At 30.2% G+C, this 72,089-nt stretch overlaps 4 protein-coding genes, 4 long non-coding RNA genes and 5 other non-coding genes across 13 annotated transcripts; 7 read left to right on the forward strand and 6 right to left on the reverse strand.

The window, feature by feature from the left end:
• Nucleotides 1–7,014: 7,014 nt before the first annotated feature.
• LOC133035398 (uncharacterized) lies at nucleotides 7,015–8,245 on the reverse strand. Its single transcript, XR_009686627.1, has 3 exons — nucleotides 8,152–8,245; nucleotides 7,485–7,549; nucleotides 7,015–7,137 (listed from the first exon to the last, which is right to left on the reverse strand). It is a non-coding gene; the product is annotated as an uncharacterized LOC133035398 (long non-coding RNA).
• Nucleotides 8,246–11,283: 3,038 nt separating this feature from the next.
• LOC133035550 (uncharacterized) lies at nucleotides 11,284–13,078 on the reverse strand. The gene is made up of 4 exons (XM_061111395.1): nucleotides 12,405–13,078; nucleotides 12,151–12,272; nucleotides 11,490–11,784; nucleotides 11,284–11,314 (listed from the first exon to the last, which is right to left on the reverse strand). Exons 1-4 carry the CDS (start codon nucleotides 13,076–13,078, stop codon nucleotides 11,284–11,286), a joined length of 1,122 nt encoding a protein of 373 aa, XP_060967378.1.
• Nucleotides 13,079–13,780: 702 nt separating this feature from the next.
• Nucleotides 13,781–15,009, reverse strand: LOC133035399 (uncharacterized). Its single transcript, XR_009686628.1, has 3 exons — nucleotides 14,916–15,009; nucleotides 14,257–14,321; nucleotides 13,781–13,909 (listed from the first exon to the last, which is right to left on the reverse strand). It is a non-coding gene; the product is annotated as an uncharacterized LOC133035399 (long non-coding RNA).
• A 10,664-nt stretch (nucleotides 15,010–25,673) lies between these two features.
• Nucleotides 25,674–28,019, forward strand: LOC115711457 (BTB/POZ domain and ankyrin repeat-containing protein COCH). Its single transcript, XM_030639800.2, has 2 exons — nucleotides 25,674–26,517; nucleotides 26,776–28,019. Exons 1-2 carry the CDS (start codon nucleotides 25,981–25,983, stop codon nucleotides 27,823–27,825), a joined length of 1,587 nt encoding a protein of 528 aa, XP_030495660.2. The 5' UTR covers nucleotides 25,674–25,980; the 3' UTR covers nucleotides 27,826–28,019.
• A 13,519-nt stretch (nucleotides 28,020–41,538) lies between these two features.
• On the reverse strand, nucleotides 41,539–45,943 carry LOC115709593 (probable methyltransferase PMT7). Its single transcript, XM_030637724.2, has 7 exons — nucleotides 45,508–45,943; nucleotides 44,062–44,497; nucleotides 43,517–43,806; nucleotides 42,862–43,245; nucleotides 42,330–42,576; nucleotides 42,105–42,243; nucleotides 41,539–41,924 (listed from the first exon to the last, which is right to left on the reverse strand). The coding sequence occupies exons 1-7, from the start codon at nucleotides 45,680–45,682 to the stop codon at nucleotides 41,766–41,768; spliced, it is 1,830 nt and encodes a 609-aa protein (XP_030493584.2). The 5' UTR covers nucleotides 45,683–45,943; the 3' UTR covers nucleotides 41,539–41,765.
• A 3,947-nt stretch (nucleotides 45,944–49,890) lies between these two features.
• On the forward strand, nucleotides 49,891–55,024 carry LOC133035575 (uncharacterized). Its single transcript, XR_009686714.1, has 2 exons — nucleotides 49,891–54,603; nucleotides 54,870–55,024. It is a non-coding gene; the product is annotated as an uncharacterized LOC133035575 (long non-coding RNA).
• On the forward strand, nucleotides 50,020–50,230 carry LOC115711840 (small nucleolar RNA U3). The gene has a single exon (XR_004010709.2). It is a non-coding gene; the product is annotated as a small nucleolar RNA U3 (small nucleolar RNA).
• Nucleotides 50,809–51,019, forward strand: LOC115711849 (small nucleolar RNA U3). The gene has a single exon (XR_004010717.2). It is a non-coding gene; the product is annotated as a small nucleolar RNA U3 (small nucleolar RNA).
• LOC115711839 (small nucleolar RNA U3) lies at nucleotides 52,008–52,218 on the forward strand. Its single transcript, XR_004010708.2, has one exon. It is a non-coding gene; the product is annotated as a small nucleolar RNA U3 (small nucleolar RNA).
• LOC115711848 (small nucleolar RNA U3) lies at nucleotides 53,286–53,497 on the forward strand. The gene has a single exon (XR_004010716.1). It is a non-coding gene; the product is annotated as a small nucleolar RNA U3 (small nucleolar RNA).
• Nucleotides 54,396–54,606, forward strand: LOC115711841 (small nucleolar RNA U3). The gene has a single exon (XR_004010710.2). It is a non-coding gene; the product is annotated as a small nucleolar RNA U3 (small nucleolar RNA).
• A 7,759-nt stretch (nucleotides 55,025–62,783) lies between the features above and the next one.
• On the reverse strand, nucleotides 62,784–64,541 carry LOC115709033 (uncharacterized). Its single transcript, XR_009686629.1, has 2 exons — nucleotides 64,334–64,541; nucleotides 62,784–63,033 (listed from the first exon to the last, which is right to left on the reverse strand). It is a non-coding gene; the product is annotated as an uncharacterized LOC115709033 (long non-coding RNA).
• Nucleotides 63,223–64,251, reverse strand: LOC115711143 (uncharacterized). Its single transcript, XM_061111339.1, has 4 exons — nucleotides 63,988–64,251; nucleotides 63,734–63,889; nucleotides 63,474–63,630; nucleotides 63,223–63,369 (listed from the first exon to the last, which is right to left on the reverse strand). The coding sequence occupies exons 1-4, from the start codon at nucleotides 64,152–64,154 to the stop codon at nucleotides 63,223–63,225; spliced, it is 627 nt and encodes a 208-aa protein (XP_060967322.1). The 5' UTR covers nucleotides 64,155–64,251.
• Nucleotides 64,542–72,089: the final 7,548 nt, after the last annotated feature.

Genomic DNA, 72,089 nt, shown 5'->3' on the forward strand with positions numbered 1-72,089 from the left:
AAAAAAAATATATATAAACAACAAAAAGAAGACAAAAGTGTACCCCAAAAAGATAGAACAACTTTTTTTTTTTTAATTAATTATGTTTTTTTTTTTAATTTTAAAATATACCTAAGGAATTGTTTCTATTATTCTCTAATTTAATGTAGTAATTATTTTGAAGAATTTTAGCATGTTACATATATAGATATGGATGAAGTGTCCACAGTACATTAATTTATTTATTATATATTTTCATTTTTTTTAAATAGTGTAATAATATAATAATAATGAATCCATTTAATTAATATGTATATATAGGTTATTTGTTACAATAAATAATTATAATATATATGAGCATATTTCTCTCTGACTTGCTAGTAATTTTTTTTTTCCAAAATAAATAAATATATAGCATGAAATTAGTATTCAATATGAAGTTATAGTACTTAAATTATAATCCACAAAGAAGACAAATAGAGCACCATGTTGTCTAAATAATTTTAATTCTTTAATTAATAGTCTACTTTCCATGACTAAAATATAATAATTTTAATTTAATTTCAATGATCCACTAGCATGATTTTTTTTTTAATTTTAGGAATAGAAAAAATTGAGAAATTATTTGTTTATTCTCTCAATTAGGTCATTTAATTAAATTCTATTTAATCAAACAAAATTTTATTCAATCTACATGTGAATAGGTAATTATTAATACATTTTTACTGCAAATTAAAGATCTAATTCAAAAAAAAGGTTTCGATCGAATATTTCACATTGATTAATTAAACAGAACAAAGTGTAAAATTGAATAAAAGATCAATTCTACATATACGTATAAAATCAAACTTGCTTTTTATAATTAAGTTATTCAATTTTAAATGAGAAAAAAAGAAAGAAAAATTCAAAAATTATTTGGTAATGTTTTGATTTGGTGAATAAAATTTAATGGTAATGGTAAAAGAATAAAAATGATAATATGAATTGATTATGATGTTTAATTTATTATTAGAATTAATATTAAAATAAATAATAAATTGACAAAATTTTCTTTTGCTATAATTTTTATATTTATATAAGAAAGGGGTATGTTAAAAGTCTTTTTAGTTTTAGTATATTTAACTATTTATAATGTAATTCTCGTAAAACAATTTTTTTGGTATATAATGAGGATTCATAAAAATAGTTTTTGAATTTGAAATAAACACTATACATCTATTATATTTTATAAATTGTAATAGATAAATAATAAAGTAGAAACATATCCAATTATATTGATGCTATAAATAATTAAGTTTGTAAGTAATAACAAATTCAATTAGAAGATATTGAAAATCAAAATTGATATGTAGAACACTATATTAAAAATCATTTATTTTTATATTAATAAGAAAGACTAATAATTAATGTTATAGCCAATAACGTTAATACAATTATACGAATAAATATTTAAAAAGTTATATGATAACTATATATTGGAGTCGAATATAGGGTGGGTAGTATCAATCTCAATCCCGCCCTGAATCTGTTTCGGGTATATAAAATTGTCCCCCTCCCCTGTCCCATAACCCACCAAAGCGAGCATTCACTGCCCCATTTGGGGTGGGTACCCACGGGTACCAATTCTCGTGGGTCAAATTTCCATCTTTATCACGAATACTAATAGGAGAGATTGCCTATCAGTAGAGCATACATGTTTAGCCAATTCACGAATCGCAATGTTAAAGTTACGACTAACATGCATGAGAGAAGAGAGATGTCTTAAGAAAGCTGGACAAGACTTTAATGTCTGGAAAAAAGAACACTTAGAGTTCGTTTAGTATACCGTATTGTATTATATTGAATTGTATTTTATGTAATATTTTTATATAAAATTATATGTAATATTGACTTTTATGGACGTCTAAATATTCATTATTTTACTATAAATTAAAATTTAATAATATAATATATAATCTAATTTAATATAATACAATACAATAAAAGCTAATACGACGTACTAAGCATGTTCCTAATTCATTATAGTAACATTATTTTTCAGAGCTAACACAAAAAATAAAGAAAATGGGGATGTTTATTGAAACACGATACACTACAAGAAAGGGGACCTTTTATCCCACTTTTTTAGTTAACAAAAATAAAAAATGGGATAAAAGATATATTGAGACTTTTTATCCCACTTTTAGATTAAAAATTTTTTTAGACAAGGGCCCTGTTTGGTAGAAAGTTTAAAAAAAAATATCAAAGGTAAAAAAATAAGTTCAAGATTCGATTTTTATGGGTTAGCCAAACGGAGATTAAAATTTTTAGAGAAACCTTTTATCCCGGTTTTTAACTAAATAACCGGGATAAAAAGTGTTTCCCTAATAAAAACACTTTTATCTCGCGAACACATATATCTCTGATGTTATAACCTCGACTGAAACCCTCCCAAACCCAGAAACCCTCACCTAAACCCAGAAACCCTCGCCCAACAAACCCAAAAATAGTCTCGATCTCGCCCATACCAGAATCGCCCAAACCCAGTAGCTGATCAAACGGTTAAAGGTATACTTTTTTTCTTTGTTATTTTTCCCTATTTTGTATTTTTATCCACCATTTTTTTCTGGGTTCAAGAAAATATAAATCTGATTTTTTATTTATTTTTTTGTTAATAATGTCTTCTAGTTTAGGGATTATTTATTATGTATCATTTTTACCTTTCTAGTTCTTAAAGATTTGATTTTTATAATATTTGAATGAGTTATTGATAGAATTTTTTATGAAATGGTAAAAAAATTTGCTATGACAAAAATAAACATTTCTAGTAGGGGCAAATAGGTCTTTTATATATCTTATAAATGTGTATCTAAACAGAATTTGTTGTGTCAAAATAATTACTTACATGACAGTGGCATTGTATATGCTTTAAAAAAGTAATTACATGGCACTAAAGAGACTTAAGAGCAATTATCGTAACAATTAGTTAATAATATACTAATATTGTTTATTAGGTTTGTAAAGATTGATGAGGTGTTAAAATTAATAAAGAAGATGATTGAAAATATTTATTGATATGCATTTTGAGAGAGAGAAAAAATAAATTTAATTTTGTCTATTTGTTAACTAATTTATTCTAATATTATTTTTAATGTTGAGGTTTTTAATTTACCATGCACACAAATTTGGTAAATTTTAAGTAATATAAGAGCCTATATCTCCTAAGACAAATTAGTATGTAATTTCATGTACTTTTTTTTTTTATTTTATTTTTCCTTTCTAAGACAATGTGTATCCTTTTAATTAACTTTATCATTCAATTCATTTTTTTTTATTATTATTATGATTGCTAATTAATAAATTTTATATTCCAACAATCTAATAACACTTCAAACAAAATAATAAATTATATATTTATTAGTTAATTGTTACTATTCTCACTTAATTTTAATTTGAACTTTTTTTAATTGTATTTAATATTGTAGGTTGTGGATTGTTATTAGAAAATGAATCAAATATCGGTGATCATTGATTGCTAGTTAAAGGTACATTATTGACCAATAAATTTTTACTAATTATAAAGCTATTAGAGGAGTTTGAATATATTAGATATTCATCCGTAGTGAAGTAGATTCTGCGATATAAATGTACTGCGGTCGGATGGGTGGCAATTATTATATTGTAAAATATTTTTTTAATTATTTTTTCTTGTTATCGCATTTACTTGTGTGCATTGTTAGAGAGTTATTAAATTAGGAAATATTGTAAAAATAGGGGAAACTCTGGCCAATTTTTTTTTTTTTGATTCTTAAATAACATGTTTTTTAATATTTAATTACTAAGCATGCTTAGAATTTTTCTTGCAACTTTTAAGTTTTTTTTTTTTTTCAATCTTGTTTATTATGAATTTTAATTTTTTATTTTTAAAATGGATAAGTCATAGATGGAAGAGAAGAGAAAAATCCCACAATTCCTAGAAGGATTTAAAAACTTTTTACAGTTTGCCCTAAAGAATTGTAGCGATGCTGAAAAAATTCGGTGTCCTTGTATCTCTTGCAGATGACAAATTAACTTTGACTAATATATCATATATATTATGTTAGTGGAGATTGAATATCTTAAATTTTCATCAGTAGTGAAGTAGATACTGGGTTTTATTGACTGTGTGGAGATATAAAGAAAAACTCTACCCATTTGTTGTATTGCTATGTACTTAAAAAAATTTCGGGAATGTTATGGAAATAGAGGAAACTCTGCCCATTTTTTTAGGACTCTATTTCATTTTTTAAAACAAATGCATTTGGAAAAATTTAAATCAAAGACAAAAAGAGTTATACAAGTTTTATGATGTCGAGCTTCTTAGTTATAATAATGAGCAAGCAGGCCCGGCCCTAGGCATAGGCAGGCTAGGCCCGTGCCTAGGGCCCACTCTTTCTAGGAGCCCATTTATAATTTTAAGACCTCATTATTTCACTACTATATTTAACTAAAATTAACACTCATTGTCATCAAATTAGGCCCAGCATAGTGGTAGTTGGATGATAGGATTTATGTTGTTTGGAACCTAAGTTTGATCCCACCAAATTTCACTTCTTATTATTAGTTTTTTAAAAAATAAAATTATTTAAGAAACAACTACAAATACATACACTTGATAACTAAAGCTAAAAAAAATTTAAATATATAAATATTATTTAAACTTTCTTTCTAAATTTAACATTTTATAAGCTTATCTATTTTTTTTTTTATTTCTTTATTGTCTTTTTTCCTACTTTTCTTATTATGTTATTATTTTCCTATTTATTTTGCTTCAATCAAAATTACATTTTTAATATTATGAAAAAAAAATTATTAATCAAGATATAATATTTAATTTCAATAATAATAATAATAAATAATAATTTTTTTCTTAAATATTATTTGAAGTGATTTTAATTTATATCTTTTTAAATATCTTATTATAATTATTGATTATAATCTAATGTAGTTGTTAGAAATTATTTTAGCTATAGGTAAATATAGACTTCATAGTTTTTTCTTTTATTTTTCTTTTTATGAATTTGATTTATTGTATGGTTGAAATTTTGATAAGATAAAAATATTATTATGGATGATAAAACAAATTTAAAATACAAATCTGTTATTTCACATTTTTTAATATTTTTTTTTTTTACTTTTATATCATGGAATGTAGCATTTAATTTTTTTAGGTTAATTTATTATTTATTAAGGGGCCCAAAATTTTATATCGTCTTAGGCCCATATTTTTTCAGGGCCGGCCCTGTGAGCAAGACAAGGTGATAGCCATCAATCAATTATCAATGTGGTTAAACACTATGACTCAAGTAGGATAATATTTTTTTATACCATGGAACATAGGGTAAGAATCACACCTCTATTTCACTTTCGCTATAATATTTATTTTATATTGATATAATATTGTAACTTTTTTCAGCAAGCATTGGATGTTGATTATAGCAATGACATCGGGAAGAGTTGTATGATCTTACCGCTTCGTCAACAGTGGTTAAGTCAATTGCTTCCCTTAACATATAAAAATTAATTAGTAGCATTTTATTGTATTTATTTAGACACTATGTGTAGTATTTTAGAGATTTATGCATAATATGTAAAGTTTTATTTAGAATTGAACTTACCAATTATTATTGTTGTTATTAAAAATGATATTAATTATTTATTTTCAATTAAGTTTTCTTATACATACTCAATATAATTATAAAAATAAAAATTATATTTATTAGTGATTAAAAAAAATGAATGCAATGAAATATAATAAAATTAAAATAAAAAAAAACCTATACATTTATAAAAATGGGATCAAAATTAAGGTGACTTTTTATTTAAAAAAATAGGATAAAAGGTACCATTTTATCCCAATTTTTTTCATAAAAAGTAATCAAAAGTGGGATAAAAAGTACCATTTTATCCCACTTTTCTCTAAAAACCGGGATAAAAGGGTACTTTTTATCCCAGTTTTTATGAAAAAACCGGGATAAAAAGTACCCCTTTTATCCCGGTTTTTTAAATACTTTTTATCCCACTGGCATACATCCCGGTTTTCATTTTAGCGAAAACTGGGATAAAAAGCCTTAAAAACCGGGATAAAAGGCCTTTTCTTGTAGTAGTGATAACTAGCATAGGCGTGTTAACCTGATTTTAAACATAATGTGCAGCTCGTTGCTAATCAACGAGGTTAATGAAAATCGTGATTAATTAAAATTTTGCTATTTAATTAATAACTTATAGTATTACATACAAAATACTTCGGGATCCCGTTTACAAAATACTTTACAAAAGTTTGCTACTCATTTACAAAATATTTATCGCCCAGGGACTAACAACAAAAACCCTGATGTCCCAAGGATCATACGCTCCAGGCCTAACCGCCCCGACATGTACAATCTTCATCTGCTTGCCCTCACGATTCCTCAGCTTTGGCCTTGCCCTTACCTACACATAAACATAGCACTGTGAGTCGACAGACTCAATAAGAAAAGCATAAATCATATAACATACATATATCCCGGATTATGATCAGACGCCCATACCCTTGACCATAACCCTAATCCCCGTGTCCCACACGGTGCTGAGTCTCGAACGTTCGTACGACGGTACTCTTGACATAGTAACAGCCTATACTCGGTACGATAGTCATACTCTAGCCGTACCGATGTGATACTGTATCAGCCTATACTCGGTACACTAGTCATACTCTAGCCGTACCGATGTGATACTGTCAAATAGTACGGTGCTATTGACCATAATATCAGCCTATACTCGGTACGCTAGTCATACTCTAGCCATACCGATGTGATACTGTCAAATAGCACAAAAGCCAACATACATATCTAATGTAATCTAACAGGCTTACTAATATTGTAACGCCCGCATTTTGCAATAATAAACTCGGAAACTAATTTTAATAATGTATATATTAATAACCATTTAGATTGGGATCCCAGGTATCAAAATTCAGATTAAAAGTACTTTACTATTACATATATATATATATTTTTTTTTTTAAACTTTGCGGACTTGCATTTTCAAATTCGAATTCAAAATAGTAAAAGACCGAAACCCTCCGGGTTGCACTGCCGCGATATGTACAATCATGTCGAGTTCCGCCTCACTGTTCCTCCAGCTTTGCCTTTCCTTTACCTACACAAGGTAGCAAACTGATGAGTCAACAGACTCAGTAAGATATGCAAGAAAACACGAAAGTAACACGTTGTCAGCTTTATGATCAAGCTGCCCTGAGCTTAACAACAAAGCTCCCCAAATGGTTAAGAACGTTCTTAAGGGTAGTACGACTACTGTACCATATGCACTAAAGTACCAACTTTGTACTTGTGTTGGTAGAGTCCCAACTGTACTCCCGAGAATTTACTAAGTGTTGTACCACGATCACGACGTACCCTAAGTACTCGTGATGGTAACACCGTAATTTTATTAACATCTAAAGCAAGCATAAACACTTATATATATATATTCTTACGCTATCTTACCTCGTTCCGTGCTCAAGTGTGCCGGTCAGCCTGAGTGGAAGTGCAGCTCGACGTATAACAGGGCCCTAAATCATTATGTTCAAAAACCGATGAGAGACTCGCTAAACACTTATCGGGAATATAAAATGCAAACTAAGCTTAACCCTATCGATGAAAAGGATGCTAATACCCTAAATTACGTAAAAACGGGAAAAACTAGGGCTCGGGAAAAAGTCCCAACCGGCAGGCCGGTTCCCAACCGGAAGTCCGGTTCCTGGGACCAACCGGTCGACCGGTTGACGCAGGCTCCTAGGAACCGGAATTCCGGTTCTGGTCTGGGAACCAAAACATCAACCCCAAAACCTCAATTCATCCCCAAATTTCACAAAAACTTCCAGAACACCTGTGTGCACCATAATAAACCAATCCCAAGCAGTAAAGTTCAACAATTCACATAAATTTCCAATCTACCATTAAAGCTCTAATTGAACTCCCAACTTAAAATTCAATACAAACAACAAGATATTTACTTAGCTTAGCTTATAACAAGGATAACAAACTAAATTTAATACCAACAACTAACCTAGACAAAACCCAAATCAAACAGCCACCAATCTTCTTCAATTTCACTTCAAAACCTAACCTAAACTACAACAACCTTCAAGAAAGGGTTAAAGGGAAAGATTACCTTGAACAAGCTTTAAATACCACTTGAATTCCTCAATTCAACACAAATCACAATCCCCCCAGCTGCTGCCCAAGAGAATCGAAAGAGAGAGAGAGAGAAAACTAACTCCTATTGTTCTTCAATTTTTTTCCTTCAAGCTTAAGTAATCCCTCTTCATTTATCTTTTTCCTTCTTTTATTTATTATTATCTAATTAATATTAAATCATTCTCAGCCAACATTTGACTACATAAGTCAAGAGAAAAGTCTTACAAAAAGACTTCCTTGCCCCTCCATTAAATATAAATAATAAAAACATCCCAAGGGTAAGTTGGTCATTTACTAAACCCCGAAAATACCAATACCGCTAAAACTTAACAATGATATCCCGAAAATATTCTAAACCATATAAAATGCGACTCTCTAAAGGCCCAACGTCGCTTCCACAGCTTCCGAACACAATTACAGAAATTAGGTAATTAAATATAAAACAGCATAAAAAAAAATATATATGATATATAAAATATATTTCTAAAATATGCATTCCTTAATTATTGATACATAAACTTTAAATAATTAATAATATAAAGTATTATTCATAGGCGGTCTTTACAATTATCCCCCCGTTAAAAAGGATTTCGCCCCCGAAATCTACCTGAATAACTCAGGATGCTGGGCCCTCATATCAGATTCCAATTCCCAAGTGGCCTCTTCCACTTTACTGTTTCTCCAAAGTACCTTGACCAATGATATGGTTTTGGTTCGGAGAACCTTTTCCTTTATATCCAGAATTTGCACTGGTTGTTCGTCATATGATAAATCAGGTTGCAATTCCAATGCTTCGTAACTCAAAATATGCATTGGATCAGACACGTACTTCCTTAGCATAGAAATATGAAATACATTATGTACTGCTGATAATGCTGGAGGTAAGGCTAACCTATAAGCCACTTGCCCAACTTTTTCCAGAATTTCAAAAGGTCCAATAAACCTAGGGCTCAGTTTACCTTTCTTCCCAAAACGTCTGACTCCCTTCATCGGAGATACACGCAAAAAGACATGATCACCAGGTTGGAATGTAACATCCCGTCGCTTGGGATCTGCATAACTTTTCTGCCTGCTTTGAGATGCAAGCATTCGAGCTTTGATCTTGTCTATTGCTTCATTCGTTTTCTGGACTAATTCAGGGCCCAAGTATTTCTGTTCTCCTGTTTCGTCCCAATGAATTGGGGAACGACATTTCCTTCCGTAGAGCAGCTCATAAGGAGCCATTCCTATGGTACTTTGATAGCTATTATTGTAGGAGAATTCAATCAGAGGCAAATACTTACTCCATGACCCTCCAAAGTCCATAACACAAGCTCGTAACAAGTCTTCAAGTATTTGGATGGTTCGTTCAGATTGACCGTCTGTTTGAGGATGAAAGGCTGTGCTGAACTTTAAATTAGTTCCCATAGCCTTTTGCAAACTCATCCAAAACTTTGAGGTAAATTTAGGGTCCCTATCTGAAATGATTGACTTCGGTACCCCATGAAGACGAACAATTTCCTTTACATACAAATCAGCATACTGATCCACTGAATAGGTTACCTTAACAGGTAAGAAATGTGCTGACTTTGTAAAACGATCCACCACGACCCAAACTGAGTCGTACATCCCTGTGGTTCTAGGCAAGCCAACCACAAAGTCCATTGCAATGTCTTCCCACTTCCACTCCGGAAGCGTTAACGGTTGAAGTAACCCTGCCGGTCGCTGATGCTCGGCTTTGATTTGCTGACAGGTTAGACATTTAGTGACATAGTCTACTACATCCCTCTTCATCCCGTACCACCAGAAATAGGGCTTCAAATCTTGATACATTTTAGTGGTTCCTGGATGTAATGAGTAAGGGGTAGTATGAGCTTCTTCTAAAATTTCCTTCTTCAGCTCAATGAAATCAGGGACACACACCCGTGCCTTAAACAGCAGCATCCCATTGTCAGCAATGGAGAAGTCCTTAGCTTTGCCTGCTAAGACATCTCCTCGAATCTTAGTCAACTCAGAATCTTCTAACTGAGCCATTCTGATTCTTTCCAACAAATCTGACTGAAGTGTCAGATTAAATAATTCCTCAGTCACCAACTCAATGTTTGCTCTAGTCATTTCCGAGGCTAGCTGTGAGGAAATCATAACCATGTTGGCTATCTGATCGTGTCCTTTCTGCTTAAGGCATCAGCCACAACATTTGCCTTTCCAGGATGATACAGGATTTCACAGTCATAGTCTTTCACCAATTCTAACCACCTTCTCTGTCTCATATTCAAATCCTTCTGAGTGAAGAAATATTTGAGACTCTTGTGATCAGTGTAAATCTCACACCTTTCACCATACAAGTAATGTCGCCAAATTTTTAGGGCGAACACCACTGCTGCAAGTTCTAGGTCGTGAGTTGGGTAACGCTGTTCATAATCTTTCAGTTGCCGAGAAGCATAAGCTATGACTTTATCTGCTTGCATTAACACACAGCCTAAACCCTGCCTTGAAGCGTCACAATACACCACAAACTTTTCTTGATCAGAGGGCAAGGCTAGAACAGGAGCTGTAATCAATCGTTGCTTCAGCTCTTGAAAACTCTTTTCACACTTATCTGACCATATAAATCGCTGATTCTTCCTAGTTAACTCAGATAACGGCATGGCAATTTTGGAAAATCCTTCCACAAAACGCCGATAATAACCTGCTAAGCCGAGAAAACTTCGGATTTCAGTGACTGTTTTAGGTCTAGGCCAATTCTTCACTGCTTCAATCTTTCCTGGATCAACCATAATTCCATCTTTTCCAACAATATGCCCCAGAAAAGACACTTGTGACAGCCAAAACTCACACTTTTTGAACTTTGCATAGAGTTTATGATCCCTAAGTCGCTGCAGAACCATTCGAAGATGTTGCTCATGCTCTGCCTCTGACCGAGAGTACACAAGAATATCATCGATAAATACAATTACAAAATTATCGAGGAAATCCTTGAATACCCTATTCATGAGATCCATAAAAGCTGCCGGAGCATTTGTTAACCCAAAAGACATAACCAGGAATTCATAGTGACCATACCTGGTTCGAAAAGCTGTCTTCGGGATATCCTCTTCTCGAATTCTCAATTGATGGTACCCAGACCTCAAGTCAATTTTTGAGAATACAGTCTTGCCCTGAAGTTGGTCAAACAGATCATCAATTCTGGGTAGAGGATACTTGTTCTTAATGGTTAACTTATTCAGCTCCCGATAATCAATGCACATACGAAGAGTTCCATCTTTCTTCTTCACGAATAGCACAGGGGCTCCCCAAGGTGACACACTAGGCCGAGTAAACCCTAGATCCAACATCCCTTGGAGTTGTATCTTTAGTTCTTTTAATTCGGCAGGTGCCATTCGGTAGGGTGCCTTTGAAACAGGTTCTGCTTCAGGAATTAAATCAATGATAAAATCTATCTCACGCTGAGGTGGTAATCCCGGCAATTCCTCTGGAAATACATCCAGGAATTCCTTAACTACGTTAACTTCTTCTGGCCCAAGTAACACAGGTTTACTAGAATCCACTACCACTGCGAGAAATCCAATACATCCATCCCGTAATAAATCCCTAGCTTTCAGTGCTGTGATTCTAGGGACACGAGAGCCTTGAACCGAACCAACAAAAACAAAAGGTTCCTCATTTTCCGGTTCAAAAGTCACCATTTTCCGTTTACAATCAATACTAGCAGAGTATTTGGACAGAAAATCCATACCAAGTATAATATCGAATTCGGCCAATGGTAACTCCACGAGATCAGCATTCAATTCTCTATCTTCAATTCTAACTATTACTGATCTAATCCACTTTCTTGAAATAATCAATTCCCCATTAGGCAACAGGGTTCCAAACCCCGTCTCAAGAATCTCACTAGGTCTAACAAACTGATCTAAAAGTCTTGATGATACATAAGACCGAGAAGCACCCGAATCAAATAAAACAGTATAAACAAAACCATTGATTAGAAGCTGACCTGCAACTACCGAAGGACTGGCAGCAGCATCTGCCTGAGTAATAGCAAAAACACGAGCAGGGGCAGGTACAGGTCTGACCTCAGGCTTTGGTTCCTCTTTCTTCAACTGAGGACAGTCCTTCCTGAGATGTCCCACCGAACCACACTGAAAACAGGCTCTCCGGTTGCAAACCCCGGGATGATGCTTCTTGCAACGCGGGCACTCAGGATAAGAATAAGTCTGACGTTCTCCTCTATTCTGGTTTCCTCGAAACCTTTTACCTTGCCCTGAACTTCCCGAAGATGGAAAAGTTCTTTTCTTCTGTTCAAAGGTAGAACCCCCACTCTCTTTCTCAGGACCCGATATAGGGAGAGTAGTAGCCCTACCAACACCAGAAGACTCTCGGGTTTCTTGTAAAAATTTAACTGCCCCTTCAGCTCGAAGAGCCTTATCAACCATTTCAGCATAGGTTGTGGTATCACTTGTTGTAATAACCAAGTCATGTCTGATTTTGGCATTCAGCCCAGCCAAATATTTTTCTTTCTTGCTGAAATCTGTTGGTACAATTCCGGAGGCCAACTTGGCCAAGCGGTCAAACTTGGTAGTGTACTCGGTCACTGACATACTCTCACCTTGTACCAACTCAATAAATTCCTTCCGCTTTGCACTGCGGACCGCCTCATTATAATATTTGGCGTTGAACAATTCCCGGAACTCTTCCCAGGTCATCCTGGTCACATCCCTGGTGAGGGATACCATTTCCCACCAAATCAGGGCATCTTCTTGAAATTGAAACGTGGCACATGCCACCCTGTCATTTCCAGCTACCCCCATAAAGTTCAGTATTCTCTCAACAACAGTCAACCACTGCTCAGCTTTAAGAACATCAGGGCCTCCCAGAAATACTGGAGGCGCTTGCTTTCTGAACCTTTCATACAAAGGCTCCATGCGGTTACCAGCAACATATTGCTCAGCTGGCACCGCAGGGGCTGCAGGAACTGCAACAGCCGGTTGCAGGGGAGGCTCAACAGGGGCATCCCGTTGCCTAAGGCGCCGGATCTCTTCTTCTTGTTGCTCAATTCTAGTTTGCATCTCGGCAAACCTTTGCTCCCAATCAACAGGGGCCTGAGGTGGATTCTCCTGTCCACCTCTCGGGACTCGACCGCGGCCTCTACCGCGTCCACGGGGGTTTTGGGGATTTCTACCACCCCGACCACCTCCGGTCTCAACCAACTCACCCTGCCTTCTAACGTTTCGCTGGTCGTCCATTATTTAGGACTTAGCCTGCGAACCCACAAGGCACGTAGGTTAGACAGTGGTCAAAATACTTCCAAGACCGCAATTAATATTTATTTAATCATATATACAACACCACATATCCTAATACAGTTCGCAAAAAGAAATAAAGCTTACGGAACCGTGAGTTGAACTCGACACTGGCCTTGATTGTACATATCTTGACGGTCATCAGTGAACAACCCGGTGGCTCTGATACCAAACTGTAACGCCCGCATTTTGCAATAATAAACTCGGAAACTAATTTTAATAATGTATATATTAATAACCATTTAGATTGGGATCCCAGGTATCAAAATTCAGATTAAAAGTACTTTACTATTACATATATATATATTTTTTTTTTTAAACTTTGCGGACTTGCATTTTCAAATTCGAATTCAAAATAGTAAAAGACCGAAACCCTCCGGGTTGCACTGCCGCGATATGTACAATCATGTCGAGTTCCGCCTCACTGTTCCTCCAGCTTTGCCTTTCCTTTACCTACACAAGGTAGCAAACTGATGAGTCAACAGACTCAGTAAGATATGCAAGAAAACACGAAAGTAACACGTTGTCAGCTTTATGATCAAGCTGCCCTGAGCTTAACAACAAAGCTCCCCAAATGGTTAAGAACGTTCTTAAGGGTAGTACGACTACTGTACCATATGCACTAAAGTACCAACTTTGTACTTGTGTTGGTAGAGTCCCAACTGTACTCCCGAGAATTTACTAAGTGTTGTACCACGATCACGACGTACCCTAAGTACTCGTGATGGTAACACCGTAATTTTATTAACATCTAAAGCAAGCATAAACACTTATATATATATATTCTTACGCTATCTTACCTCGTTCCGTGCTCAAGTGTGCCGGTCAGCCTGAGTGGAAGTGCAGCTCGACGTATAACAGGGCCCTAAATCATTATGTTCAAAAACCGATGAGAGACTCGCTAAACACTTATCGGGAATATAAAATGCAAACTAAGCTTAACCCTATCGATGAAAAGGATGCTAATACCCTAAATTACGTAAAAACGGGAAAAACTAGGGCTCGGGAAAAAGTCCCAACCGGCAGGCCGGTTCCCAACCGAAGTCCGGTTCGGGACCAACCGGCCGACCGATTGACGCAGCTCCTGTGAACCGACCCGGCTCGGTCTGGGAACCAAAACATCAACCCCAAAACCTCAATTCATCCCCAAATTTCACAAAAACTTCCAGAACACCTGTGTGCACCATAATAAACCAATCCCAAGCAGTAAAGTTCAACAATTCACATAAATTTCCAATCTACCATTAAAGCTCTAATTGAACTCCCAACTTAAAATTCAATACAAACAACAAGATATTTACTTAGCTTAGCTTATAACAAGGATAACAAACTAAATTTAATACCAACAACTAACCTAGACAAAACCCAAATCAAACAGCCACCAATCTTCTTCAATTTCACTTCAAAACCTAACCTAAACTACAACAACCTTCAAGAAAGGGTTAAAGGGAAAGATTACCTTGAACAAGCTTTAAATACCACTTGAATTCCTCAATTCAACACAAATCACAATCCCCCCAGCTGCTGCCCAAGAGAATCGAAAGAGAGAGAGAGAGAAAACTAACTCCTATTGTTCTTCAATTTTTTTCCTTCAAGCTTAAGTAATCCCTCTTCATTTATCTTTTTCCTTCTTTTATTTATTATTATCTAATTAATTTTAAATCATTCTCAGCCAACATTTGACTACATAAGTCAAGAGAAAAGTCTTACAAAAAGACTTCCTTGCCCCTCCATTAAATATAAATAATAAAAACATCCCAAGGGTAAGTTGGTCATTTACTAAACCCCGAAAATACCAATACCGCTAAAACTTAACAATGATATCCCGAAAATATTCTAAACCATATAAAATGCGACTCTCTAAAGGCCCAACGTCGCTTCCACAGCTTCCGAACACAATTACAGAAATTAGGTAATTAAATATAAAACAGCATAAAAAAAAATATATATGATATATAAAATATATTTCTAAAATATGCATTCCTTAATTATTGATACATAAACTTTAAATAATTAATAATATAAAGTATTATTCATAGGCGGTCTTTACAAATATGCGCGCTAAACATGTAAATACATATGCATACTGTTATACTAATCTTACCTCGATTCCGAATTCAGGTGTGCCGGTCAACCTGAGTGGAACAATCTGCTCGGCGAATTACAGGCTCCTAATTCACATCAATCACAACACTGATAAGCGACATGCTAAATTACTTCCCGGGGACTTAAACTTGAAACTAAAAGTTTCCCTATCGATAAATAACATGGCAAAACCCTAAATAACACAAAAATGGGAAAAACTAGGGTTCCCAAATTTGCCCCAACCGGTAGACCGGTTCCCCAACCGGAATTCCGGTTCTGGGAAAATATTCCTGGAAGCCAACCGGAATTCCGGTTCCTACAGGCCTCTCTGAACCGGAATTCCGGTTCAATGCAGGAATTGCTCAAAATTTTATAACTCGACCAAATCAACCCCAATCCACTCCAAACTTTCCAAACATGTTCTATACAACCTAAAGAACATTTTCAAAGCAACAAAACAACCCTACACACACAGAATCAAAATCCACCATGGAAGCTCCAAGTTTGAGCTTCAAAGCTCAAAGCTTGGCTAACACAACAACCAACCACCACAACCAACTTAATTCAACATAAAACAACATATCTAACATCCAGAAAATAAACTCAAACACAAATAATAACCACAGTAGCAAAAACACCATTTCACCATTAAAGCCAAAAGTTTTGAGTTCAAACTCCAAACTTGAATAAAACCAATTAACAACCACAAAACCTGCTTAAAACTCCATATCTAAACACAATTAAGCTTTGGAAATCAACAATAAACATAGCCAATAACCACAGCCACAAAATCATCAAACATGCAAAAATTCACCTTTCTTAAACTTCAAGAAATTAAAGAGGAGGTTGCTTAAATGTTACCTTAGCTTGAATTACACTTACGATTGCTAAAAACTTGCTGAATTGAAGAACAAAATCAAACCCTAGCAGCCCTTAGGATTTTCGAGAGAGAGAAAGAGAGCTTGAGAGAGGAAAAAATGTGATTTTCTTCCTAACTTTTCTAATTTTGTAAAATGAGTTAATTTAAGAGAACATAAATGATTTTGTTTAAAATTACTTTCAGCCAATAAATTCATTTACTAACTAAACCAAGTCCACTAAAGGACAAAAAGTATATGGGGCAAAATGACCATTTTGCCCCTCCACGCTAAAAGCTATAAAGTGGCACTAAAGGATATTTTGGGAAATTCTTATTCCCGACCAATCCCGACATTCCCAATGTCTAAATATACTGCCCCGCTATACTAAAATACTAGGATGTGATTCTACTGAGTCATACACCGCGTTCCAATGTTGCCGAGCACTGAACATGCAAAATTATGAAATTCTAAACATAACATATAATATGCATTTTGAATTCAAATAAATCATCATAATTTAATAATTAAACATAAATAAATAATTTTCATAATTAAATCCTAATTATCTGCTAATTTCTAAATTTAAGCTAAGCGGTCTTTACATTCATCCAATCGAATCCGCACTATTCTGCTCATAGTGTATCGATTTTATTTTTTGAATCCAATCCAATCCGCACAATAGCTCAAATCCAATCCAATCCAATCCGCAAAAGTGCGGATTGGATCGGTTACTTTTTAATATTAAATTATTTAATATTTATAAAAAAAAATATTTTTTTCACATAACTAGCAACAACAAAATTAAATAAATTATTGTCATTTTATGTCTCCAACAACATATTAAAATAAATAAAATAACAAATAATAAATTTATAGGAAGAAAAAAAAATTATGTATAAAAAATATTTAATTTTATTTTAAATTAAATGTTAAAAAAATATATAAAAATAGAATATACATGATTTATTAAGTTTTGCAATATAATTGTATTATATATATTAGTCTTTTAAATTATTATTTTCTTTATAATTAAATATTATTTGTATATATAATTTTTTTAAATTTTTTATAAATATGTGTGGATTGAATTGGATTGATTACTTTTACATGTCAATCAACATTCAATCTGCACAAGTGCGGATATCCGTATACTTTGCGGATTGGATTGGATTAGATAGTGCAGATTGAATTGAATCGATTATTTTATGAACACCCCTAAAAGAAAACGAATTTTTTTTTTTTAAAAAAAAAAAAACTGTGACTTAATATCCAATATCTCGAGCTAACTTCTTTATCAATTAATTATATATTACATACTAATTAACTTATTTTAGCTATAGTATTATATATAAGTATCATTATATATAAACTGATATTATGATTAATTTTTAATTATTAGCATGTTGGATTTGAATATATATAAACCAACAATAATAATAATGTGGATTTTTCATGAAATTAAAGGGAAATAATTTTCAAAATGGCGGTGAGATAATATTTTCAATTATAGTTTCTATGCTAAGTAGTATACTTGGTAAATTTTAAAAGAGCAATCAATTAATTAGGGTTTTTTTAAATGTTTTTTTTTTTTTTTTTGAAAGAAGGGTTTTTTCAAATGTACTCAATTATATTCGAAAGAAAATAAATAATCTGAAAATACATATGTACATGTAATAAGTTTTTGGGTAATTTTAAAATACAATACTTAAAAAAAATATGTACCGATATAAACTTTATCGGTATTAAAAAAATAATTTAATTTTTTTTAATAATATGAAGTATTTATGTATACAATCTATTATAACATTCAAGTTTAATTTAAATTTGATATTAACTTACATTTTAAAAACATATATACTCTCCAATAATTATCATCATTTATTTATTATCATATCATGTAAAAACAAGACATGTGATTATTATTATTTTAGGAAGCATGTGCTTAAATTTTATTTCTTTTTGAGTAATTAATTAATGTAGAGTATATATGCTAGCTAGAGATGAGATTTTTCTTTTAATATTAACCACTAAAACTCTCATCACTATAATAATTTTTTTCTACTTTTTTATATAATGTAAATATATATAGAACAAGTTAGTGTTTGAATTGATGCTAATAAAAGGGGGCATAACCCTAGAGAAATGGATCACTTGCAATTGTGGTGGGTCCAATATTAGCTTTCATTGAAAATGAAGTTCCAATGCTAGTAATAATAATAATATAAATGAAAACTAATTTATAATAAATATTAAAGTAAAAATATGTACTACACTTCTAAAGGCCGTTTTGGTAATTTTTTTAATTTAATTTTTGTTATGATTGTATATGTTGTAATTTTATAAGATCAAGTATTAGTAAATATTTTTTTTTTTAAATTTTGAATAATTTATAGTGTTAGAATACAATAATAGGGGTATGATTTTTTCCCGTGATGTACTTTCACGGAATGTATTCCGTGGTACATTAAATGGGTCTCAGGGTACATTAAATGAGTTTCAGGGTACGTTTCTACTCTTTAACCCTAATTACCTCTAGATCAATTTCAACCGTCAGATCAAATAACTCCATCATCTGACGGCTGCTGTACATCACGGATTACAATCCGTGAAAGTACATAACGGAACAAAATCATATCCCTACAATAATATGTGCAACGAAATATTTAAATATTATCAAAAATTTCAGACTAAAACTTTTTATTAGTATCATAACAGATAAAAAATATACCGAAACGACTCAATAATCACAACGAAAAATAATTACTTCTAGTAATAATTTTTTATCACAACATAATTTTTTTTTGATTAAATGTAATTTTTATTCACAACAAAAATTACTTGTGATTAAAATATAATATTTAAATATAAATTGTCACTAATTTAATTTTAGTCACAACAAGTATTATGACTAAGAACACATTTAGTCACAACAAATTGTAATTTTTATAACTAATAATACATTTAGCTACGAATCTTTTACTCATAACATAAAAATAATAATTTATAATTAGTCACAACTTTTTTACTTTTAGTCACAAATTTTATCGTGACTAAAAGTAAGATTTTTTTATAGTAAATATACTATATATATATATGGCTAATTAGGATTTTTGCCCCCTAAACTTTTAAGATCGTTAAAAATGCCCCCTGAACTATTGAGATTGTTGGATTTAAGGACTTTTGTCTAATTTCATTCAATTTTACTATTTCAATGATTGTTTATGTACTAAATCATGCTCCCCAGACTTTGATATCTACCAAATCATGCCTATCGAACTTTGACTTGTATTGAATTATGTCCCCTGAATTTTCATCCATGTTAAACTTTTTTACTAAAATTAGAAAAAAATCTTTAAATCTAACAATCTCTATAGTTCGTGCATGCATTTATTTGGCATACGTTAAAGCCTTCGGTAACGTAAATCCTAAGAAGATATATATATATATATATAGAATTACCTAATATTTGCTATTAGATACCTAATACCTCTTCTATAAGTAGTGCCTAGTTATTAGTATTCTCTAACAAAAAATATGTTTTAATATTTCTCTTAAAATATCCTTCAAAAAAAATATTTCTCTTAAAATATATATAATGGAAATTATGATACGAAACCGTTAGCATGCTATTAATACTGAATTTGACATAGTGTTGTTACACATCAGATTATAATTATTTGACAGAGATATAATAAATTTTAAAAAAAAAATGTACAAAAATAATTAATTAAAATTTGTGATTATTATTATTTTTTTTAAAAAAATAAAAAAAAAAGAGAGTGGTGGGGATAAGTGAAAAGACAAGTCAAATGTCAAATCGAGGGTCTTTGAAATCATAAGACAGTCAGTGGGTTGTGCTGTCAATCCAAAGGATTTGATTTATTTTCTTATTTATTTATTTTTAATATTATTTTTGGGGGCAAAACAACAGCTTCTTTTAATTTTCTATCTCTCTCTCTCAATTTTAACGAAACCATACAAAAAAAAAAAAAAAAAAGAAAAGAAAGGAAAGAAACAAACAGTTTTTTGATCTTTATTGTTGTTGATATTCTAGATGTTACAATAGTTATTTCATTAATTCATCATCCATCACACGTGCCAAGGTCTTGTCTCACGTGTGTACCTTACTTTCTAACTAAATTAAAAAAAAAAGAAAAACATAGTCTAAAATCATACATTATTATTGTTATTGGTATAATTAAATATTTAATTTATAATATAATAAAATTTCGTTAATTATTCACAAAACATTTAAACTCGGTGCTGAATCACTTAGGTATGGTAGGACTAAGCTTAGAGCTAACCTAGCTTAAGAACCCCTGAATTTTTTTTTTTAAAAAAATGCACATAACTTTTTTTACTGATTTTAAAAATATTAAATTTTTTTAATTAAAAGCCCACAATGTTTTGTTTCTTATAGTTCACTAAAATTTAGAGTCGTCTCTGAAAGCATAACTATGCTGAATTAAACATTTTAAGTAGCGCTCTATAATTATTAGTTTGTAGTTTATTATACCTATCATCAAATTTAAATAATATAACACATATAATTTTGACACAGGCTTATCTTTTTAAAAAAATTTAAACTAATCATTTTTATTTAAGATGAATCTCACCTATGACTTATTGTTATTTATTGTGTGTTAAACTTACCTGTAATTTATATATGCACATATCATTATTTTTAGGCGGCGTTTAGCTGGAGGTAATAAAATGAAATGGAAAAGAAAAGAAACAATTTTCATTCTATTCCATTGTTTTGTTACATTTTAAATTATTTAAATGACATTCTAATAGAATGTTCTTTCTATTATTTTGGTAGAATAACTATTCCATTTTAAAAAGGATTATCAATTTTTTTATACATTTTATTTTCATACTTATTTCTATATTTTTATTCATCCTAACCAAATCCCACCTTAAATTATAATATTAACAATATAACCTAATTATAATATTCGAGAAATGCTATAAATCACTCATGATGCAAACCTAACATCATTATCAGAAGCAATATCATTATTAATACAATTTAATACCGAATTTCAATAATTTTACTTGAATAACAATTACAAAAAATCATTAACTATTTATAAAACGTTATTTCGTACAGTAGTGCTAGACAATACTGGTGCTCTTATCTGAGAGTTTCTCACATAAATTTTTGAAGATGAGATAGGAGAGGTTGTGAGGAGGGTTGGTTTGGCTCTAGTCCCAATATATGTGAATCTTGAACCCCATAGACCCAGCCGACACACTTTCCTAGGCCCCCACCTCTTCTTTGCCCTTTGCCCTAGCTTTGGCCCCACACCCACTCTCTACTCTTCTCTTCTCTATTATATTTATTATTCCAATCTTCAATTCATCACTACCTTATTAATTCTAATTCCCACTTTCTTCCATTTGTCTAATTTCTTTCCCATAATGTATCATTCTTACTTGTAATATTTTCTATCTCTTTTAAGGGGGGCCAATATCAATACCTCAAACTTGGATACCTAATCACTATAAATTACACATATATATATTTATATTAAATGATATTTATTTAACGAAAATTATTAGTCTAATTATTTTTATTTTTCGTTAAAATTAATAATTAAAAATTGTAATACTATTAAATAATCAGTTATTATTTTTTTTTAAAAAAATAATTTTAAATATTTAAATTTATTTATTAAATATAACTTATAAATAATTATTTAAAAATATTAATAAAATTAAATAATTATTTTTTTTTTATAAATCTTAATTTAAATTTAAATTAGACGTTAATTCAATTAATTATAATAATAATACTTTATGACAAATTTATTAGTTATATTATTTAAAATATATAAATTTATTTATTTATTTTAAACTAGATTATATTTAAATATTAAAAAATATAATTAAATTTTATTAAATTTAATTATTATTATTTAAATTAATAATTAAGTAATATATAGTAACTCTAATATAATTTTAAGCAAACATGTAATATATATTTTTTTTAAATAAACAAACATGTAATATTTAATATATATAAATGAGTTTATTAGAACATTCTTGTTAAATTTACGACATTGTTAATTGTAGCCAAAAAGAATTATGTACAACAAATATTTTCCTAACATGACAAATTTTCTAACATACTTTAATAAATTAACTAGGCAATAAAGCAAACTTCTAATTTAGTTTATCTACTAATTAAACTATACATTAATTATACATGCATTATTACTTTCTTTATTTATTTCATTTAAATAAATTATATCTCAAAAATGAGGAATAGTGTTTCATAAATTATACCAAGATCAGTTTCATGAGATTTAGAGAAGATCAGTGTATATGTAGTGGTCTATATATATATATATATATAGGTGCATATGTAGTGATCTATATACATATATATATTATATATAGGTAATTATACATAAAAAGAAAACTAAAGCACTTTTATTGAGTGTCATTGTATTTTCTCTTCAAAGGTACATATCTTTGTTACTAAAACTAACAAGTATAATATATGCCTTTTTGATAGGAACAACTTTTATACAAATAATTATTTTTTATATATATTCATACTACTTGAAACTAGCTACTACTACTCATCTATAGTTCTCTAAAATTAGAATCTGAACATATATAAATATATATATATATATATATATATTATATAAGAAAAGAGAGAAGAACAGTCCTACTGTATATAATCTAGAAACTATTCATGAGTTTGCACCTGCTCACTTTAACAACACGTTTAATTAATATTAATTAGTTGTTCTTATTTATTGCTCAGAATTAACCTTAATTTAAATTATATATATAGTAAATATTTTATGAATAATATTTAACTACTTTTGGTTAATTTGACTCTCCTTTGTATGTATATGCCCTAATTAATTAATTAATATCAACAGAAAAAATTGTGTAAATGTGATTAATTATATATGTCAACACCATGATTATATATAACAATGAAATTAATTATGAGAAATATATATATTAGAGAGTTATATAGAATAATTAACATATTTCAAATACCTTAATCATTACAGAAATGAAATAAAATGTCACTGTAAAAAATCCTCATGATAACCTTTTAGGTTACAATATATATATTATTTGTTATTAAATTTCAATTTTATTTACAACGAAAAAATTAGTTACATGCTAATTACTAGCTAATTTAGTTTTAGCTAAAGTAAATATTTGTCAATAATTAAAAACAATTTAATTACAACAATAAATATAATATATATATATAAATAACATGCATGATGATTAATATAATTTTATCCCTTCACGTACTTTTAATTAAATATATGTGGAAAATTATATTTTTTTCAATAAAAATAAATACACACAAATAAATATAATATGAAGCCCATGTTGACTTGGTTGTGAGGTACTTATTAATGATTTAAATCATACACGTTTTGTCCATGAGAAAACTCTTTTTAAATATATTTAAATTAATTTTTGTAATAATTATTTATTTTAAAGTTATTTTAGACCAATAGAATATTGATATGTATCATGTATATGTATTAATATATTTTAGACTAGTTACACTTAAACCCTTGTTTAATTAATTAAGTGAATTATAACAAATTAATTTTTTGGTATATACATAAAATAATTATGCCACAAAATATTTCACACATATATAGCAATTGTTAAGTGTTAAATAAAAATGTCATCCCTTTTATCTATTATTATTATTATTATTATTATTATTATTTAATGGACCTATAAGATCAGTAAAGAGAGTAAAAAAGAAGAAGGGAATTTATTCATTTTGTTTTTAATTAATTGTAAAATAAATAAATAAATAAATAAAAGGCATCTTTATTTACTATGTAGTGCATCTTAAAAACTGTCCTTTACTTTTGGAAACTAACATATCGATCGTCTAGTTGCTGTTAACATTTTTTCCCTTTACATTTAATGCATGAATCATATATAGGATAGGTCATTTCTTTCAATAAAAAAAAGAAATAATATATATATTTAAAAACAAAATTAATTAATAATTTAATAAACTATGTATTCTAAAATAATTTATATATAAGAAAAAGTGATCACATGATGATCATAGTGGTAAAACTATAGAAAAAAAAAACATATATGTATTAGTTTATTGTTTTGATGATTTTCTTGTTCCCCATTTTTACTATATTAGGGGGTAATAATAAGTAATAATTATATATTTCTAAATGAAGATAATTATTTAATTAATATATAATCCAATCAAAGTGTTTATTAATGGTGAAACATGCTGGCTAATCACTAATCACTAATCACACTCATATACATGTCAAATTGTCTATTTCACTTTCAATCCATAATTAATTACTTTTTAATTAAAAAAATTCACCTATCCTCCCATCATTTTCTTCCCTTTCCCATCTCACCATTAAACAAATAATATAATAAGAAAAATAATCTATTTCAATATAAAAAAAATTTAGTTTATTTTTTTTTAAAATGATGATATATATTATACTTATCAAAGACATCTTATATAATTTTAAAAAATTTAAAAAAATTTAACACCTTAAAAATAGTGTTCAAATAATTTATTACATGACTCTTTTATTTTATATGTGTGTGAAATAAACTATTTGAACACACATTTCTATGTTATAAACTATTCTTAATTTTTTAAAATATCTTAAATAAGTACAATGTACACGATTATAAAAAAATTATGAAGTTCCATCAACAATTTTCTAACGATGCTAAGGGGAACCTTACAAAATGTAACATATATTGTTATTAGTCCAATACAATATCAATTAGTATCATGTTAATTTAATAAATAATATAAAAAAAACCCATAACCAAATACAACACGTTCATGTAAAAGAACCCTATAATAATAACAATAATAATTAATAATACTCTATTTCTTACTTGAATATTTATTTATTTTATTTAAATATTGTTATTGAATATTAGTACTATCCATAATCTTTTATAAGTGTCACTTTACTTTTTTTTTTATTTAAGTATTTATATATTACAACCATATTTTATCTGGGACTCCTATAGCTACTTGACCTCCAAGCGTTTATATAAGTGTCACTTTACAATTGATTAATCTTATTTCCTATTAATTATTTTCTTAAAGTATATAAAAAATGATGCTTAATTATACCAAAAAAAAAAAAATACTACCATTAATAATACCTTTTAATATTTTTTATTTTATTTTATTTTATTAATTTGTAGATTTCTTTTTTAAATACCACAGCCGCCCAGAACAGCCACCCAAATTGCTTTCTCTCTCTCTCTCTACATTTCTTTCTCTCTCTCTCTCTCTCATCAAAATATCTATCTACACCAACAACATTACTCCATTGAGACAAAGAATGTCATAAAAACTACACCACTACTCACTTTCTTCTTCATCTTCTTCTTCCTCATCTCACATAAATTTTCCAAACCAAAAAAAAGTCCCAAAAAAAATATGAACCCATTAATCTTGATCATATTCATCATCACCTGATCCTCATCAAAACCCCTTTTATTATTATTTTTTTTTTTCTGTTATAAAACCTTATCTATATATATATTATTGATCAAGAGATCATGAACAGCCTAGAAGACTCGCTAAGATCTCTATCGTTAGATTACCTGAATCTATTAATCAACGGTCAGGCTTTCAGTGACGTCACCTTTAGCGTTGAGGGTCGATTAGTCCACGCACACAGGTGTATTCTGGCCGCACGGAGTCTTTTCTTCCGGAAATTCTTTTGTGGGCCGGACCCTCCTCCTTCCGCGGTGGGCCTTGACCCAATAATCTCATCCGGGTCTAGATCTTCTGGTGGTGGATCGGGTCACGGGCACCACCACCACCACCACCATCATAGGGTTGTGGGTGGGAATAGTAATAGTAACGGGGCTGTGATACCTGTGAACTCAGTTGGTTACGAAGTGTTTTTGTTATTGCTTCAGTTTTTGTATAGTGGACAAGTCTCTATAGTCCCTCAAAAACATGAGCCCAGGCCCAATTGCGGTGATAGAGGTTGTTGGCACACGCATTGTACCTCAGCCGTTGATCTTGCTCTTGAAACCCTCTCCGCCGCTAGATCTTTCGGCGTTGAACAGCTTGCATTACTCACTCAGGTTCTCTCTCCCTCTTTCTTTTTTTTTTAATTTTTTTAATTATTATTATTGATTTTTTGAACTGTGAAATTAACTTTCCTCATTTGGGGTCAAAAAAAGACTAACTAAAATACCAAACTCACTTCTTGTTTCTACTACTCTAATGTTAATAAACATCCCATCTTATATATCACATCCCATAACTAAATAATGCAATTCAATTATATTTATACATTTGTCTTATTTGATAAAATTGTTTTTTTTTTTTCCTTTTAACAGAAACAATTGGCAATTATGGTTGAAAATGCTTCAATTGATGATGTAATGAAAGTTCTACTAGCTTCAAGAAAGCAAGACATGCATCAACTATGGACAACTTGTTCACATCTAGTTGCAAAATCAGGTCTTCCTTCTGAAATTCTAGCTAAACATTTGCCCATCGATATCGTCGCGAAAATCGAAGAGCTTCGCCTAAAATCATCCTTGGCGCGCCGCTCTTTGATCTCGACCGGGAGCCACGGTCACGGTCACCATCACGGCCACCACCACCACGATCTCGGGGCAGCAGCCGATCTAGAAGATCAAAAAATCCGTCGAATGAGACGGGCTCTTGACTCGTCCGACGTCGAATTAGTCAAGCTTATGGTAATGGGAGAAGGGCTAAACCTAGATGAAGCATTGGCATTGCATTACGCGGTCGAAAGTTGTAGCCGCGAGGTGGTTAAAGCTTTACTTGAGTTAGGAGCTGCAGATGTTAATTACCCGGCGGGTCCAGCTGGCAAAACCCCGCTACACATTGCGGCCGAAATGGTTTCACCAGACATGGTAGCGGTATTACTAGACCACCACGCCGATCCCAATGTTCGTACGGTTGACGGTATCACTCCTCTCGATGTTCTCCGAACCCTAACTTCCGATTTTCTATTTAAAGGCGCGGTTCCAGGGTTAACTCATATTGAACCGAACAAACTGAGACTCTGTCTCGAGCTTGTTCAGTCTGCTGCCCTAGTTCTCTCACGAGAAGAGGGCAACGATAATAATAACAATAACAACAACAACAATGATCCGCCTTCAACGGCGGTTTTTCCGCCGTTGAGTGATGATCATAGTAGTAGTAGTAACAATACTACTAATCAAATGGGTTCGAGAATGAATTATCTTAATCTTGGCCATCAAATGGGATCAAGAATGGACGGTACTGATGATGAAAGTAGTCACAATAGTCAACACAGAGATCATCACCATCATCATCATCATCAACATCATCAACATCATCAACATCATCAAGCCATGAATCCAACAATGTATCACCACTCTCATGACTACTGAATCAAAACTCTCTCTCTCTCTTTTAATATTTATATATATAATTTTTATTTTTAATATTATAAATATATTTATATAAGTTGGATTGTGGAAATTGAATGAATTTAATTAAGGCCAAGGAGGTTATATATATATATAATTTATAATATATAATATATATTTAATGGAATGAAATTATTATCTCTCTCACTTTTCTATATTAGTTATAAAATTCTCTGTTATTTGGTGGTTTTTTTTTTTTTTTTGTGATTGATTGTGTGTGTAGGCTTTTTGGTTTCAAATCATGAACATCGTATGAAACGTCACCGTTTTTGATTGGAGATAGATGATCAGAAGATGAGACAATGAGAATATCTGAGTTATAATTTGATCAAACTTATAAACAGGTCAATCTTTCTTTCAACTTTTCCTTACTTTGCCATGTCACCAATTATATATATATTAAATTAATTAATTATGCATCTTGATTAAATTATTGCATTTATAATAATAATAATAATGTCTAATATCTAAAAGTCTAATGATATAGTTTTATATTTATAATTTTGAAGAATTTTGTTTGGTTGTGTGATTATTTGATCAAATCCATGTACTGAAATGAGGATAATGAGCTGTCTAGTCCAGTTTCTGGTTTTTTAATTATTTTTTTTAAAAAAATTAATAATGTGGTTTATTGATTTAATGTTTTTATATTAATTTAGTTAATTGATTATTTTTAATTGGTGGATGGAAAGAATTTGTGAGTATAGAGACAAATTGATTGGTTGTTTTCATGAATGATACAAATTTAGTGTGACTAGACATGACAGCTTAATTAATTAAAATTATAATTAATTTATTAATTTTATAATAATAATAATAATAATAATAATAATAATAATAATAATAATAATATATCTAAATTATCTAGATTCCTTTCCATGTAATCCTCATTTTTGTCCCCTCTCTTATTGGTCTACTCTTTAATGTTATTATTTGTTTTTTAATTATATATATACATAAATCTACACAAATATATAACTAACTAGCCATAAAACTAAAACCCTAGCCTTTTTCAAATTTACATGTATGTAAAACCTAATGTCTCTTATATATAAATATTGCATATTCTCCAATTTTGATCTCTTGCATGGTGGAAATTGTCTCTTTTTATGTTTTTTTTGGTTTAAATGTATATATATATAAATATATATATATAATATAGTTGCTTTAATCTAGATGTCTAGACATATATATATACGTGCTGTGTGTTATATACATTTATAAATTTATTTTACTTATTTATTGATTTTGTTACAATATATAGGCTTATTATATATATATCAATATCAACTATATATAGGCTTATTATGTAGGAGAGAATTTTTATAATTATTGATTTTTATGATGTGTGATGATTTGTTTTGTTATATAAAAAATAATAAAGAACACCATAAATATTTATATATATATATATACGTAATACGTTAAATTTTCGTTTAATTAAACAAAGTGATTTATTAACAAATATTTATATATACTATTGCATGGTATATTTGTATGCATTATTAATAATATATTACTGCTATTCTTAATTTTATTGTAATATAAATGGAAATGCTATGGAATTAATTATATATAGTTTCAAATTAAATTTTTGTTAAAAAAATTTATGGAGTAAACAAATTTTCAAGATCGATTATTTGTGAAGTGAAGTAAAAGGAAATCTGCTATTGGAACATGGGTTTTTCGTAAGGTAATTATTAATTAACTTAGTCTAAGATATAATATTTATTACAAATAAATATTATTGATCTACTATAATATATCCATGTAATTAATGTTAATATAATTCATTTCATTTGGATTGATATATATTTTTCGTTGTATAGCTCTCTTTCTCTGTTATATATCATGATATATATACATATATATAAATACATGCAGTTCTAATTGCATCTAATTTCTTACTCTCTACTCACTTGGAACTTTATTTTTTATATACTAAATCGATATATATTGCTGGCTATATATAGCTCTCTCTATATATATATACTTTTGACAAATATTTATGATCATTAATAAATATAATAGGTTATTTATATATATATATTTATCTAGGGCAATATACATAAATATAAAATCAGACAATTATTATCATAACGTATATTCTTTCTATAATATTATTAATATTATGCGTGTTATATTTTCTGAGAAAAGTAGTTAAGAAATATTGTTGTGTGTTATTATTATAACTGACACTTTTACGAGTAGCTAGGTTGGATCACTATATTAAATTACTCGTACTAGCAGTTTAAAAATGAGTTATTATATATATAGAGTAATTTGCGCTGTAAATATATAAATTTAAATTCTCAGTCACAAATAAATATTTAAGTTTAATTTTTGACCGTAATATTATTTAAGTTATATTTTTAAAATTTTCGTAAGTACTTAGCCGTTAGTCACCTAATGGTCAAGTACTTACGGAAGTTCCAGAATTATAATTTAAATATTATTATCGTTAAAAATTAAATTTAAATATTTATTTAAGTATTTATGACAGGGAAATTAATAGGTGACATTATATATATAATCATTTTCACAAATTAACTACAAAGAAAAACCTTAATTTTTTGTATATTAATCTTTACATGATGATTAATGTGGATGAAACAATATTAATATCTCTGTTAATTATTACTAATATATATTTATAGTTAATTTAAATACTTTTTCAATGATCAGGGGTTGAATTAATTATTATTAATTAGCTATAGCTATTGTAATTTTTGCTAGGTGTGCAAACTGGATTTAATAATAAATGTTATATATATATAGCTTTCTAATAATTTCAAGCTACAAAAAAAAGTACATATTAAATGTTAATTATTAATTTGTTATAATTATGTGTAAATAATTATTGAAGGCATCACTTTTTTTCTTTCTTTTCTTTGTAATTGGTCCCTAAGTAATTAATTTACCTCTGTGCCAAACTTATAGGACATAAATAAATAATAAGTAATTTAATCAATGAATTAATTTTTGCAAGGAATTAATAAATCAATATAGTTTCCTTTGAAAAAAAAAAATCTATTTTAATTAAATATTAGCAAAACAATTTAATCACCTTATTTCTGTGTTTACGATAGGTAGAAGTATTATCTATAATTATATATATATCGAGGAATTTTATAATTGGGCTAATTACTTTTGTTATTATTAGTAGGAACGTAATACTTATATTTTTATTTTTAACACTTAAATATAATAAGTCATTTTTTAATGATAGATACTATAATAGTTATAGCATGTATTTTAACTGTATTCGAAATTTTTTAAATAATTTATATAATGCTAAAAACATGGTTGTAACATTAAGTTGTATGTGTATTTTTTTTTATTTTTTTTTTAACTGAGTATGAATATATTATATATTTAGAACTTTACTTTCATATATTATTTATAATTTTTCAAAAATTGAAATACCTATACAATAATTTAAATACAATAAAAATCATCATAAACTATAATTTCTTCAAATACATAAAACAAAGATGAGTAAAATGTATAACACATCTCTCATGATGTTTTAGGGAATATATATTTATATATATATGTGTGTATATATATACAAATTGTTGCTCTTTTTCTTGTGATATATGTACTTCTCTTAAATAAGATATATATATACCATGAAAAAAAATTGTGCATGTATATTTTTGATTAATTAATTGATTTTTCAAAACATTGCATGCGCCCAACATAATAACATGATCAACATGAATCTCTCACACTCTGATCATTTGTGGTGATTTTTATTCAAATTATGTTCAAATTAATTTATTTAATTTTGAGATATATTTTTACTTTTCAAATTTTGACATATATTAAATTATTTCTTTTGAACTTTTTATGTCATTAAAATTTTTTTCTGAACTATTGAAATTGGTAGATTCAAAGTTCGGAGTTGAATTGATACATGTTAAATAAAGTTCAGAGACACAATTCAATAGATATCAAAATTCGGAGATGAATTGGCCGTAGATATTAATGTTTGAGAAACACAATTTAATTAGTACATGAACAATCAACACTTTAGTAAAGTATAACGAAATTAGACAGATGTATGAATTTAACAATCTCAATAATTTGGAAAAGAAAATTATGTAAAAATTTTGATTTAGCGTTTGAGATATACCTTTTTCTTTTTTGTATAAAATTTAAAATTAGCTAATTTAGAAAACATTCATTTATTGATATTCTACTTCTTCAATGCAATGCATTTTTGTGTGTTCATCCCAATTTGGATACATAATACACATTAAAATTAATGTGTACGTTAAAGCATCATTATTTCTTAGATATGCTGCAAGAAAATATATATATATATATATATATATATATATATATATATATGACTCAAAACTCGATTAATTAGGTCTATAATAAATAGAGGGCATTAGAAGTGAGCTATCAGAATAGGAAGGTAAGTACTAAAAGCTACTATTCAATTGTTTTACATTCAATATAGCATTTATTAATAGGATAATTATATGAAATATTAATTTTTATAAATTTTTTATATTTTTACGTTCATGGTTTTTTATTCATAATTTTACGGTATTTTATAAAAATAACAAGAAAACAATAAGAAAACAACATAAACATATGCACAATTAACAAAGAATCAACAACGAAATAATAAGAATATAATACACTAAAACACAGTATTTTATGTAAATAAAATTTAAAAAATCATAAAAATGTTGAAAATTATGTATAGACTGTATTTTTGTAATTTTATTTTTATTTTTTATTTTTTTTTGTATTTTTTGAAACTATTCCTTTATTAATTTTGTAGAAAAATAATTCTCATTGAAGGTACCCAATGGGTGTATAGCTCAAATTTTGAAAATTTTGTTGCAATATCGAACAAGGCAAGCTTAAATAATTATGGGCTTCAAATAATGACATATATATTGTCAAATTCTTATGCTACATGCTAAGAATTATTTAGATCCTCAAGGGTTTATTTGGTACGTATTAAACCGTATTGTATTGTATAGTATTATATTGAATTGTATTTTATATAATATTTTTATATAAAACTATATGGGATATTAACTTTTATGTGCACCTAATTAAATATATAATGTTTTAGTATAAATTAAAGTTTAGCATAATATCATATAAAAATATGATATATAATCCAATTTAATACAATACAATACAATACGACCTAATACGACGTTCCAAACGAATTCTATCAAAAAGATGTCATATTAATTAATATAATCAATAAGATTATTAGATATGTATTAATTCTTCAAATTCTTGACAGTTTAATCATAATGGTATATACATGAAAAGTAAGGTTCCTATTGATATTGAGAGATTCTTTCCACTGTAGCTTTTTTCAATAAATATTGATATTGAGATTTTGATTGGGTACAATTTTGATGAATGTACTGTAAAAATTTTATTTTGGGCTTATATAAACGTTTTAATTGTTTTGTTAAAATATAAGTTGATAATAGATTTTTGTCGTTTTAACTTATAAGATCTATGATTAATAGACTTAGTATTTGTATTAAATTTAGGGTTTTGTTGTTAGATCTCGTTACAATGATGTACTTTTATTAATTTATCTACCTTCAGTCGTAAAGATTTAGAAAGAAAAATTTAGGTGGTGTTTGGTAACACTTTTTTAATCAGTTTTTTGTTTTTAAAAGTAGAAAGGTGAAATTTTTTTTCAAAAACATGTTCTATAAAACTTTTTTTACTTTTCAATTTTATAATTAGAAATCAAAATTTTTAAAACAAAAAAAATCACTTTCAATTTTTTTTAAACAGTTTTTTTTTTCTAAATTATATGCAATATTTTAGTATCTTGATGTGATTATCTCTAATGGTGCTCTATATTTTTTTACCAAAATTTAAGTTAAAATAGCTAAAAACTAAAGTAGAGAGTCATTTTTATTATTTTTGCTTTAACTATACGTTCCTTATTTTAGTTAGCATTTGATTATTTTACTAATATTTTATAATTTAAATTTATTAAATATAAATTAATTTGATGAAATAATGAAAAAGTTAATAGTATTTTTAATTAAAATAATATTAAAAAAATTAACGAAAAAATAGAGAACTCTCTATATTTAGAGAGCTCACTCTTCATGCTCTATTATATAGAACTATCTTTTTTTTTCATGGTTGGAACTAATTTTGTTAAAACTCATTCTTTATTTTAGATAAAATATGCGTTTAAAGAACATGGTTGAAAAAGCTCGTTTTTAATATGTACCACTTTGAAAGGTGAATCAATGAACTCGAAAGCCTTGTTATTAAAATTTATTAATTAGTATAATTTTATGAAATTTAGAAGGATTATTATAAGTCTCCTTATACATTTGTAAAAAATATTTCTTCTTTCATTATTTTTCCTTACTATTTTTCTTCATGAAACTTTTTTCTAACTAAAATCCAAATTGCAAACAAGGCTTATATATATTGATAATTTGAATTTTACGTACTTACCCACTTTTTACAATGCATAAATGATGCATCACTATCTAATAATACTAAAGGCTACCCTAAGGTAGATACCCATTACCCAACACTACAAGTAAATATTATATTATTATTAGTGTGTAATTTAATATTGAGTTTTATAGTGTGTCAATATCATACAAATTAATTGAGTGTAATGATCAAGAGTATTATGTTGAATTTAATACCAAAGAAGGTTGTATTAATGAAGAGTGATGCATTTATGTAAGAAACAAAAAATCTTGATAAGGTTATAATTAATTGCTCACTGTTTATTGTGGAGACATTTTTTTAGAGTGTATCATAATTAGTAATATGCCTTAGAGTAATTGGGTTTGTTTTAAGAAGATGTCACTACAAAAAACTGCTACTTTTAATGATAACGTTTTAGTCACAACATAAATTTTTTGTGACTAAATGTAACTTTAACAAAATGTTATTTATGACTAAAACATAGTATTTAGTTACAAGTTACCACTAATTTAGTTTTAGTCACAATAAAAATGTTACTTGTGACTAAAATATAGTCTTTAGATACAAGTTGTCACTAATTTAGTTTTAGTCACAACAAGTATTGTGACTAAAAATACATTTAGTCACAACAAATTGTAATTTTTGTAACTAATACTGTTAGCCGCGGACCTTTTAGTCACAACATATGAATTATAATTTATAATTTATCACAATTTTTTCACTTTTAGTCACAATTTTTGTTGTGACTAAAAGTAAGATTTTTTTGTAGTGTGTAGTATTTTCGAAAATTGTTAAAACATTGTATATTTTTTAAAAGAAAAAAATAGAGCCCTTAAACTGGATGAGTCCTAAGCACGGACTTATGTACTTCGCCTTGACTTATAGCCAGCTATTCATACTTTGATACTTTGGAACCCATTCTCGAGCCAAAATGGATGACACCAGAACTCTGATTCAAACCACAAGGAAAAGAATAACCCCATGGTTGAGTATCTCAGACAAAAAAAGATGTGGTCTGATAGCCTTGCACTCGCTAGAGATCAATATCTAGAGGCTCATCTTATTTATAATGTGACTTTTGGTTTGGATGCCCAATATCTTGCTAGTGTTGTTTAGATTGAAACTAACATTTCTTGACAGGAAGTTCAAGACATGCTACTGAATTTTGACCGCAAACTCGAGAGGTTACATGTTATGGGAGGAAACAACAAGGGAAATGGAACCTCTGGAGCTAACACAGGACCATCTACTAACCTTGCAGCTTCTATAACCTACTTAGAAAACCAGCAAGAAATCCAAATCGAGGAAGAGGAAGTCATGGTCATTACCTTAGAAATCGTGGTAGTTCATCAGATAACAGAGGAGAATATCAAGGTCGAGGGAGAAGAAGATCAAGCAACTCAAAACCAACCTGCCAAGTGGGTGGCATGTATGGTCACTCTGCTGCAGTTATAACAGATATGATGAATCCTACATGGGTCATGATCCAAAAACCCAGTAAGGCTAGCAAGGTGGAGGAGGTCACATTAATGCCTTTATAGCCTCACCTGAAATTGTGGATTGTGATCAATGGTATGTTGATAGTGGAGCCAATAACCATGTCACTTCCTCATCTAGCAATGCAACTAGAAGGTGGAGTATGGTGGTAAGGATCACCTAATTATTGGAGATGGTAGTCAAGTGACTATTTCTCATATTGGAAGTAGCAAATTACAAACTAACTCTGCTAGTGATTTAGTTTTAAAAGAGTTATTGCTTGTTCCAAAAATCGCCAAGAATTTAGTCAGTGTATCTAAATTAACTATTGATAATAATGTTTATGTTCATTGAATTTCACTCCAATTCTTGTTTTGTGAAAGACAAGGCAACAAAGAAGGTGTTGCTTCAAGGGACACTTAAAAATGGGTTGTACCGCTTCCACCACCAGCATCAAAGTCCAACTCCCACTACCCTTTTCATTCTATTGAAAGCAATCAAAACCAGTGTAGTTTGTTTACTAGTGTTTCTGTTTTACACAAAAAAAAAAAATGTAGTTCGATTTGTTGTTAATGAGCAATTAGTTTCTGTTAGTAATATGTGGCATAGAAGACTTGGACACCCTTCTAGTAAGGTGTTGAAACAAGTCTTAGAAATTGTTAATATTAATCCATCAATCAGTGAAAACTTTCATTTCTGTGATGCCTATCAATATGGGAAATCCCATGCTCTTCCTTTCAAGAACTCATCAAATTGTGCTTCTAAAGTGCTTAACCTGGTGCATACAGAAATTTGGGGTCCAGCTCCTGTAATATCCAATACAAACTATAGATTTTATATCTATTTTATTGATGACTTTAGCAGATATGTTTGGATATATACTCTTAAATCCAAATTGGATGCACTTACTGCCTCACACTTTAAAGCACTTATTGAAAATTGATTTGAAAGAACCATCAAAACCATTAGGATAGATTGGGGAGGTGAGTACCAATATTTCAGTGACATTACCCTAGAACATGGCATCAATTTCACTCACCCTTGTCCTCACACCTACGCTCAAAATGGTAGAGCTGAGAGGAAACATAGACATATAGTTGAGATGGGATTAACGCTCTTGGCTAAGGCTCACATGCCACTTAGGTATTGGGTTGATGCCTTTAAAACAGTTGTGTACTTAATTAACAGGTTACATACATCTGTTTTAAACCAAAAATCTCCCTTTGAAGTGTTGCTTAACACAAAATCAAATTATTTCTTCTTAAAAGTGTTAAGTGCAACTTGCTTTCCTTGCATAAGACCTTATCAAACACACAAGTTCTAATTCCACTCACTAAAGTGTGTGAACCTTGGCTACAGTGAGTCACACAAAGACTACAAGTGCTTAAGTTCCACAGGAAGAGTGTACATCTCTAGGAATGTTGTATTCAATAAAAAGGATTTTCCTTCAAACATGGCTTCCTAAACACCTATGCCCATGAACAACAAACTGTTATTCACAATTCACAATGGTCACAGTTGCCAAACATGCACTTCTTTGGTGCTGCCAACACAAACACTTCACCTCCTGCTGATCCACTTCTTGTTGGTACAATTTCTCACTCACAAAGTTCCCTTGAAGCAACACCAACCAATAACACACTTGAGGTTAGTGAACATGTTGATATTAGCAGCACACACACTGATTATCTTGACACTTTAGATGTACCTAATACTGAACATGAAATACAAGAGCAAGAGGCTAAAGAACCAACACCACAACAGCTAGTACCAACTCATCCCACGGTGACTCGTGCCAAGGCTGGCATTTTTAAACCAAAAGTCTACCTTGGTCAAGCAAAATGGAATCCAAATCTGGCTGAACCAAGCTGTATTGAAGAAGCACTTGAATCAAAAGAATGGAATGATGGAACTCTTAAAAGGTTCAAGGCTAAGCTTGTTAGAAAAGGGTTTCATTAGAGGCCTAGTATTAACTTTGGTGAGACTTATAGTCCAGTAATCAAGTCAACCACAATTCAAATTTTCTTAATCCTTGTTGTATCTAGAAATTGGGAAGTCAAACAATTAGATATCAACAATGCTTTCCTTAATGGAAAATTAGAAGAAGATGTTTATATGGTATAGCCACCAGGTTTTGAAGATAAAGACAAGTCAGATCATGTCTGCAAGCTGAACAAGTCACTGTACGGATTGAAACAGGCATCCCGTGCTTGGTTTGATAGATTGAAGCACACCCTCAATGACTGGAAGTTCAAAAATTCTAAAGCTAACAGTTCCCTGTTCATTTACTCAACAGTTAAAGTGATCATGCTTGTTCTAATTTATGTAGATGACATTATTGTGACTAGTAATAACCCTACAAAATTGAACAAGTTTGTCCAAGAACTGAACAAAATTTTTGCTCTGAAAGACCTTGGATAGCTCCACTTCTTCCTTAGCATAAAAGTGCATCGAGATAAAACAGGAATGTACCTAACTCAGGCAAAATATATCCCCGACTTGTTGAAGAAATATGACATGGTAAACCTGAAATCATACCCAACACCAATGGTTTCAGGAAAATCTTTGTTGAAAAATGATGGAGAGTGGCTAACCAATCCCTCTGCCTACAGAAGTCTGATAGCAGCTCTTCAGTATTTGTGTCACCGAAGGCCTGATATTGCCTTTGCTGTGAACAAATTGAGTTAGTTTCTTCAAACTCCCACTACAAGTCACTGGAGTGGAGCAAAAAGATTATTTATAGGAAACTCTTCATCATAGGCTGCACATTCGACACAGTGAAAGACTGTCACTTGAAGGGTATTCTAATGTAGATTGGGCATGTTGCCCTGATGATAAAAGATTTGTTGATGGTTATTGTGTGTACCTTGGAAATACACTGATTGCTTGGTCATCAAAAAAGCAAGCAGTTGTCTCACGGTTAAGTACGGAGTCACAATATAGAGCATTGGCTCATGTTTCTACTGGAATAACCTAGGTTCAGTCACTGCTTACAGAATTGAAAGTCAAGTTACCAAGTGTTCCTGTCATTTGGTGTGATAATGAGAGTGCTAATGCACTAGCTTCCAATCCTATCTATCACGCTAGAACAAAGCACATTGAGATTGATATACACTTTGTTCGTGACAAGATAATGAAGAAAGAACTTGACATTCGTTTCATACCCTCCTCAGATCAAGTACCATACTGCTTAACAAAAAGTCTCTCACACACTCGTTTTTGGTTTCTCCTTGGAAAACTCGGGACAAAAGAATCACCCCTTTGTTTGGGGGTGGTGTTAGAAACCATGAGTGAGTGTGTATGCATGGTGAGTGCACACTCTATTTGGTGCACCTTAGAGCAGGGGAGCTTAACACCTACAACTGGCGAAGTCGTTATTGTGCAATCATTATTGAGAGAATATTCTCTCTTTTTGATTTTGCCTGTATATGCCACTTAACACTATTGTATTGGCTCTCAATGTATTGGATTTGTCTATTTAATGGAAAGTTGTACCTCAGTTTCATTTGAGCTGAGAAATTCATTTGCTGCATTTTTTTAAGAATTAACTGTTGAATTAGAGATTTAGAGTTTAGGACTCATTAACATATAATTTTAGTAACATGTATGTAATAAGGGTGTTCAATAAAATTTACAAACCGCCCAACCCGAATAAACTGTCCAAACCAAACCGAATAAACCGACAAAAAATACAACCCGAAATAATATAATGAAAATCCAAACCGCCCAATGAATATATTGGGTGGTTTATAAATTATTTTAAACCGCCCAATTAACCCGAATAAACCTAATTAAACCGATTTATATATTTTTTAATAAAAGTGTATACCTTATATTATATAAATTACATTTATTAGTTAAATTATTTTGTATTTAAAGTTTGGACATTTTAATTTTTAACTTAAAACTTAGATTTTATAGTTAATAATTTTTAATGTATTTGGATATTGAAGTTAAAGTTTAAAATCTATACCATATTATCACTTTTTTTATTATTTTATTCAATTATTTTATGTTTACTCAATTATATTTATCTTATATTAAAGTTCTTAAAATTAATTTAAACTATAGCATTTTTTAGCTTGAAATATAAATAATATATTTTTATTTTTTTTTAACTTTTATTACTTATTCTAGAAACTAACAATAATAATTATTAAAAAAAATGAAGAACGGTTTAGACGGGTTAATCCGACCAAACCGACAAAATCATTAGGCGGGTTGAACTTTTTCTAAATTTTCATTGGGCGGGTTACGATTAAATTTTTGCAACTCGATATTTATATTGGGTTAATAAAAATATGCTATAACCTGAGGGGTGAGCAAAAAATCCAAGAAACCGACCAAATCGAGTAAACCGACCGTCCGAACACCGAAAAAACCGACACCGAAAAAACCAAAAACTGAAAAAACCGACTTCGGTTAAAACCGCCTTAACATGGTCGGTTTTAGTGTCAATCGCAAACCGACCGATTAATCCGAGAACCGACCGAACATATATATTATATGTAATATATATTATTTTTGTACATATTTAATATAAAATTTTATTAATCTAAGTTTACTTATATCTTTTTTATTTAAAGTCTCAATTATTCATTATTTATTTTATTATAATTTGATGCATTTACGTATTATATACACACATTTATAAAATAATACTAGTTTTTTAATATAACTCATTACCATATTAGTAGCACAAATAATTTGAACAAATTTTAAAAAAATTATTTTACATTATTTATTTAACTAAGAAAGTTTTATTTTTAAATTATATGATATTTGATACAATACTTTAATTTTTTAGTTTTCAAATAATTATAAAAAATTTAAAAACTTATTTTTTTTTTTAAAAAAAAAAATGAAGTTCGGTTTGGTCGGTTTAAACCGACCAAACCGTGGATTAAAACGGTCGGTTTTTTTATATTTTTATAATGGTCGGTCGGTTTTCGGATTCGAACCATAAAAACGGAAAACTGAATTTTGGATTTTTTATGTGTAAAAAACCGACAAAACCGACCGTTGCTCACCCCTAAACCCGACTAAACCGACCGACGTACACCCCTAGTATGTAATGATGTAATAAATTCAAAAAAAATCATAAAGGTAGACAGATGAGGGGATATATAATTATTAAGACATTATATTAATAATTATTGAATTTTTAGATGTTGTAATAAAAAGATTTGTGTGATACTCCTTAATAATGTATTGTCATCATAAATTTAGTCTAATTATATTACTCATCTTTGTTAAAAAAAAAAAAAAAACTTAAATAACATTTCTTCTATTCAAACATTGAACTTTATAATGTGCATGCATGGGTTTTTTTGATTAATTTTCTTGACCTTCCCAACAATATTATTATCATTATTTGCAATGGAAGTATAGGTTAGCTCAAACAGAATTAAGGTTGGAGTTGAGGTAAGGCAAATTAGGAGCTTAGCTAGCTCAGAGGCCCAAAAAAATATTGCTTTTTTAAAAATATATATTTTTTTTTTAGTAATTTTCAAAAATATGATATATATTTTAACTAAAAGGCTCAATAATTTTTATTTTCTTAAGGCTCGATAATTTTTATTTTCCTAAAGCCAACAAATTTCAGAGCCGACCTCGAACACAACCAACCTACTCTACTACTCAAAGTGAGTTTATATAATGGGGATTTTTCATTTTTTTTTTTTTTTTGGAAAACTTGTTAAGTTGGGTTGAGAAAAAGTTTCTTAGTAAAAAGAATTAGGAAGGAATCAAATTGGTATTCCTCACATGACATGAACACATAAAATGCCAAGTAGTAGTACTCTACACATTTACATAAAGATTAAGTAATGAGTAATGAATATAAGTGTGAAACATTTATACCTAACTTCATCCTACCATTTCAACAGATACAAGAAGAAACAACTTACATGAGCAAAAGAAAAAAATTCAAGCTCTTTCTCTAACATAAATGAACCTCTCACTCAGACGATTGCCCAGAATTTCTTTCGACAGATTAACACCGATTCTTTCTTCTTTTCTTGATTTTCTAGGACATGGGATTCAACATCCCACAAAAACTTTGGAGCAAGAGCTTGAATTCTCGAGGTGATGACTTCTTCGTCTCGAATTATAATAAATCCCTGTGAAACAAACTTGTCAATGAACTCTTCCACATGAGTAAACAAATCCCACAGCTGCAACTAGATCAATGACAATCTCGCTACGAAATTTTTTCTGTTTTTTACTCTAAATTCTGACTAAGATGATTGTTGCCATGACATGCAATTGGGATTTGGGAGAGGGATTTATAAAATTGATACCTGAGGTCGTGCAATGCGATCCATCTCCAGCATGATATCTTCGAGCGTGCAGCCTTCCCCGCGGTTTTTATAGTGAGAGAAAAGATGGTTGGCGTGCAACATATCATACGTGCGAGGATAAGTTGAGAACGGTTCGCACCTGATGCAGAAACAATTTACAAAATGATTTCGTGGGGAAGCTAAAACATCGGTATATAAAAAGTTTCTCGAATAACATGAACATACCAATCATGAAAAGCACCAACCAGACCGCGATCATAAATGGCTGACAAAGTATTCTTCATGCTAGCAGGAACTATATTCATCACCCAAACAGGCGATGCAGTCAATGCTACAGCAAATCCACCGCAGAAAGCATTCATATCCATGACATTTCGCACTTCTGTCTCGTTGACGTTCATAAGCCTCCAGTATTTACTAATTTGCTCTTGCCAAAAGGCTGTATCTGAAGCAAATTCCTCCTGACTAATACCTGATATAAACATAATAATCAGTTATCTCACCTCATGAACAATTACTTTGTAATTCTACATTAACATACTCTGCATTCTACATTCGCGAACCAACTACAATTGTTATTCCTTCCCAAATTCGGATATTCAGTGTTGTTGGAAAACCTGTTGTCAAACTTAGTTAATTGCTAAAACGGAACTCATGTAGCCTTTATTAACTAATTCTAACTGTAATAGTTTTATAATCAATGAGCTGAGAAAACTATAAATATTTTCACAGTAAAAGAGGGAAGGAGAAAAAGCACCTATTCTGCTAAGACTTTGTGAATACACAGATAGTCGCTCGGGTCTAGAAGGAAGTTCTTGAGGATGTGTTTGTGCACCCTTGACTTGAACACAATTTCTGAGTGGTGTATTCCATGATGCAGCAGAGTCATCTACAGAATCACATATATCTAAAATGTTATCATCAGCATTACGCATGAGACATGATTGATCATCCACCTTTTTCCAGATAGCGGTCTGAACTTTTTGAGCTATGAGTTTCCAACACATTGCAGAGGTTATGTTAACCAATTTCTCCCAAATCGCTGGATAGTTTTTGTCCTTCCGATAAGCAGGTGGGGCAGAATAGACAAAGTATCCATTTGTTCGCAAAAGGCGATTCACTTCTTTTAGTAGAATACCATCTGCACAAAATGAAGAATGTCTGTAAGTACTCGAGATTGCTGGGGTTCGAATGCATTGATTCATAATTGGCCTTCAAATGCAAAATATTCTATCCAATGCCAAAGCAAAATCTAATAATAGATAATCTACACCATTGGAACCCGAAAACATAAACCCCCTAAAATGAAAAAATGAATAAGAACCAACCACATGACAACAAAATCACAAACCAAACAAAATTAAATTATTGATCACATTTCAAAATCAAAAGACAAAAAATTGATTACATACCATTCTCATGCCAATCCACACGGCATCTTGAACAGTGTACCATCTCAAAAGAACTAGAGGGGTACGGAAGTTGTTTTGCGGCTATAGCAGAAATCATTGCACTAATTCCTCGCTCTAAAGCAAACTGAATTTGATTCTCGTGACCATCTTTAGGTGCAAATGACATTGTCTGTATATCCAAGGGAAGAAGATAAGCTGAAAAGCTAGCAACACCGCATCCCACATCCAAAACTTGGGACACCCCTGCAGACTGTAGATTACCTGTCTCGTTTGTTATCATATCTCCCAGCCTGCAGTTCATAAATCATCAAAAAATTATAAAAAGATAGAATTTAACTCGACCCATTTTGATAATAATAGAAATTTCACATTCTAAGCCGATCCCTCTATATTAAATCCTATAAAAAGGCCTAGTTGTTACATCATATTTTCAATTCTGATGCTAAGTGCTCATAAGCAATAACATACAAACTAGTACAACAGCAAATCTATTGTGTACATTCTTTGAATAATTATTAAAAACGAAAAATTATAGCAAGAGGTACCTCTGGATGTATTCAGGTGCACCATGTTTGAAATGGGTACCACCACCGGGAAACCACCACACTTCACCTTTGTCATGCACCCAATTTTGTCCCCCTTTGACTTCAGCTAAATGTGTATGATTCACATTGCTTCGCCACACATAATCCCTACTGGTTGGCCATCTAATTGGAATCTTATAATCTTCTGGTGGCGGGACTAAGCAAAACAGTCTCTTATCAAGTGGGGGACAGTGTCTTTCAAGTTCCTCTCTTCTGGAGAGATCTAAGTTTTGCAACTGCTTAACATAAGTAACATTATGACAGGGGATATACTCGTTAAATGTCAACGGGCATACATCCAAACCACTATCAGGTATCTCAGTTGGCGTTCTTCGGTATGAAAGAGCAACTTTATTTGTAAACAACGAATGGTTTGTAGACGATGAATTACCGACTCCTTCAAAAAAACCAAATGATCACAAATTATTAGGAGTGTAGCAATCCAAAAAATACCCAAACCACAAAAATTCTCCAGAAACAGGAGAGAATAATATTTCAGGAAGGGAAAACAGGAAGTAATTTACTAATTACATGAATAAAATGAGACCTAAGCAATCCCTAATAACCGAAAAAGAATCAGAAAACAAGCTCCACCACACCCTATTGTAATTTTTATGACCCAAGGAAGCAAACCTATCTGCACAATCCCATATAACAGACTACTTCATCTAATATGCATTAAATATCATAAGCTAAATGCGTCTCAAATCTAAATGACTTTCAATTGTTTAGAATTTTATAAATTAGCATATATGATGATGGACTGATAAACTGGTTAGGACATGTGTAAAGACAAGCTTTTGCTTAATTTTTAATTCAAAACATACACACCTACTTGAGTACATAATCTTATAGATCTAAAGAGAAAAGTCATTTAGACAAAAGATATTTGGAAACTAAAAGAATTTCTGTGATCAAACCTAAAGAGCCATTTCAAGTTTCACTAATGATCCTTCTTAGGTAATAAGTGATAACCTTACATCAAAAGTACTGGCAAATAACAATGGACCCCATAAAAAGCTAAGATTATCAACCAAGCAAGAGGGGAAAGTAAGTCAAAACAGTATCATCATTCAGCTCAAAACAATCCACATTGTCCACTATCAAGTTGTTATATAGCATAGCCCATCCCATTGAATGTGATTATCAACAAGATCTACAAACCATATGCTTCCCCACTTAGGTAACTACTAAAAGACCCTCAAAACAATTCAATCTGACAAACCCAAAATCAATCTAATTAACATAGGAAGAGACATAACCAAGAAAAATTAGCTCAAACCCAATAAAACCCACATCCAAATATGGCCAAAAAGTATAATCTGAAACTAAATCTCATGACACAAAGATCGAATCTTTATCATATATTTACTAAAAAGACGAGGCTTTAAGTTTTAACAAACGCACCAAGAGATGAAGAAGCTGAAGAATTGTGGGAATCGAGCTGAGAAACGTAAATGGGAGCTTGATTTCCAAAGAGGGTGCCGGCATAGAAGGAAGCAACCATTACTAAGAGTAAGAGCATAATGAGTCGGCCAGATTTGGAATCGAAAGCCGAGCGTAGAGCGAACCCACCACCCATTTTTGTGAAATTCTCAAATGGGGTCCTTCCAAATCTGAAAAAGATATCAGCTTGAGTCAGTGTATGGATTATATCACCACCACTCCACCATTACCACCACCGACTTTACTCTTCTTCCTCTGTTATTTACAGACATAGAAGCTTCATCATTTGTTAATTTTGTATGTTTAACTAATTATGCTTGCACGTAAGATACACGTGATGTGACTCTAGATGAATAAAAGGAGGATAAATTTTGCATTTTATTATTTAATATAAAGTTCTTTTGGAATAAATTATCTCAATTATCAATTCACTTAATTGTCTAAATTTAAATTTTGGTGTTATTTGTGGATGTATACGTCAAAAAATTTGTAAATTTTGAAACAGGTTACACATTAGCCGAAAAGTTATAAATAGAGATTAAAGGGGAGATACTTGACTCGTCTTTTCGGAGCGGTGGCACTTTGAGCTCACAACAGATCACAAACATCTCTTTTCTATAGCTCATCTTTTTGGATCGGCGGCATTTTAGACTCACAACGAATCACAAGTGGCTCTAATACTATGTTAGAATTTGGGATAAGATGAATGAGGTTCCATATTATCTAGCTTACTGCCAACATGGACAGTTTATGTGTACACTCTTATTCATATAATAAAAAATAATACTCATAATACTAAATATATATATATAGTAGCTTAGTGGTAATTTAATTAGAACAATAATTAAGAGGTTTAGAGTTCATATCCTAACAACCTCACTTTTTTACTTGGGCCCCAATTTTTATTTTTGCCTAAGGCCCAAATTAGCATATAGTTGGTCATTAGACCTTAGCATCAATTGTTTTTGAACCTTTGAACGAGGTCTACTCAGAAGGCCATTACTTAAGAGTAATGTTCGATCATTATGCAATTATATGGTCCTCGGACCTGTTGTATTTATTGGTAGTATTTTCTTATGCTCGTTGTTCCAATAACATGGTACTAGAACTAGCTCTATATTTTTATCATAACGACCAAGCTTATATGCTCCTGATTTTGTAACTTCCGTTACTTGATATGGCCCTTCTTAATTAGGCCTGAGCACACCTGATGCATTGTCCTTAGTGTTTAGGATTACTCTTCTGAGCACCTTGTCCCTCACAAAAAACTTTCTTGCCTTTACTTGCTTGTTGAAGTACCGAGCTACTTTCTATTAATGAGCTTGTAGCTTTAGATTTGCTAAATCTCTTTTCTCATCAATCTCATCAAGTGACTCTCCTAGGAGGGAATAGTTAGTCTCTTAATTATACATCAATCTTCTGTGGGACAGAGGCTCTAGTTCAACTGGCATCATTGCTTCATAGCCATAAGCCATAGTAAAAAGAGTTTGCCCAATTGTCGTCCTCTCAGTTGTTCTGTACGACCAAAGTACCTCGAGCAATTCCTCCGACCAATTACCCTTGGCTTCTTTGAGTTGTTTCTTCATAGTGTCTTTCAGTGTCTTATTGACTGCTTCGACTTGTCCATTTGTTTGGGGATGTGTGACTGCTGAGAAACTCTTTATAACCCCATGTGTCGTGGAGAAATTAATGAACATCTAGTTGTCAAATTATTTTTCATTGTCTGATTTTTTTTAGGAAGTCTATACTAACATATAATATTTTTTCCTACAAAATTTAAAATTTTCTTGGAAGTAATGGTTGCCAGTGGTTCGCCCTCTGTCCACTTAGTAAAATAATCAACGACCACTACTGCATACAGCACTCCACCTTTTTTTCTGGGTAATTTTCTGATCAAGTATATTCCTCATATAGCAAAGGGCCATGGGTTTTGCATATGTATCAACTCGTTGGGTGGTGCAGGGGATTTTAAAAAACTTTTGGCATTTACCACAAATTTTCACGCAAACTTTTGATTCTTCAATCATTGTCGACCGAAAGTAACCCTGCCTTAGTATTTTCTTGGATAAACTTTGTAGCCCAGAATGATTGCCACAAAAGGGGCGAACCCACATAGAAGCGAGGCAGGGCAGTCGCCCTTGAATAAAATGAAAAAATATATATATGTGCAATTTAGTTAGTTACGATATATATTTGTAATAAAAGATGATATTTGTAGACATAATATTAACTTTGGTGTAATGGTTAAGCTATATTTCATATAAGTTAGAGGTTAAGGGTTTAAATCTCACTAAGAGCATAAAATTTTTTGTTTTTAGTTTACTTTTGCCCCTGCCTTACAAAATAAAATTACACACCCCTCACTTTAAATTTTGGGTCTGCCACTGGTTACAACCATATTTGTGTGTCCTGAAAAGACTCAAAATAAAGATTGTGTTTCTTTGCTTTCAATGAAAGTACAAAAATATTAACCTTGTTTTTAGCCAACGATGGTGAGTCAAATTAAAGTGTGTCACCCAGATGGATGTCATGTCACCTTGTGTAGCTAACTAATATTTGCCAACTAGGCCAACTTTTGTCAATTTCTTAAATTACTCCTCCCATTTTTCAACACACTCTTGCCTCTCTCTTCCTTTACTCTCTCTTGCTCTCTTCCCGATCTGAAGGACTAGCACCGACTCAAACCCTAACATCAAACATCTCAGACTCTCTCACCAACCCACGACCACTGTAGCCAGATCATCACAATGTCAAAGGTAAGATTTCGGGCCCTCTTTTTTTTTCATTTCATTTCATTGTATTTTTGAGTTAAAATGTATGAGTTTATTAATTTAGGATTAAAATATATGATGAATCTCCGTAATCTGTGAGTTTATGTTAGATTTAGGGTTGAATTTGGTCAAATTTGTATTTTGAATGAAAAATTAGTTCTTACGCATGTCTTTCTATTGTTGAAATAAGTAAATATTGAAGATGTAGATCCGATAGTGGCCCGAATCTACCAATTTTTTTACACAAAAAAGAGGTAACATCGGACCACTATCGAACATATATTTTAAACCTTTATTCATTTTAACAATAAAAAAATAAAAATCAGGCCTGCATCATACTACCATCGGACCACTCTTGCGGCCGGCCAGTGACCATTATCTACCATATTCTTATTCATACAAATTTTAGTTTTGTTACGAACTGGATGTAGGTAGTATACCATAACAGGGCGTATAGCAATGAAAAACCTTATTGAATGTTTGAGCTTCCTCTGACATAATAAATATATTTCATTTCATTGTTGATGATATCTATTTTTTCACAGGTTCCTGTTATTGTAGAAGAGTTTGATAACAGTGTTGTAAAAACATGAGATCATTCTATGTTCTCTGATGTTAAAATGATTATAATTTAATTAGAGCACGAAGAAAATGATTATATAAATTAATGAATATTCTAATATTTTTCACAACCAAAAGAGATTGATATATATATATATATATACTAGGTGATTGTTACGTGTGCTTGTAGTGTTAGTTTTATTTAATATTTTAGTTTTTTATTTTAATTAATAATTAAAATAGTATAATTATTTGAACGATTTGTTTTATAAAAATAAAATATGTGTCAGTATATTTAGTAAGTAAAACATAGTTGTGTTATAATAATGTATGTTATTAATAGTAAAATGTACATTAATCTTCTAATTGAAAAAAAAATTCTATTATCTCATTTCATATTTAATAATAGCTACACAACTATATATTTATAGACTTTCACATTCTTTGCAAATTACTAATAAGCACCAATAATATTTTCATATTCTAATATTTTTCAACACAAACATATAAGCACAAACATATAAGGTAAATACTAATTACAGCACATTTCATCTTTTTTTTTTTATTATTTTTTTAAGCCCAAGCCCAAAAATCTCTAAGCCAACACAATCAATCTTCTTTTATATTATCTTTTCTAGATATTTTATCTATATATTTTTTTTAAAAAAATAAATAAAAAAATTATTAATATTCTCCCAAGATAGGTTTGTTAGAGAGATATGTGGCTAAGATGATTTTTTTAATTTAAAAAGAGATTATTAATATTTAAAAGATTGTTTATTTGAAAGATTGTTTAATTTTTTGGGTTTAATTATTGGGTTTATTTTTTAACGGGGGATCAAACCTAATCGTTAAATTTAACAGAATATTCTTTTATTTTTAAGTATATTCTGTTAAACCAAGAATGTTAAACCAAGAAATACCGTTAGATAGACACTTTTAATATATAAAGATATAATAATCCAAGTAGTTGCACTTGTTTTATGTGAATTAATATAAATTAGTTGTTTTAAGAAAGAGTCATCACTTAATGACACGTTTGGGTGCTAAGCTTAGTTGTTAAGACAGAAGTAGAGTCCCACATCGACCATGTAAAAGAAATATTTAATGTATTTATAGTCCAAGCTCGGGTCTTCAGTGCACGACCTTACTTGAACAGGATCTGTTCTATAGGCTCGTACCTCTGTATCCTTGACTTCTAAGGAGACAGGAAACCAAACCTGGTGGATGAACCATGACCGTCCGATCAGAGCGTGATTAACGGCTAGATAATCTTCGGATCATCACGGCTGTAGAGGATCGTTCTCAGTTAGTTCTCTAGCTGGGGTGGTCGGTCGGTTGTCTGACAGGTTCTAATATCTTTTTTTTTTTTTTTTGCATGTTTTTATTAGTAAATTTTCATGAACAACAGAGGAATTAAGAGGTTATTGTTTTCATTTGATTTCTCCTTAATAAATATAGTTTTAGTCTCATCACCCCCAAGTTAAGATAAGATGTCTAGTAAGACCTGTAAACAACAACAATAATTTCCAAATCACATGTCTAGTGTAAGTGTGTAACTTGGTCCAAACCATATTACAAACTAACCAAACTTCACTATAATTTCCTTACTGGTCAGATACCTTTACAAAGAAAAAATAAAATGAAAAATAGTTTCTAATCAAATTTGTGGAAAATATTTTCTTTTCTTGCATGATTAACAAGTATGAAAAGAAGACCTCTATACCAGCTTCTAAGAGCAATACCCTTTAGCCTATTTTAAGTTCCTATTTGAGATTAAGATAATTCTGAAGCTGCAAAAATGTTACCAAAGAAAGAAAGAGCAATGAATTATATAAAATATTAAACCAATATTATATTATCATTGAATAAAGACAAAATACAAAAACAATTTTCTATTGCAGTTAGATTAATATTGTATCCCACATTGATAAGCTGCATAGAATAAATAGTGGTCTTTAGGCTCGTACTTCTGTTTCCTTGATTTCTAAGGAGACAGGAAACCAACCCTGGTGAATGAACCATGACCGTTCGATCAGAGCGTGATTAATGGCTAGATCTTCTTCAGAAAATTACGGCTGTAGAGGATCGTTCAGCTAGTTCTTCTAAGCCAGGGTGGTTGAACGGTTGTCTGACAGGTTCCAATCTTCTTACTTATTTTTTTAGTTAATTTTTTTCATTAACAACTGAGGATTTAAGAGGCTCTTCTGGTCTTAGGATCACACAATTCAGAGTACAACTCATTTGGTTTCTCTTCTGTTGCTTATTGTTGAAATAAATTCCTCTTTAATGAAATTTTCATGATCACCATTAAACTGTAATATATTAGCTTTGAGAAGATCTACGCCAATATGGCTTTGCTTGTTGTAGTTAAGTTAGTTCATAAAGCTCGGACTTTAAACTTCAAACTATTTGGGGAACAAGACTTATTTAATAAAACGTTTATGACCAAAGCAAGCAATGTATGCTTAGCTATATCTGGTTTCATTTTTGCCTCGTTAAAACTAAGCATAATGTCTTGTGGGATTTTCTGCCTCGATAGGCTTTTCTTGTGCAATTTTCATTTCTTAATGTATTGATGTTTGTGTTTGTGTTTGTGTTTAAATGTTGTACAGATGGATCTGTGTACCTTCAGGAGTAGCTGTTATCTTCAGTTTTGGTTCTTGTTAATGCAGTAGAGTTCTGTTTGGTACTAGAGAAACATTTAGTTGTTTTTACCTTTTGAATTGAAGCCAATTGATAACACTGTTGTAAAAGCATGAGAATTGAAACTATTGTTAAAATAAATCAAATCATGTTGGAACATTATTTATGATGATTCCTTTATATCCCCTAAATAATTTCTGAAGTGTTGTGTGTTTACTATAATTTAATTGGCACAAATGATTATATTCGAATATTTTTCACAACCAAAGAGATTGATATATATATATACATAATAATCCATGGTTGCTTGCATTTGTTTTATGTGAATTTATATACGTAGTTGTCATAAGATTAATAATCACTTAATAATGAGTAATCACTTAATCACACACATCTGGATGCTTAGTTGTTACTGGAGTCCCACATCGACCATGTAAAAGAAATATTTAATGTATTTATAGTCCAACCTGTAGCCTTCAGTGCACGACCTTACTTGAACAGGATCTGTTCTATAGGCTCGTACCTCTGTTTCCTTGAGTTCTAAGGAGACAGGAAACCAAACCTGGTGGATAAACTATGGCCGTCCGATCAGAGCGTGATTAACGGTTAGATGATCTTTGGATCATCACGGCTGTAGAGGAGCGTTCTCAGCTAGTTCTCAAGCTGGGGTGGTCGGTCGGTTGTCTGACAGGTTCTAATCTTTTGTTCTTTTTTTTTTTGGGCATGTTTATTAGTTAATTTTCATTGACAACTGATGATTAAGATGTTCTTCTTCTGATCTTAGCTGGTGTTTGAGTGTAAACTGTTATTGCAGGTTTGTGGAATAGAAGAGGCCAAATTTGTGCATGAAGATATGTTGGGGTCACAATCCTCTCTTCAAGTAAAGAGAATCCTTGAGACTTATTCAAGTTAAGATGTTTCTTTAATTAAAGACTTGTGTAACAAACAACAACAAGTAAGTATCAACAATCCCACAAATCCGAATACTCTACTCTTCATTCGATAATTTTTACAAAATGGATAGTCTAAAATAATATTTGAATGAACAAACAAATTTAGCACAAAATTCTACGTACCTAGATATTTGACTAGAACTACGTGTACATCACTATTATTTTAGCAGTTGGATGCTCATAAATTATGTTAGACAATTTCCTCCGTCTATATTTGACTAGAAATACTCACAATAATTTAAAGTTGACTGAGAATAATGCTCACATATTATATATAGATTGAGATTTGAGATTGATCTAAAGAATATTATTATTAGGGTTGTGTTGTTTTAATATGAATATGGGAAAATCCTATGTCATTAATATGCTCTCAATGTTAGTACTACTTAATCTTGCTATGATCACTTTGCTCCCTTATGCACATGCACGTCACAAATTTCCACCACCCCCACCCCCACCAATTAGAAGTCCGATGAACTCCCCCTCCCCCGTCAGCCCCATCCCAAAACCGACACCGCCACCGCCACCGCCGCTACAGAAGAAGTCAGCAAGATCATACTCAGCTTTATCACCACAGGGCTTCTAAGAGTATTTTCACTTTTTTTTTAGGACTATACTATTGTGAAATGAAATTTTCTTTAATAAATTTCAGGCTTTGTTTTCAGTCTATTTAAAAAAAATATATAAAATATTAAACCAATATTATAGTATCATTGAATAAAGACAAAATACAAAAACAATTTTCTATTGCAGTTAGATTGATATTGTATCCTACATCGATAAGCTGAACAGAATAAGTAGTGTTCTTATACTGAAGCATGAACGGGATCTGTTCTATAGGCTCGTACTTCTGTTTCCTTGATTTCTAAGGAGACAGGAAACCAACCCTGGTGGATGAACCATGACCGTTCGATCAGAGTGTGATTAATGGCTAGATCTTCTTCAGAAGATTACGGCTGTAGAGGATCGTTCTCAGCTAGTTCTTCTAGCCGGGGTGGTTGATCGGTTGTCTGACAAGTTCCAATCTTTTTACTTTTTTTTTTAGTTAATCTGGTCTTAGGAGAACACAATTCAGAGTACAACTCATTTGGTTTCTGTTCTATTGCTTATTGTTGAAATAAATTCCTCTTTAATGAAATTTTCATAATCTATTAGCTTTGAGAAGATGCTGAGAATTATAAGATCTACGCCAATATGGCTTTGCTTGTTGTAGTTAAGTTAGTTCATAAAGCTCAGACTTTAAACTTCAAACTATTTGGGGAGCAAGACTTATTTAATAAAACCTTTATGACCAAAGCAAACAATGTATGCTTAGCTATGTCTTGTGGGATTTTCTGCCTCGATAGGCTTTTCTTGTGCAATTTTCATTTCTTAATGTATTGTTGTTTGTGTTTAAATATTGTACAGATGGATCTGTGTACCTTCAGGACTAGCTGTTATCTTCAGTTTTGGTTCTTGTTAATGTAGTAGAGTTTTAGGTGTTTAAACTATTGTTCTAAGTCTCAATTTAGAATGAGAAAGTCAAATCATTTTGGAACATTATATATGATGATTACTTTATATCGCCTAAATAATTTCTAAAGTGCTGTGTGTTTCTCTGTTTTCTGATGTTAAAATACTATAATTTAATTGGCACAAATGATTATATTCGAATATTTTTCACAACCAAAAGAGATTAATATATATAATATATAATAATCCATGGTTGCTTGCAGTTGTTTTATGTGAATTAATATACGTAATTGTCTTAAGATTAAACACACTTTTACATGTTATATATTTTAGTACAAAACCCAAATAATAATGAGTAATCACTTAATCACACACATCTGGATGCTTAGTTGTTACTAGAGTCCCACATCGACCATGTAAAAGAAATATTTGATGTATTTATAGTCCAACCTGTGGTCTTCAGTGCACGACCTTACTTGAACAGGATCTGTTCTATAGGCTCGTACCTCTGTTTCCTTGAGTTCTAAGGAGACAGGAAACCAAACCTGGTGGATGAACTATGGCCGTCCGATCAGAGCGTGATTAACGGTTCGATGATCTTTGGATCATCACGGCTGTAGAGGATCGTTCTCAGCTAGTTCTCTAGCTGGGGTGGTCGGTCGGTTGTCTGACAGGTTCCAATCTTTTTTCTTTTTTATTTTTGGCATGTTTATTGGTTAATTTTCATTGACAACTGATGATTTAAGATGTTCTTCTTGTGATCTTAGCTGGTGTTTTAGTCTCATCACCCCAAGTTAAGATGTCTAACAATACTTGTAAATCTGAATAGTGTCCCATCACAAAGTATTGTAAATCTGAATAGTGTCCCATCACAAACAAAATGTTAATTGAAGATAGTCTGAGGTGGATTTGCCTAGATTTTTATTTACTGTTATTGCAGGTTTGTGGAATAGAAGAGGCCAAATTTGTCCATCAACATATGTTGGGGTCACAATCCTCTCTTCAAGTAAAGAGAATCCTTGAGATGTGGCTCTATGTATAGTTTATATGTTGAAGAAAATGAGAACATAAAGCAACAATCTTCAACGTGGTAAATTTTAAGCATATTCTATCAAATTCAATTAAGATGTTGAATTAAAGACTTTTGTAACAAACAACAACAAAAGCAAGTATCAACAATCCCACAAATCAGAATACTGTACTCTTCTCAATTCTCATCAAACACACAAAAAAACAACTGCAACAGAGTTTGAGCAGGTTGGTGATGCTTCTTCATTCAACCACATCTTGAAAATGTCCTCCAAATCAACATTATCTACAACAAAATGTTCCAACTAATCACCAAACTAAAGGAAAGCAACGGTTGACATTGGAATGCTCAAGATATATAAAGAAGATTATTAAGGATATTTAACTCCAAATCTAGCTAGTTTCATCTTTGCCTCATCATCTAACTAAAATTCCAACTCAGATTTTCGGATATTAAGACCTTCCATTTCTTCAAACTCCTATAACATTCAACATTAAAACCCAAAAACAGAATAGTTTACTACATTCAAAAGAGAATTTACCTATACCATGTTCATCATTGAATTATTAAAGGTTAAAGGTTAACCTCAGGGGAATTTTCTCCATAAATCTTCTTGTAGCAGAATTCAACAAAAACCATTTTGGATCGAAAATAATTTATTTTGTTAAATGATAATTTTCAAAAAAGTACAAAATAGACCAACCCTAAACTTAATTTTTATCAAATTTTAACTTAACAATCACTTGAACTGGAAGTATTATTAGGAGACTAATTGTTGGTACTAAATATTGGTTTTAGGTTAATTATATTAAAAATTAAATTACCAAAATTAAACATAAATAATCTAATCTAATCAATAACTTTTATAAAATACATAATCTAATAAATTTAGCACAAAATTCAACATAACTAAATATTTGACTAGAACTACGTACAAAACCCATGTTGATGCTCATTAATTACGTTAGACAATTTCCTCCGTCTATATTTGACTAGAAATACTCACAATAATTTAAAGTTGACTGAGAATAATGCTCACATATTATATATAGATTGAGATTTGAGATTGATCTAAAGAATATTATTATTAGGAGGGTTGTGTTGTTTTAATTAAAATATGGGAAAATCCTATGTCATTAATATGCTCTCAATGTTAGTACTACTTAATCTTGCTATGATCACTTTGCTCCCTTATGCACATGCACGTCACAAATTTCCACCACCCCCACCACCACCAATTAGAAGTCCGATCCAATCCCCCGTCACCCCCATCCCGAGACCGACACCGCCACCGCCACCGCCGCTACAGAAGAAGTCAGCAAGATCATTGTTAGGTTATTTTTAGTATTAATTTTAGATTAAGTTTAGTATATTTTTAATTAAGTTTTAATCGTGTTTGGAGCATTTTTACGCTTGTTATCTTTTATTTTTGCAGATTTAAAATAGAAGAAGATTAGAAAAATATCAGAGAAAAAGATGGGAAAAAAGATAAAAATATCATGATATTTATAATAGAGAAAATTGTGCAAGCTGAAACTTCAAGCCTGAATTCGACTGTCTTATGATTGGATTTTGGAAAAAGTCAAAACATGAAAGTTCTAGATCTCTCTTTTATCTTTCCGGAACATCTTAAATCGTTCAATTTCGAGCAATATTGAGAGAGTTATGGTCCAAATACTATCAGTGGACGCAGCAGAAAAAAAATATCTCGTTTGAGGTTTCCCAAAAATTTAAATTCGAGTGGGAATTTAAATATTGCGTTTTTTCCATATTTTTAGGCCTTCAATGCCTATATAAAGGGAAGAAGGGAGTTGATTTCATCAAGCAATTTTAGAGAGAAAAACAGAGAGAATACAGATGGAAAGTGGAGAGATCAACTGCAATATTGGAGGCATTCTTCAGAGGGTTTTCAGCATTCTTCTCTTCTCTATTTTTATCTCTTTTCTTAAAGTTAATATGTGTGATTGTGCTCTCATGAACATGTGTAGCTAAACACTTTAATTAGGGTTAGATGGATATTGTTTAACATTGTTTATGGTTTTAATATGATTAATTTTCCCCCTAATTTCTATGTATTCTATTTTATTTGTGCTTAATTACTTTTAATTGCCTGATCACCAATTAACTGTCTATGATTTTGATGCGAGATCTGAGAAGTGAGTGTCAAATATGCTATAGTAGAATAGAACTGAATTTCGATATAGGACGAGAGTATCTATATGGTTTAGATAGCTTATAGGGTTTCTGTGTTTAATGCCTGTTGCATGTTAAATTTATCACGAGAGTAGAAAGTTTGCATGTAATTGAGATTTATATATCTGAGAAGACTATAAATTACCTTAGTAAACCTGCTATTGCATAGAAATTAATATTAGGAAAATAATCATATTAGGTCATATTCAATAGAAACAATTGAAATCGAAGCCCTAGTTTTTATTAACTTTCAATTTTCTTGAATAATTGTTTCTTACTAGTTTCTTATTTTTAATTCTTTCTTAATTTTTATTCAACCAAATAGAAGTAAAGGTTTAATTTTAACGTACTTAACTGCACTCCCTGTGGGATCGACCTCACTCCTAGTGAGTCTACTACTTGAAACGATACGTACACTTGCGTGTGCAAAATATCGCAACAAGTTTTTGGCGCCGTTGCCGGGGAGTGATAGTTAATATTATTAAAAATTAAATTTTGTTCTAATTTTGTTTTTCTTTTTAGTTTTAGCATTAATTTTGTTGTTTCAAATTTTTATCTTTTTAGTACTAATTTAGTTTTATTTTTTTAATTTTACTAATGTTTTACTTATGAGTTTGACCTGCAAGATAAATTCAGATGCTATATCTTGAGGATTTTGCCCAACAACATAATGAGCCATTCTATTCTGCTTGGAGGAGATTTAAAGAGTATGGAGAGAGATGTTATCCCACTTTCTCAAGTGGATGTTTTACGTGGCTCTTTTATAATGGACTTAATGATGAAACAAGAAGCTGGGTTGATTATGGAGCAGAGGCAACTTGGAGCACCTCTATTAATGAGAGGCTATGACGTAATCGATTTATTGAATAATATGGCAGATTTTGATTATGACTGGCATTGGGATCCATCACTTCAGGGTTGGAGTCACCAATACCCACCTTATTGCCGAAATTCATCCCAACAAACTGAAAAAGAGGAGCAACTATTAGCACTTATGCAATCACTTCCAGGAGAGATTAATCGCTTAACAGACATGGTGAGATCCTTATGTGATAATTTAGTGGCTCATGATTCAGAATGTAATAACTCCAATAATGAAAGTTATGAGAGTTATTGCTACAATGAAGAAGGGTCATTAGTTGAATACAAGGAAGACAATGAGCCTACAATTGAAGATCAAGATCCTTGTGAAGAAGAACTCATTGAATATGAAATCACAAGCAAGGGTATGGATAGCCAAGTGGAGAGTGAGCAACAAGAAGAAGGATTGTTAGATGAAAGTGTAGATACTGTGACATTGGAGGATAAGGAAGAACATGACATCATTGATTCAACTTCATCAATGATATTGACTAATAAACCACCAATGAATCCATATATTTCATCAACACCATATTATATCCTCTGCAAGCTACAAAAGGCTTCTCCCCAAGCTCATCATCCAAAGTCTTATGTTGTTGGTGCTGACTTTTGTTCAAACTCATCGCTTGCCAAGCTTGAAGGCAAGTACAACAATAATTTTCAAGTTGTCTTGCATGACGCTTATTACGGGCGTCAACCGCTTGTTGATGTGGCACTCAGGTAAGTTTCCTTTCCTTTTTCTTTGATGTCACATTGGGGACAATGTGTCACTTTAGTTTGGGGGGTGACTTAATTTTTATTTTTATTTTGAGTTTTTTTTTTTATTATTTTATTTTGAGTTTGATGTCTTTTAATTTTTAGTTTTTAGTTTTTATTGTTTTGAGTCAATTTTCTTAATATGAGTCAATCTGAAAGTAGGTAGATAGCATGATTTAAAAAGTTAATTTATTTTTTGAAAAATCCGTGTGCTTGGTGATATTACATTCTTGACTAATTTTAATTTTATACTTAAAAGAACATAGAATCATATTAGGTAATTTTCAAGTAATTGAATTGGTTTATGTATGCTAATTCGATATGTGGAAAGTTGCTTGGAAAATTCTAGAACTTGCTTGCTTGCTATTTGAGGCGAAATAATAAATTATGCACGACTAGGAAAGTGATTTAGGCAATTTTTGGATCGATTGTGCCTTTCAAGCCATCCCTGTAATTTTATCCTAGTTACCATTTTTGAGCCTTAACCTATTCTTTGTTCAACACATATGAGCCTAGAAAAGATAAACCCATAAATATCCAAACTATTTAACCCTAATTATACCATAAGTAGATCTTTAGTTTCGGGGAATTTGGATGGGAAATTTATTTTATGTGTGTGAGAAAGAGTGAAAATTGAGAGAATGTGAAAAATCTTAGATTGACAACAACTTGAAAAAAAAAAAAACTGACAATCATTGTCAAATCTAGAAAAAAACAAAGATAAACATTAAGTGTTGCAATCTTGTTGGAAAAAAATAATAATATCTCTCATGTAATTAAAAAAGGGGGTATTGGGATTGTGTGAAAAATATTTTGGGTGACTTGATTGAAGAAGCTTATGGTATATTAAAGCCTAAATCACCATTTCAACTACCTTTACCCTAAGCATAACATTACAAGCCTAGAAAGACCTTCTGATTCTTGGTTGTGCACTAATTTATATTAGTGGAGAATAGTAAGTATTGCAAGCATATGAAATTTTAGGTTAGTGGATTGATGATATTAATTGGCATGCATAAAGTGGTTTAATTGTTAGTTAATTGCATTCTATGATTTCATGAGCTAAATGAAAATAAATTGAAATCTGTCAAGGGTGTAATTGAACTGAAATTCTGGATTGTATGTATAAGTGAAATTTTTCATAATCATGTTATTGAAGCTACTTGAAATTTACTCATGTGTTGGAGATTGACTTGTTTAATATTTATTTAGTGTCTTACTCGAGGACGAGTAAAAGCTTAGTTTGGGGGAATTTGTTAGGTTATTTTTAGTATTAATTTTAGATTAAGTTTAGTATATTTTTAATTAAGTTTTAATCGTGTTTGGAGCATTTTTACGCTTGTTATCTTTTATTTTTGCAGATTTAAAATAGAAGAAGATTAGAAAAATATCAGAGAAAAAGATGGGAAAAAAGATAAAAATATCATGATATTTATAATAGAGAAAATTGTGCAAGCTGAAACTTCAAGCCTGAATTCGACTGTCTTATGATTGGATTTTGGAAAAAGTCAAAACATGAAAGTTCTAGATCTCTCTTTTATCTTTCCGGAACATCTTAAATCGTTCAATTCCGAGCAATATTGAGAGAGTTATGGTCCAAATACTATCAGTGGACGCAGCAGAAAAAAAATATCTCGTTTGAGGTTTCCCAAAAATTTAAATTCGAGTGGGAATTTAAATATTGCGTTTTTTCCATATTTTTAGGCCTTCAATGCCTATATAAAGGGAAGAAGGGAGTTGATTTCATCAAGCAATTTTAGAGAGAAAAACAGAGAGAATACAGATGGAAAGTGGAGAGATCAACTGCAATATTGGAGGCATTCTTCAGAGGGTTTTCAGCATTCTTCTCTTCTCTATTTTTATCTCTTTTCTTAAAGTTAATATGTGTGATTGTGCTCTCATGAACATGTGTAGCTAAACACTTTAATTAGGGTTAGATGGATATTGTTTAACATTGTTTATGGTTTTAATATGATTAATTTCCCCCCTAATTTCTATGTATTCTATTTTATTTGTGCTTAATTACTTTTAATTGCCTGATCACCAATTAACTGTCTATGATTTTGATGCGAGATCTGAGAAGTGAGTGTCAAATATGCTATAGTAGAATAGAACTGAATTTCGATATAGGACGAGAGTATCTATATGGTTTAGATAGCTTATAGGGTTTCTGTGTTTAATGCCTGTTGCATGTTAAATTTATCACGAGAGTAGAAAGTTTGCATGTAATTGAGATTTATATATCTGAGAAGACTATAAATTACCTTAGTAAACCTGCTATTGCATAGAAATTAATATTAGGAAAATAATCATATTAGGTCATATTCAATAGAAACAATTGAAATCGAAGCCCTAGTTTTTATTAACTTTCAATTTTCTTGAATAATTGTTTCTTACTAGTTTCTTATTTTTAATTCTTTCTTAATTTTTATTCAACCAAATAGAAGTAAAGGTTTAATTTTAACGTACTTAACTGCACTCCCTGTGGGATCGACCTCACTCCTAGTGAGTCTACTACTTGAAACGATACGTACACTTGCGTGTGCAAAATATCGCAACAATCATACTCAGCTTTATCACCACCGGGCTTCTAAGAGTATTTTCACTTTTTTTTAGGACTATACTATTGTGAAATGAAATTTTCTTTAATAAATTTCAGGCTTGTTTTCAGTCCATTTTGAAATATATATATATACTAGATGAAGGTTACGTGGCGAGCCACGTAAATATTAGTTTTATTTAAGTTCTAGTAGTTTTTGTTTAAGAATTCGCTAACTAATTGTAATTTTTAAACGATTTGTTTTATAAAAATAAATTTGTTAAGAATGTCATAATTGTGTGTATAAATCTATGATATACACATTGTTATTAATAATAAACAGTAAGTTTATCTCAATTTATTTATACTCATATAGTAATTATCGTTACTGTGATGAAATAATTTATGATAAGTCATAACAACATATGACTTTAACATTTACTCTTGGTTTTGGGAAAATTAAAAGGATCAATATATTTGTTTGGGAAAATTTAAAGAAAATATTATGTAACGAAAATGAATAAAAAAATATCATCTTAAATAAGGGAAAAGAATTATTAGTTAAAGTTTCACCATAAAGAGTCATAATCTGTATTCTGATAACCAACAATACCTTCTGTCTACTAAACTTTTATCTATTAAATACAAGGCAATAAAAAACAATCAATAAATACTAAACATGGTAACATCAATAAATTTCTCTTCTATCTAAAACAATAGGACCCATAGTGTTTCCAAGAACTTTCTATAGTGTGAAAGTAATCGAGAAAACTCAAGGCAAATTCGCTAGATCCTTAATAGGATTTTAGAGTGGAAGAACAATTATTGTTGTTTTGCTATAGTCGTTAATGTGTAAGGCAAATTTAATACTAATTTATTTGTTATACTGCAATATAATAACATTCCTCATAGTAGATTGTTGTATGTCATAAAGAAAATTCGAAAGGGTTTAAATTTGTAACTTTGGTTCAGATTTGACAATATAAAATGATGTTCTAATACACCATGAAAATAAAATAATAAAAAGTGAAGAACAAATTATTGTTTTATGGAAAAAAGACCTGGATTTGCATCAATAATTGTTCTTGTGCATCGATATTGTGGGCAATATCTTCGCATATATGATCATGTCATCAACTTTGGTAATATATCATCCTGAAGTCATATGAGGAACAATAAGCACATATACCATAATTCAAACAGCAAAGTCAACAGGAACAATTATTTATTGTAACACTAACAATTCTTATCCAATGACTGAGAAATGCATCCCATAACAAAGCAAATAGTCAAAAGATTTAGCCTTGTATGAAAAACCAAATTTGAAATAAAACCCTAAACTGGTATAGCAGAAATTCGGGCACACCTTCCTCTTCATATCTTTGAGCATGTCTTCTAGAACAGCCCCTTCAGCACCAAGTGTTCCTAACTGCCTCTGCATTATTCAATGGAGAGAAAGTTATAAACGTCCAAGATTAGAATATATACTAACTTCAGTACTACAAAATAAGGGGTCTAAATTGGACATTATTTTCAGAATGTAGATGCCAAAATTGTTCAGGAAAAGTACATGGCATTCCCCAAATTCAAGAGTCAATGTGACAATTACAAAGTTTTAGGTCATAAAAATATTACCAAGCTCTGCTTTAGTGCCCCCAATATAGCATCTTCATTAGCATCCAAACACATTATTGGCCTCGCTAGAGTTGGGAGTGCAGATTCAATCTGAAATGAGAAAATCAGTTATTTTTTGATACATCAAACCATGAAATAGAAGACTCTAAATATCCAACAAAAGAGGAACAGGTTGCAAACATTTCCTTTAAATTGGTAACAGAACTAATAACTTCTCTCAAAGTGAAGTACCTAATGTTATCGGTACACATATGTCTGTCTATCAGACTTGTACATCATTCATAAATTGATGCCTTCTACAGGCACATGATAATAGTCATCTGAATTGGCATTTATATCCATAACCAAATTGCTAGAACAGTTTCCCTCCACAGAAGCTTCAATTGATGATGGAAAATTTCCAACCACAACGCTGTCCTCCTCATCCTGACCTTTTTAAATAGTAAGAAGCTATCAACAACTGTTTCATGTGCCTTTTAACATATACAAAAAAAGGTTCACAAACTTAAAAAGATACTTTGACATGTTACCTTAACTTCACCATCACCATCTACTGCATCTGCATCTTTATTTTCATTTCCCCTTTTCTCCAAAACAAACCCTTTAGAATCTGTTTTATTTGAACTTGCAAGAAGCTCTCCAATCAATTTATACCCTCTTCGCCTAACAATGTATGCAAGATCACTCCTATAAAAAAGAGCTCAAATTTTTGCTCGAAATCAAAATAGATATCTGAAGTGTACATTGGTCAATTCAACACCTTAAAAATAAAATATTCAAGAATCAAAACAAACTAATACTTAGAAGAATTTCCAAGAAGAAAGAAAGCAAGAACCTTCCACGCTGGGAAAAATCTTTCATGGTGGGTACATGACTCTCCAGTAGTCCAACCATAGCCATAAACTCTCGTATTTCTTTGCAGAGCTCCACATTGTCTTTCATTTTTCTACATATATTTTTAACATTATAAACAAAAACATTAATTTCTTGAACCAAAAATTAACAATTCCAATACGAGAAATTCAAGAGTGTATATAAAGAAACCTGGATTTCTTAACAGAAGATACTCGAAATCTGCAGCGTTTGTGAGGTGGGTTTTGCTGGGTGTACCGGGCTAGCTTGAGTTCTTGCCGTTTACTTGGGTTCAAGAAGAAGAGTTTATACGGGTGAAGAGAGTTAAAGGTTGGGAAATGGTAAAGGGTGGCTGCCATGGATAACTGATGCAGAATTCAATACTCAATCAAGTGTTGTCGTTTTTTATTGTTTATTGATTGATAAGGGTTCGGTTGGGAGGGAAGGAGAGGGAGAAGAAGAGGCTCAGAGAAATATCACACACACACGAGCTTTCACTTTACAAAACCCAACTTTTGTTTGTTGATATTGCTGATACCGGACGACGATCGAGAATATACATCAGAGCTGAATGTTCCCTCACTGAGCGCTTAATCCGACCATCGCTATCTGAAGCTTGTTTCAGATTGGCTGCAAACATATTTAACCTCTGCACTCAGCGACTGAAGCGACTGAAGCGACTGAAATCATAATTTTCTATTGGAAAGTAGCGATAGTAGCGATTGAGAACCCAAATCATTCTTTATGCCTTCAATCGTCGACACAACCCAGCGGAAAAAATCGATTGACCTCCGAGACTTCTTCATCACAAAGCTCAACTTAGAGTCCTACAGATTGGGATTGGAAGAGTCGATTGGTTTTTTAAATGAGTGAAGTGTCGCACGGTGTAAATGAATTAGGGTTTTGACGGTTTAGTTTTATTTATATATTTTTGAAACTTAACCGGAGGATCAAACCTACTAACATCGTTAAATTTAACAGAATATTCTTTTATTTGTAAAGTATATTCTGTTAAACCAAGAAATGCCGTTAGATAGGCACTTTTAATATATAAAGATATATATATATATATATATGTGGAAATTTTGTAAGTTTGGCTATTTTTAACTTTTGTTTTTATTTTTCATAAATGTGAAAATTATGAGAAATTTTGTTAATCGACTTGAGGAAAATAATTGCTGAAAAACATTTTGAGATTGATGAAAGGCTTACTAATAGTGATTACCCTCTTTCAAACCGTACTTGTAATTGTATTTAGGGAATTCAAAAAATGACACGAAATATATAGGTTTGAGTGGCACATTTAATAATTATGTCATATTCTAATTGATTTTTTTTGTTTTTTTTTTTGCATATTTAATAATCGTGTCGTGTTGTGACATATTAACACGATTACATGAATTAATAATTTTCACAATTTTTCTTTTTAGAAAATTGTGTTTACTTTGATAATCGCATCATAATCGTGATAGACTCAAATTGAGCCTAGAGTTGGCATCCGTCTCCTAAAAGAAACAAAAAAATAGAAATTACATTGTATACCTACTTTATTTTATTTATTTTCATTTTTACCTTTATCTTCATATTCTTTAAAACATACCCAATTTTATAAATGATGTTCTCATTATACCCTCCCTTTAGATTAATATAAATCATGTGCTATAATTAAGTAGAGAACAAACGTATATTAGGCAACCCACTTATAAAAGTGGACAGGTTTTAATGAAATACAATATAGGAATATTTTTGATTAAATCATAGAAAAAAGTATTCCTCAACTTATAAAATATATATATATATTAGAAAGAAGAAAGAGGTAAGTTGAAAAATAACATTTTTATTAATCAATTAATCAAATTTACCTCTAATTTTATATTTAATTGAAACATACCTCTTTTTATATGTATGATACCTAAAATACCCTGACATAAGAGAGTCACATGGAAAGTATCTTGAAGTGACATGGGCAAAATTAGTACAATATTTAAAAAATGAGGTAAAAATGATAAACTAAAAAAGAGAATAAAAATAAAAGAAGACAATATGAAAAGAGTATAGAGTGTAATTTCATGGAGAAGAAACTAGAATGTTAAAGTTTGTTGAGGAAATTACACTCTATACCCTTTTTATATTGTCCTCTTTTACTTTTACCTTTTTTTTTAAATTTATCATTTTTACCTCTTTTATGTAAGGGTATTTTGGGTACAATACATATAAAAAGAGGTATGTTTCAAATAAATATAAAATTAGAGGTAAATTTGATTAATTGATGAATAAAAGAGGTATTTTTCAACTTACCCCAAATTTGTTTATAGCTGTTGGTGATAGCCGCCCAACAAATGAAACTAGCAGGCCTTGCCTAGGCCCGTATTCATAAAAAAATCCAGGCCCATTAAGCTAATCTTTGTAAAAATGACATTTATATTTGAGATAATTACATAAAGTAGTATTTTTTATTTACATTTTTATGTTTTTTTATATACTAGGTGAATGTACGGGCCGAGCCACGTATTGCTAGTTTTATTTAAGATTTTGGTCTTTTTAAGATTTTGAATGTATTTTATTTTTAAAGATTACAAATTTTTTGTTTGAAAAAATTAAATATTTATATTTGAAATATTATTTAATAATGTATTAAAAATAATATTAGTGTAATTATAAAATTGTAAATAAATTTATTATTAGAGTAGTATATTATTCTATTTAGTTCTTTTTTTAACATAACATTGTAATATAAGTTTATATCTATAAATATTCTGTAAAGTGTTAATATTATATGAACATCTCCATTTATAAAGCTAAAAAGTGGGTCAATGACAGAAGTGGTATATCTGCAATCACACAAAGATAGAAGTGATATTTCTGCTTCCTATGCTTATTCAGAGAAAACATTAGATAACGTGAGGTTAACTTTAATATATAAAGATTTTTCTTTTTTAAAAAATAAATAAAAAAAATTATTAATATTCTCCCAAGATAGGTTTGTTAGAGAGATAGGTGGCTAAGATAATTTTTTTAATTTAAAAAGAGATTATTAATATTTAAAAGATTATTTAATTTTTTGGGTTTAATTATTGGGTTTATTTGTTAACCGGAGATCAAACCTAATCGTTAAATTTAACAGAATATTCTTTTATTTTTAAGTATATTCTGTTAAACCAAGAAATGCCGTTACATAGACACTTTTAATATATAAAGATATATTCTTATATTGTTCTATAAAAATAACAAAAAAACTATATAAAAGTAAAGAAAAATAACATTCACATAAAAAATAATATATAAATAACAAAAAATTAACAACAAATTAATAAAAGTACAACATAAAAATACATCAAAAAATTATATTTTATGTAAATAAAATTATAAAAATCGTAAAATTATTTAAAATTCCGTTAAACTTTATATATATAATTTTTTTTGTTATTTTTTTACATTTGTGAAATAATCCTTTTATATTTACATTGTGAATAAAATTATACCATTTTTATCTTAATATTTGGAAAGTAGTAGCAATATGTGTCACCGGTAAATAGCCGAGTTGATGAGGTAAAATAAAAACTTAGACCACTTTCAATTAGAGGTATTCATAAAATATCTAATATAATCCAATTTGTACAAATCAATCCAATTTAATTCACAAAGTACGGATATTTGCATTTGTGCGGATTAGACTGGATTAGAAAATTCAAAATTTACACTTGTGCAGATTAGATGTTGTTTGACATATAAAAGTAACCGATTCAATCCAATCCACGCATATTTATATATTTTTTTAAAAAAATACATATACAATTAATATTTTAATTTAAAAAAATAGAATAATTTAAAAATCTAATATATATCATACAAATATATGTTAAAATTTAACAAATCAAATTTATATTTTATTTATGTAAAGAGAATATAAGTTAAAATAAAATTATGCATATTTTTTACATACAATTTTTTTTCTTCTTCTTTTAAAATTGTTATTTGTTATATTATTTTATTATTAAAGACATAAAATAACAATAATTTATTTTACTTTATTATTAGTTATGTGAATAAAGATATTTTTTTTAATAAATATTAAATAATTCAATATTAAAATGTAATCAATCCAAAATAACCGATCCAATCCGTACTTTTGTAGTTAACTATAGTAAAGTATGCTTCTGAACTATATATCTCTCTTATATTAAATGTGGTTAACTAAAGAAAATTGTTAGTTTAACGTTTTTTATTTTATTTTTTCGTTAGAATTCACGGTTAAAACTAACATTGTTAAATCAATCAATTAAATAATTCTTTGTAAAATAATATGTAGTTTCAAATATCTAAATTTTTTAATTTAAAAGTACCAAGAAAATTTGATAATTTCATATACCATTTTTTAATTTTTTTTTCAAATTTAAAGTTTGGGTTGGTCTAGTGGTTTCTCCGGCGGTTTCTATGTGGGTTGTTATGTGAATTTTAGTTGCGATTTAGGTTACTCCGTTAGTTGCTATAGGGTTTCTATGTAGATTTCCGTAAAAAAAAAATGTTTTGAAGTGTAAAAATAAATAAATAAAAAAAAAACTCCTAATTTTTTATATAAATATTAATTTAAATTTGAATTAGACTTTAATTTAATTAATTAATTATATTTTATAATATTATTATTATTTAAATTAATAATTAAGTAATAATAACTCTATAGCAAACATGCATAACATATTACTAATACTTAGTATATATATTTATATTTTTTTTAGCAATTAGAAAGTTATCATTTAATTTAAGTATGCATTGCATCTCGTCTTAAATATTTTTAATAATTTATATTGAAATAGAGTTCAAAATAATTAATTACATGTGTATTAAACAAGTGTCAAGTATGTATACACGTGTGTAACGAATATTTAATTTTTATTTTCAATACAAAATTATTTTAAATATTTTAAAAATATATAAAATATTTGTTAAAACTTCAATTACACATTCTTACAAAAGAATGTGAATTATAATTGGTGTAAAATTTTCCTTATATTTGGTTGATTTTGACAATGATATATAAGATGAAGGAAGTTTCCTGGAAATTTTGCAATACATAACTATCATTGGGAAAAGTCACCATGTCATTTTCTCTTCTATAAATATATTATATAACTCCATTTTCAAGCTGTCCAAACACATAGTACACTATTCAAAAATAAATATTATTATTGTGTATAAAATATCAAAAATTTATGTATTATAGTTAGGGTGTTTATTGGACCACATCTAATACTTTTAGATCTATCGAGATCCGATCTAATTATATATTGGAAGTTAGATTTTACCATCCCATCCCATCCGATTAATTTCAGTCATCCAATCGATCCAACATCCATTGGATGTTGGCTTGGATCGGTTCTATCCGTTGGATGTATTTTATATATATATTTAGTGGTTTAATTTGAATTTATTCAATAATTTAGACCTAGTATTTTTTGAATCGAATCGAATTTATCTAATATTTTAGGTCCAGAATGTATTGGATTGGATTAGATCCATCCAATCTAAAAAAAAGAGTAAAATTTTAATGCTTATTTTTATATATACATATATATTTTACGTATAATAATATAAAATCTAATTACTCATCCAAACTAAATAAAAATACTAATTAGTAGGAGTGTTCATCAAACTGCCTGCACCGCACCGCTCCGCAAAAAAAATACGGTTTGAAATTCTTTGCGGTGCGGTCGTGGTTTGAATTTTTCTTAAACTGCGTGGTGCAGTGCGGTTTGCAGTTTTGAATTGTTAATATGCGGTTTAAACCGCACCGCATATTATAAAAATATTAATTTTTATATATATTTAGGTCCAATATGTGAAGGCCCAACCCAAGCCTACTATTATTGTATTGTTCAAACTTGAAACTTTTTTTTCATATTTATTTTCAAGCCTTATGGGATTTTTGACAAGTGTTGCTCAAGCTTTGTTGTAGTTGTGATAGATTAATTACTTAGTGATAGTCCAAACCGCATAAACCGCACCGCACTATTTTTTGCACTGCAGTTTTTTAATTTTGCGGTACGGTGCGGTTTAAAAAATTAAAAAAAACTGCATGTGCGGGTTGGTTTAAAAAAATAGTCAAAAATCGCACCACACGTTTGATTGGATGTTGGATGTATTAGATTTTTGGACACCCCATCCAACATTCGATCCGATCCAATTGAATATTCAAAAGTAACATTCAGTCTGATCAAATCACAATTGGATATCCAATGTTTGGCGATCGATTATAATTAGATCGGTCGATTGTCATTGGATTGAATGATTTATGCACACTCCTAATTACACCCATAAAAAGTCCTTTTGGTAGATTTTTATATGTTTTTGCATTCAGAAAATTATTTTAATTTAATATTTTTTTTATGATCGCATACGTTGTAACTATTTAGGATTAGTTGTAAATTTTTAATAAATTTTGAATAATTTAGAATGTCGGAAATAAAGTTTAAATAGCTAATGCGTAGAAAAAAACAGTCGCGCATACAATAAAATATATAATTTATATTATTTTCGGCATTATAAACTATTTGAAATTTTTTTAAAAATTTATAAGTGATCTTAAATAATTATAACATACACGAATATGAAAAAAAAATTAAACTAAAAAAATTCTCAAAAGTACAGAAACAGATAGGAGGTCCACCAAACCATCCTTTTAAAGATATACTGTAGACTCACCTTATAATATATAAAGTAATTTGTGACATAAATACTAAGTTTAACTTTGGTTGATGATAAATACTATAAGTTTAATTTTTGACGGTAATAATACCTAAGTTATATTTTTGGAACTTCAATAGGTACCTAATCATTAAGTATCAAGTCAATAGCCACATGGTAATTCTTAATTGGTCCAAGTCATTAAATTTTTATTTTTTAATTTAAAAACTAATTTAAATATGCGAATAAGAAAATGTCACGTAAATAATGACTTGACACTTAACGGTCAAGTACTTACAAAACTTCTAAAAATTTAACATACAAATATTATTACCGTAAAAAATTAAACTAAAATATTTATCTACAATCGAAAAATTAATAAACCTAGATATTTAAACCGTAAGTTACTCTAATATATATAGGAACACGATTTTGTCCCGTGATGTACTTTCACGGAATGCATTCTATGGTACATTAGATGGGTCTCAGGGTACATTACCATTTTTTAATCCTAATTACCTCTTGATCAATCCCAATTCTCAAATCAAATAACTCCCTTATTTAACGGTTATCGTACATCACGGAATACATTCTCATCACGGAACAAAATCGTATCCCAATATATATATAATATGTTGGTTCATTGTACTAAATATTTTGTGTTTGGCTATGTATGTTATCCCCTCAATTTAGACCACCTCACGCCAAACCGTCCATTTATCTTTTTTTTCCATGATTTCATCAATCACTTTCCTGGAAACTGAGGGAAAGTTTTATATAATTAATTAAACTTAAGGACAAATATTCAAACTTAATTAATTAATATAAGTCATGTATAGTAGAACTAGAAAAAGTGCAAAATTAAGGTTATAAAAACTCTTAATCTGAAAAGTACTCATATCTATCTATATACACACATATGAATATATAACTTATGAGGTAAAGTAATTTTAATACAATGCACCTCATTAAAAGAATGTGTTAGTGTAATTCCTAACTGTTTCAGCATTTAGAAGAACTTTCTAGTCTATTTTTTTTATAATTATGTATGTTATAGTTATTTAAGACATCCTATAAAATTTTGATAAATTTATAATAATTTATAATATAAAATTTAATGTTCAAACCGTCTATTTCACACGCGTATAAAATAAAATAAAAAAAATCATGCGTGCAACAAACTCTATAAATTTTATTTTCAGCGTGTTAAATTTTTCCGAATTTATTAAAATTTTACAAAATACCTTAAATAACTGCAACATATACAATCATAAAAATAAAATCCGAACTAATTTTTTTTAGATACCATAACAGATAAAGGTGTATTAGTTTACATTTTTACTAGTTGGGTCTAACATGTTTTACAAATTAATTTAAATATTTTTTCAATAAATTTGTAACACGTTGATTCTTTGTCTTAGTCTTCAATGTTTTTTTATAAATTAACAAGGGCCAAAATTATTTACTAATTTTGTGGCTCTTAAAAATATTTAAGATATTTTATACACGTTTTATTTTTGTCAAATAGAAAATTTTTATAAGAGAAAAATTATTAATACATAAAATATCTAACTAATTTCATAAAATAAATAATACATAAAGTTTTTATTAAG

This window comes from Cannabis sativa, chromosome 3 (assembly GCF_029168945.1).
Source record: "Cannabis sativa cultivar Pink pepper isolate KNU-18-1 chromosome 3, ASM2916894v1, whole genome shotgun sequence".
Taxonomy (NCBI): domain Eukaryota; kingdom Viridiplantae; phylum Streptophyta; class Magnoliopsida; order Rosales; family Cannabaceae; genus Cannabis; species Cannabis sativa.

What these genes read in the sequence shown, in the direction of transcription:
- LOC115711143 (XM_061111339.1), bottom strand. Translation starts at nt 64,154, where the DNA reads ATGGCAGCCACCCTTTACCATTTCCCAACCTTTAACTCTCTTCACCCG. An exon ending in TCTTCTGTTAAGAAATCCAG is followed by an intron (nt 63,890 to 63,987) that starts GTTTCTTTATAT and finishes AAATATATGTAG; the next exon opens with AAAAATGAAAGACAATGTGG. An exon ending in ATGGTGATGGTGAAGTTAAG is followed by an intron (nt 63,370 to 63,473) that starts GTAACATGTCAA and finishes TAAAAAGGTCAG; the next exon opens with GATGAGGAGGACAGCGTTGT.
- LOC115711457 (XM_030639800.2), top strand. Translation starts at nt 25,981, where the DNA reads ATGAACAGCCTAGAAGACTCGCTAAGATCTCTATCGTTAGATTACCTG. An exon ending in AGCTTGCATTACTCACTCAG is followed by an intron (nt 26,518 to 26,775) that starts GTTCTCTCTCCC and finishes TCCTTTTAACAG; the next exon opens with AAACAATTGGCAATTATGGT.
- LOC115709593 (XM_030637724.2), bottom strand. Translation starts at nt 45,682, where the DNA reads ATGGGTGGTGGGTTCGCTCTACGCTCGGCTTTCGATTCCAAATCTGGC. An exon ending in GTTGGTGCTTTTCATGATTG is followed by an intron (nt 42,244 to 42,329) that starts GTATGTTCATGT and finishes TTTCTGCATCAG; the next exon opens with GTGCGAACCGTTCTCAACTT. An exon ending in ATCGCATTGCACGACCTCAG is followed by an intron (nt 41,925 to 42,104) that starts GTATCAATTTTA and finishes TTTGTTTCACAG; the next exon opens with GGATTTATTATAATTCGAGA.
- LOC133035550 (XM_061111395.1), bottom strand. Translation starts at nt 13,078, where the DNA reads ATGGAGCCTTTGTATGAAAGGTTCAGAAAGCAAGCGCCTCCAGTATTT. An exon ending in AGTTCAGGGCAAGGTAAAAG is followed by an intron (nt 12,273 to 12,404) that starts GTTTCGAGGAAA and finishes GGGACATCTCAG; the next exon opens with GAAGGACTGTCCTCAGTTGA. An exon ending in AAGATACAACTCCAAGGGAT is followed by an intron (nt 11,315 to 11,489) that starts GTTGGATCTAGG and finishes GACCAACTTCAG; the next exon opens with GGCAAGACTGTATTCTCAAA.